Genomic DNA, 72089 nt, shown 5'->3' with positions numbered 1-72089 from the left:
ACATGATGGTCTTCCCTTTCCATAGTGCCAAGTGGCCGATCGGAGCAGGGCCTTCTTACCACCGTACATTCTCGTGACTATTGCTGCCAGGAGTAGTGTATACTGGCTACATTCCTGTCTTGTCTTTCTGCAATACCGCGGACCATGGAGCTTCTCGTAGCTCTGTTAATGAGTAGTTCAAACTCAGTGAAGTGTTGTGATTACGAAGGTTTTCCCGGAGTAATAATTGCTATCAAGCGATATCGCTATCAATTACATTACCAGTTGCCAAGTTTGTCTTATTTGCTGATGATACAAACATTGCAATAAATAGTAAATCAAATATAAATTTAGGAAGGGAAGCTAATCAAATTTTTACTTAAATTAATAAGTGGTTCATAGCCAATTCACTGTCATTAAACTTCGAAAAGACGAAATGGAAATAGAGGAAGTTGAGAGTGTAAAATTCTTGGGATTACAACTTGATAATAAATTCAGTTGGAAGCAATATACTAACGAACTGCTAAAGCGCCTAAACCAGTCTGTATTTGCAATGCGAATGATGTGAAACATAGGAGATATAAATATAAAAAACCTAGCATATTTTGCTTATTTTCAATCCATTATGTCATACGGTATCATATTTTGGGATAACTCCACAAATAGAGAAAAAATTTTCAGAGTACAGAAGGGTATAAGAAGAGTAATGAGTAGTGTCAATCCAAGAAAATCATGTCGAAACCTATTCAAAGAATTGGGCATATTAACCACAGCTTCTCAGTATATTTATTCCTTAATCAAGTTTATTGTAAATGATACATCTCTATTTCCAGCTAACTGCTTAGTAGACAGTATCAATACTAGGAATAAGAACAATATACATAAATATTTAAAATCACTTACTCTTGCCCAGAAAGGAGTCCAGTATTCAGCAACACACATTTCAATACGTTACCAGCAACCATTAAGAGTTTAGTTTCAGACAAGGCAAAAATTAAACATAATTTAAAAGAATTTTTGGTGGCCAACTCCTTCTGTTCCATCCATGAGTTTCTCAACAAGTGCAGTAGACCATTTTCATGAAAATTTATTATACTTTAATTTTTGACAATACTTGGTTGTAACAGCCAAGTAATTACCTACTGTGTGACTGATGGATGTATGGAAAGCAGATGTAAGCCTTAAATCAGTAAATAGTGGAAGTTTAATTTTAAATCTTGTACATAACCTGACTGTTCTTAACTGAGGATCACTGAAATGAATAATTTACTTTAATTTTTGACAGTACTTGGTTGTAATAGCCAAGAAACTAGCAGATGTCTGATTGATGGATTTAATGAAAACAGATGTAAGTATTAAACCTGTAAATATTAGAATTTAAAATTTAATTCGTGTACATAATTGTACTGTTTATTGACGGAGGATCACTAAAATTAATGAAACTCAAGTTTTTCTAATTACGTTTTTGTAATGTGTTTATCTGACATGTTCCACACCCAGGAGGATTCCCTCTTTTATCGGTCTATGGAATGAATAATTAATCTAATCTAATCCACTCTAAAGCAATATCTCGACTTAGCCTGTTTCCACCACTGGCGGCGCGGTATGTTTACTTACGCTAGAGGGCAGTTAGGCACCTTCCCGCGCACGCGTTGTGGGCCTTTAGGGCCTGTATAGACGCCGCCGCTTGTGCTGAGAAGTCAGTTCCGGTGAGATCATGCACCAGCACTGTCACCTGAAGATGGGGCCAGTTGGACCGCGGAAATATTGTGTCAAGATGACGTTATGATCCGGCTGCACACCCGAGAAGAATATTGTCAGTGAAGTGTTGATAATGGCCGCCTTGGAGGTATTCTTGACAGACCTGAAGCAACCTATTTATAATCCCTGCTAGCACCACTCTTATGCTACTAGTGGGAAATTTGTATAGACATCATCTTTCTGATGTAGCAACATGCCTACTAACTCTCGTTTGTCTCCTAGTTGGTGTTGCGATCTTTCTTCCCGCCAGTGTACATTGGTGAAAGCTCTTAGTTAGCGTCCCTGCATACTGCTTCAAATGCCAAGGATAAGCGCAGCCCTGCTAGACAACAGCTTCAGCACTTCCATAGCGTAACAATGTGATTTAACAGTAAAATATACCCTCCAATATTGGGACATAGTCCATCAGTTGTGCCGCCCGTGTGACAATGAATGCACATCAATTGAGCGGCCGATGGGTGAGGGTCTATGCGAGGAGGACAAGGCTGACCAAACAGGAGGCTCGCAAACAAGCGCCGACCACAATGGCGAGCGGGGCAGCGACCGCAGTGCGGGACGGCCCCACGCCCGGGGCGGCGGCCTTTGACATGCAGATAGTGCCAGCACTGCAACACGCCGCCAATTACGGAGCCGAAATTTGTTCTCGGCCGCCGGGCGATGTGTTAACAACTCGTACTCCCCATATACATAATTCATACTTTTTTCCACTCCCGCCGGTAATTATGATCAATTAGGTGTGAAGAAATCAATGTGTGTGGGTGAAATTAACGGGTTGCATCACAATGGCGTAATAGGAACGCTTCATTTTTTTTTGTCACTTGCTAACAGGTCTCGGAGACTGACGGGGAGGGCGCGACTGGGGAACAATTTACACTGGGGTGCAATCAGGACTGCGTTTGTGGCCGTGTGCGTCTTTGTCACTGTTTGGCGATGTATCAAGGGCGGAGACTATGCTTTAGGGCTGAGCATTATTTATATGTAAAGCGGATTGCTTCACGCACGAAAAAAACGTCGAGTACTCATTAAATACCATTGGAGTTGTATGCAAATCGTATGAAGGCGTTCGTTACACGGAACAGCGACCAGGCGTTTATGAACCAGCTCCGAGAGTCCTTTGCTCCGCGGTCAGTCACTATAGAGTAACGCAGCACGCAGGGACGTAATGTAGTTGCGCTGCCACCACGAATCACCATCGCTGTTGGAAAATGTTATATCAGAAATCTTAAATTAAGTAATGACGAGAAAGAGGAACAGCAACGAATCACAATTTAATGTATAAGCAGTGCATGCACGCTGAAAAGTGGTGTCTCCGATGTTTTTTATTCTGTTTCCAGTAGTGGTGCGTATGTTACATGTTATGCATAATACTCGGTTGACTTTTCCGCTTAGCTGACGCAAGTTCCAGCACTCTGACGCCAGAGACCACGAATTGCAGTGTGTAATATGGTGGTGAGCAAAGTAACTAGGTCGTTGGGTGCTGTGCTCGAGTTTCACCACAGAAAACGTGCCTCCAGTTGAAAACCATAGTGGAATGGGAGGTGTGTACAGTGATGGTTGTATCGACATCAGTAATCTACGCTGCTGGGTTGTTCGTAACGTAATGAAGGAGGCGGTGGTGCTATCCTCAACGTGTGTGGCAGAGCTCGGTGTGGGCGACGGCGTACGGGAACCGACGAGACTCATCGGAATTGGGCTGATGAGCTCAGCAGAGACAATACTGGCAACCACTATGCACATATTTTTCTCTGCCGCAGTTCTGCTATGATGGCCTGTACATGCTCTCGTGATATGCCACACATGCCTGAGAGCAGTATCTGCGTTATCCTACAATCTTCTGTTTCCACTTCAGTGAAACTGGAATATTATCCTAGTAAAAGGCATGCAATGGAATGCCTCAACCGTAATTGAGAACAGAATAACAATTGCGGGGGAATTTCTTTCCAGCACGCCCTCGTAATAAGCGATACTGCCGTGAGTGTGGGAAGTGGAGCGTGCTGGTGGTGTCACTGGACGTAAATTCCATCATTTCCAGACAAACATTCAATCATCGTGTTTCACATCATGCTAAGAGCAGTGGTTTTCTGGTTTTGAAATGGATTCAGAATGAGGCCATGTTTCTAAATTGTTATTTACAGTTTTCTAATTTTTTTGGGTGGGACGTGCGTGGCTCACTGGACTCGCGGAGGAATAAATGGTTCCGCAGAGACACGAATGTCCTACTTAAAATATTGTTCTGACTAGGGGTTAAGTGAGTACCATTGCTATGTCAAACAAATTCCATGTTAAATAGCCACCCGAAAGGTATAACATTCATCACAAGAAAAAACTAGAATGGTACAGCGTCAGCTTTTTACACCCTGCGTCCATAGCGGAGTACAGAGTTGTAACGGATAGCCAGCCGGGGTGACCGAGCGGTTCTAGGCTCTACAGTCTGGATCCGCGCGACCGCTACGGTCGCAGGTTCGAATCCTGCCTCGGGCATCGATGTGTGTGATGTCCTTAGGTTAGTTAGGTTTAAGTAGTTCTAAGTTCTAGGGGACTGATAACCTCAGAAGTTAAGTCCCATAGTGCTCAGAGACATTTGAACCATTTTTTTGTAACGGGTGCTGCAGAACGATACGACGTTTGGAATGGTAGATATGCTATTGGCAGTAGGTCACTCAGAAGGTGGCATCGTCTTTCTCAATTTCATTTGGACGTTGCAATAGTAAACAGTTTCAACACGCAAAACAGTACTAAAGGAAACTTCCTGGCAGATTAAAACTGTGTGCCGGGCTGAGACTCGAACTCGGGATCTTTGCCTTTCGCGGGCAAGTGCTCTACCAACTGAGCAACCCAAGCACGACTCACGCCCCGTCCTCAAAGCTTTTAATTCCGCCAATCTGTACTACAGGAGGTAAACGTGACCAAATTTCTTTTCACTTTGCTTTTGTAAGGAGGCTATCAAGTGAGAGAAATACAAAAAAAACATATAATTAATTTGTGGAGTTTGCCGCTTCATATCTAATCGAGGGAAATAAAATGAGATTACAGCACCGGATATAGTATAAATGCAAAAAATTTGACACAAATATAAACGAAAGATACACATATTGCTTTGAATAAATGTGGCAATACTGTTCGTCTTACTGCGTATTTCTCTCGGTTACCTTATGCATTATACCGTAGTACTTCTTTCTATGTGTGATCCACGTTTCCAGAATGATTTTTTTTTCACTCTGCAGTGGAGTGTGCGCTGATATGAAATTTTCTGGCAGACTAAAACTGTGTGCCGGACTGAGACTCGAACTCAGTATCTTTGCCTTTCGCGGGCTCTACCGACTGAGATATCTAGATAGCCTGGAAGCGACACTTTGTGAATAAGTTACTTCTATCCTTAAGTTTTTCACGCTAGTGCATAGACTCCAACTAGGACAATGGCGACGCACACTGCTCAGGAGAAACGTTGCACAGTCAGCGCTGTTAGTAGTTCATGACCATTGACTTTTACGCTTAAGTTAGGCTCTAGCACATGTAAAATTCATTTGGGCTTATGGCATAAAGTAGTGGTATACGTTTTCGTAGCCCTAATTCAGAAGGAGATTAAAAGTGCCTTGGCCATACAGTTGTAAAGAGTGGCTGATGGTTTCTGTGTAAGCGTTACCTGTCATTAAACAAACGCTCCCTCACCACAGACAGGGCTATGTAACGATCGCTGATAGAATCTGAAGTTCTGATAGCACCCTCAATGAAGAAGACCATTGGAGGACGGAATAGTGGGTGAATATTCAGCATTTTTGTTTCATATTGCATCACTCTAAATTGAGAACTACTAACAGTTTTATCCTGGAGCGCATTTCGACTAGAAAGCCTGCAAAATTAGGAAACGAACTGAAAACCATAGTCTCCGTGGCAGTCGAACAATGTTTTGCTCTAGGCCCTCAGCGCCATCAAATAGTATCTTACTACTGTAAGTATCTAGCTAATTTGGATAATCTAACTAATAGAGACAAAAATCATGGACTGTGGTTGCCCTTCAGGTCTTCACAACCAAACAAAACAACTTTTTCCTCCAGTATTCCTTCTTCCGCTAATTCTGCGTACAGGCAGGGTCATGTAGTGATATAATAGCAAATGATGAATGCAGTTCCCTTTGCTTGTTTTTCGTTGTGTCGTGTGTAGTGAGGTTTCAGGAAGAATGGCTGCGATGTCATCACGTTCTACGGCACGTCAAATGAGAGTTGTCATGATGTGAGTACTAACTGGCGAGCTATTCGTCCTACTTTGATGATACATAGTGGGAAACAATGAATGATAGTCACTATCACCATCATGTGCAAGCATTACTTAAGAAGCGCCTAATCTTCCCTGCTTTCGATTTTTCCTGCCACACGCTGTTTTGTGTAACATCGGTAAGTTTGCTTTTGGGTGACAGATTATTTCAGGAACTTTGTGTTCATAATGAGAGCACGATTGGATTCTTATTGACCGATGATATCAGTAATAGATGGGTAATGAATATTAAACGGCCAGTTGATCGATGTAAATATGCACACTGTGTTCAGTGCGAGCTGCGCGTGCATTTCATTAACAACGGCGGGCCGCTTATTATGCGTTATTTTCCCATCAGCAGCCACGAATCGCCGATACACTGCCGTTTCTCGATATTTGGTTGATGATGCCGTGATTGTCGCCCTCATTGGAACCAGTTCGGATTTATTATCGTCCGACACTGCAACTGAGTACTTCGTCCAATAGTCGAGCGTCCCAAGACATGGCAATTAATACCTGGCTAGTAGCTTACCGAAAATCATACTTACCACACGCCATTCGCGAGTATAACAGGAAACGGGGGATCAGTTAGTGGTACTAGAAGTTCACGCCGCCACACACCACGTCAGGTAGCTACGGAGTATTGATGTAGATATAAACCAGTTATTATGTGTAATATTCGCTTCTTTTATGTCACTCTTTCATTAGTTTGCAAAGGGTTCGATAATGTGTTGAAATTTTCAGTCCAGAATTTCTGTGAAATATAATCGTCAGAAACATATTCTAATTTCCTTCAGCCCCAAAGATTTTTTTTTTTTAACTGCAGGTTCCTGTGCCAAGTTAAACCCCGCCAGGGTAGCCGAGAGCGCTAATGCGCTACTTCCTGGACTCAGGCAGGCGTGCCTTCCCCAGATCGAATCCGCCTGGTGGATTAACGACGAGGGCCGGTATGCCCGCCAGCCTGGATGCGGTTTTTAAGCAGTTTTCCACATCCTGCTAGGTGAATACCGGGATGGCCCCCACGTTCCACCTCAGTTACACATTTCGCAGACATTTAACCACGTTCGCACTATTCCATGGCTTACACTAGATGCAGACAGCTGGGGTACACTATTTCCGTCTCTGGGTGTTCGGAGTGGCGGCAGGAAGGGCATCCGGCTTCCCTCTGTAACTAACACTGCCAAATCAATAGTAACACGGCCGACCCAGCGTGACGCTGGAAAAAGGCCCAAAGAATGAAAGAATTCCTGTGCCAAGTTATATACTTCTGAGTGTTTTAGCATGTATCCCACTAGCCTGTTTTTTCCTTACAGAAATATATTTGACAGACGTCGTCCATGTACTATCCTTTTGAAGTCTTAACAAGATGTCTCGAAAGCTTTAGCATTAACTTTTTCTTATGACTCCAAAACTGTTTCATCAGTTTCTAGGTCGATTAGCTCTACGAATATTCTTCAATCTTTCTTAAATCTATCTTCCATTACAAAGTGTACCTACAGACATTCCTTTCAGGTGACTACTTTTGCTAAGGCAAAAGCGATCATCATCAATCAGACACTCAGGTTACTTTTCTGTTGTTTCTCATTTTATTCCGATGATATGGAAATTTGTTTGGACCATAGTTCTCGCATTTATGAGTCCTTACTATTTTCGGAATGTGTCAATGATACTCTTCCGAAAGGCGAGTGTACTCTGAACTGACAAAGGTCAAGGGGTAGCGATATGCACATTTACAGTGGCGGTAGCATCGGGTACACAAGATACAAAAGGTTCGTCCACTGGTGGAGCTGTCATTTCTACTCACGTGATTCATGTGAAAAGTTATGGGCGCACGACGAGACTCAACAGAGTTTTGTACGCGAAATCGTAGATGGAGCTAGACGGATTCGACTTTTCATTTCGGAAATCATATGCAAATTAAATATTCCGAAATCCACAGTATCATGAGTGTGCCGAGAATACCAAATTTCATGCATTACCCCCAACACGGACAACGTAGTGGCTGATCGCCTTAACTTAACGATCAAAAGCAGGGGTTTTTGCGTAGAGTTATCAGTTCTAGCAGGCAATCAGCACTGTGTGAAACAACAGCAGAACTCAATGTGGGGCGTACGACGAACGTATCCGTTGCGACATTGCGGCGAAATTTGGCATTATGGGCTATGGCAGCAGACGATCGACGCTAGTGTCTTTGGTAGGCAGCGTCTGCAGCGCCTCTCCTGGGCTCGTGACCATATAAGTTGGGGCCTAGACAACTTGAAAACTGTGTCCTGATCAGATGAGTCCCGATTTCAGTTGGTTAGAGCTGACCGAAGTGTTTGAGTGTAGCGCAGGTCGCACGGCGTCATTGAACTAGGCTGTCAACATAGAACTGTGCAAACTGGTGGTGGCTCCATAATGGCGTGGGCTGTTCACGTGGAGTGTACTAAATCCTCTGGTCCAACCGAACCGATCACTGACTGGAGATAGCTGTGTTCGGCTACTTGGCGACTATTTGCAGCCTTTAATGGTTTTCATGTCCCCAAACAACGATGTAAATTTTTGTGGATGACAATGCGCCATGTCACAGGCCCACAATTGATCGCGAATTGTCTGAAGAACATTGTCGACAGTCTGAGCAAATGACTGGGCCACATGAATCGCCCAGCATGAATCCTATCGGACACTGATGGGACATAATCGTCATTTCGCGCACAAAATCTTGCACCGGCAAAATTTCGTAATTATGGGCGGCTTAAGAGGCAGCAAGGCTCAACATTTCTACAGTGGACTTCCAACGACTTGTTCAGTCCATGCCACGTCGAGCTGCCGCACAACGCCATGCAGAGGGAGGTCCAGCACGATATTAGGTGATATCACATGATTTTTTTCATCTCAGCTTACGTCTGATGGATTCTACTCACTAGAATGAAAAAATCCGTTGGATTTCTCCCTAAGATATTAGAAATTTTGAAGAAATCTTATGAATACCATGTGATTTGTGTGATCGTGAGTCTACTCCCATCCCTTCCCCTTAGTGTGCTCTTTCATATGTCTACTCTCTTATCTGGGTTCAGCAGTGAAATTCTTTTTTGCACTCTTAATGCTGATGGACATTCTATTAAATTCTCCTAAGGGTTTTTCTACTTCGCTATAAGTTGATGATCCTATCTTTTCAATTTGTTCTTATTTTCATATGTTCGCCTAAGGTTCTTCATATTTAATTCCTAAGTGACGTATATGATTCAATTCCTCCCTTTAAATGAACATTTTTGCGTTCACGTAATTCACCAGTCACAGTTGCTCTTTGCTCATTTGTAATTAATGCTCTGCATCAACTAGAAGTTAACGAATTTCGTCTGTTAATCTTTTTATCATGGACCTTGCCGTTGGTGCGGAGGCTTGCGTGCCTCAGAGATACAGATAGCCATACCGCACTCGAGTCAAATGCGTGCTTCCTGAAGAGGGGCAGCAGATATTCCAGTAGCGTAGGGTCAACAGTCTGGATGAGTGACTGATCTGGCCTTGTAACATTAACAAAAACGGCCTTGCTGTGCTGCGACTGTGAAAGGCTGAAAGCAAGGGGAAACCACAGCTGTAATTTTTCCCGACGGCATGCAGCTTTACTGTATAGTTAGCTGATGACGGCGTCGTCTCGGGTAAAATATTCCGGAAGTAAAATAGTCCCCCATTCGGATCTCCGGGCGGTCACTACTCAGGAAGATGTCGTTATTAGGAGAAACAAAACAGGCGTTCTACGGATCGGAGCGTGGAATGTCAGATCCCTTAATCGGGTAGGTAGGCTATAAAATTTAAAAAGGTGAATGGATAGATTAAAGTTAGATATAATGGGAACTAGTAAAGTTTGGTGACAGGAGGAACAAGACATTTGGTCAAGTGAATACAGGGTTATGAATACAAAATAAAACAGGGGTAATGCAGGAGTAGGTATAATAATGAATAAAAAAACAGGAGTGCGCGTAAGCTACAAAGAACCGCATAGTAAACGCATTATTGTAACCAAGAGAGATATGAATTCCACGCCTACCACAGCAGTACAAGTTTATTTGCCAAATACACTCCTGGAAATTGAAATAAGAACACCGTGAATTCATTGTCCCAGGAAGGGGAAACTTTATTGATACATTCCTGGGGTCAGATACATCACATGATCACACTGACAGAACCACAGGCACATAGACACAGGCAACAGAGCATGCACAATGTCGGCACTAGTACAGTGTATATCCACCTTTCGCAGCAATGCAGGCTGCTATTCTCCCATGGAGACGATCGTAGAGATGCTGGATGTAGTCCTGTGGAACGGCTTGCCATGCCATTTCCACCTGGCGCCTCAGTTGGACCAGCGTTCGTGCTGGACGTGCAGACCGCGTGAGACGACGCTTCATCCAGTCCCAAACATGCTCAATGGGGGACACATCCGGAGATCTTGCTGGCCAGGGTAGTTGACTTACACCTTCTAGAGCACGTTGCGTGGCACGGGATACATGCGGACGTGCATTGTCCTGTTGGAACAGCAGGTTCCCTTGCCGGTCTAGGAATGGTAGAACGATGGGTTCGATGACGGTTTGGATGTACCGTGCACTATTCAGTGTCCCCTCGACGATCACCAGTGGTGTACGGCCAGTGTAGGAGATCGCTCCCCACACCATGATGCCGGGTGTTGGCCCTGTGTGCCTCGGTCGTATGCAGTCCTGATTGTGGCGCTCACCTGCACGGCGCCAAACACGCATACGACCATCACTGGCACCAAGACAGAAGCGACTCTCATCGCTGAAGACGACACGTATCCATTCGTCCCTCCATTCACGTCTGTCGCGACACCACTGGAGGCGGGCTGCACGATGTTGGGGCGTGAGCGGATGACGGTCTAACGGTGTGCGGGACCGTAGCCCAGCTTCATGGAGACGGTTGCGAATGGTCCTCGCCGATACCCCAGGAGCAACAGTGTTCCTAATTTGCTGGGAAGTGGCGGTGCGGTCCCCTACGGCACTGCGTAGGATCCTACGGTCTTGGCGTGCATCCGTGCGTCGCTGCGGTCCGGTCCCAGGTCGACGGGCACGTGCACCTTCCGCCGACCACTGGCGACAACATCGATGTACTGTGGAGACCTCACGCCCCACGTGTTGAGCAATTCGGCGGTACGCCCACCAGGCCTCCCGCATGCCCACTATACGCCCTCGCTCAAAGTCCGTCAACTGCACATACGGTTCACGTCCACGCTGTCGTGGCATGCTACCAGTGTTAAAGACTGCGATGGAGCTCCGTATGCCACGGCAAACTGGCTGACACTGACGGCGGCGGTGCACAAATGCTGCGCAGCTAGCGCCATTCGCCGGCCAACACCGCGGTTCCTGGTGTGTCCGCTGTGCCGTGCGTGTCATCATTGCTTGTACAGCCCTCTCGCAGTGTCCGGAGCAAGTATGGTGGGTCTGACACACCGGTGTCAATGTGTTCATTTTTCCATTTCCAGGAGTGTATCTCCCCAGATGACGAAGAGATTGAAGAAATGGGGACGAAAATTTAATAGTCATGGGGGACTGGAATTCAACAGTAGGAAAAGGAAGAGAAGGAAAAGTAGTAGGTGAATATAGAGTGGGAGTACGGAATGAAAGAAGAAGGCGCCTAGTAGAATTTTGCACAGAGAATAACTTAATCATAGCTAACACTTGGTTTAAGAATCCTGAAAGGAAGTTGTTTACATGGAAGAGACCTGGAGACACTGGTAGGTTTCAGATAGATTATGTAATGGTAAGACAGTGATTTAGGAACCAGATTTTCAATTGTAAGACATTTCCAGGGGCATATGTGGACTCTGACCACTATCTGTTGGTTATGAACTGTAGATTAAAACTGAAGGAACTGCAAAAAGGTGGGAATTTAAGGACATGGGACAAGGATAAACTGAAAGAACTAGAGGTTGTAGAGAGTTTCACAGAGAGCATTAGGGAACGATAGACATGAATCGGGGAAAGAAATACAGTAGAAGAAGAATGGACAGCTTTTAGAGATGAAGTAGCGAAAGCAGCAGACAATCAAGTAGGTAAAAACACGAGGGCTAGTAGCTATCCTATATATTGAATTTAATTGATGAAAGGAGAAAATGTAAAAATGCAGTAAATGAATTAGGCAAAAAGGAACACAAATTCTCAAAACTGAGATCGACAGGAAGTGCAAAATGGCTAAGCAGGGATGGCTAGGGGACAAATGTAAGAATGTTGAGGCCTAAGGGGTAAAATAGTTACTGCCTACAGGAAAATTAAAGAGACCTTGGAGGAAAGAGAACCACCTGTAAGAATATCAAGAGCTCAGATGGAAAACCACTTCTAAGAAAGGAAGGCAAAGCAGAAAGTTGTAAGGAGTATACAGAGAGTCTATGGAAGGGTAATGTACGTGAGGGCAGTATTATGGCAATGAAAGAGGATGAAGATGAAGATAAAATGGGAAATATGATACTGCATGAAGAAAAGACGGGAATTTAAGGAGATGGGACCTGGATAAACTGAAAGAACCAGAGGTTGTACAGAGTTTCAGGGAGAGCATAAGGGAATAATTGACAGGAATGGGGAAAGAAATACAGTAGAGGAAGAATGGGTAGCTTTGAGGAATGAAGTAGTGAAGGCAGCAGAGGATCAAGTAGGTAAAAAGACGAGGGCTAGTAGAAATCCTTGGGTAACAGAAGAAATATTGAATTTAATTGATGAAAGGAGAAAATATAAAAATGCAGTAAATGAAGCAGGCGAAAAGGAATACAAACGTCTCAAAAATGAGATCGACAGGATGTGCAAAATGGCTAAGCAGGGATGGCTAAATGACAAATATAAGGATGTAGAGGCTTATCTCACGAGGGGTAAGATAGATACTGCCTACAGGAAAATTATAGAGACGTTTGGAGAAAAGAGAACCACTTGCATGAATATCAAGAGCTCAGATGGAAACCCAGTTCTAAGCAAAGAAGGGAAAGCAGAAAGGTGGAAGGGCTATATAGAGAGTCTGTACAGGAGCGATGTTTTTGAGGACAATATTATGGAAATGGAAGAGGAGGTGACCAAGATCTATGAGACAGGCGAAATTCCCTCAGACTTCAAGAAGAATGTAATAATTCCTATCCCAAAGAAAGCGGGTGTTGATAGATGTGAAACTTACCGAACTATAAGTTTAAAAATTCACAGCTGCAAAATACTAACGCGAATTCTTTACAGACGAATGGAAAAAGGATGAAGATCAGTTTGGATTCGGTAGAAATGTTGGAACACTAAGGCAATACTGACCCTACGACTTATCTTAGAAGAAAAATTAAGGAAAGGTAAACATACGTTTCAAGCATTTGTAGACTTAGAGAAAGCTTTTGACAGTGTTGACTGGAATACTCTCTTTTAAATTCTGAAGGTGCCACGGGTAAAATACAGGGAGCGAAAGGCTATATACAATTTGTACAGAAATTAGATGGCAGTTATAAGAGTCGAGGGACATGAAAGGGAAGCACTGGTTGGGAAGGGAGTGAGACAGGGTTGTAGCCTCTCCCCGATGCTATTCAATCTGTATATTCAGCAAGGAGTAAAGGAAACAAAAGAAAAGTTCGGAGAAGGTATTAAAATCCATGGAGAAGAAATAAAAACTATGAGGTTCGCCGATGACATTGTAATTCTGTCAGAGACAGCAAAGGGCTTGGAAGATCAGTTGAACGGAATGGACAGCGTCTTGAAAGGAGGGTATAAGATGAACATCAACAAAAGCAAAACGAGGATAATGGAATGTAGTCGAATTAAGACGGGTGATGCTGTGGGAATTAGATAGGAAATGAGACACTTAAAGTAGTAAAGGAGTTTTGCAATTTGGGGAGCAAAATAACTGATGATGGTCGAAGTGGAGAGGATATAAAATGTTGACTGGCAATCGCAAGGAAAGCGTTTCTGAAGAAGAGAAATTTGTTAACACTGAGTATTGACTTAACTGTCAGGAAGTCGTTTCTGAATGTATTTGTATGAAGTGTAGTCATGTATGGAAGTGAAACATGGACGATAAATAGTTTAGACAAGAAGAGAATAGGAGCTTTCGAAATGTGATGCTACAGAAGAATGCTGAAGATTAGATGGGTAGATCACATAACTAATGAGGAGGTATTGGATAGGATTGGGGAGAAGAGGAGTTTGTGGCACAACTTGACTAGAAGAAGGGATCGGTTGGTAGGACATGTTCTGAGGCATCAAGGGATCACCATTTTAGTACTGGAGGGCAGCGTGGAGGATAAAAATCGTAGAGGGAGACCAAGAGATGAATACACTAAACAGATTCAGAAGGATGTAGGCTGCAGTAGGTACTGCGAGATGAACAAGCTTGCACAGGATAGAGTAGTATGGAGAGCTGCATCAAACCAGTGTCAGGACTGAAGACCACAACAACAACAACATGAAGAATTTGAAAGGTCACTGAAAGACATTCGAAACAGGGCCCCGGGAGTAGACACCATTCCATTAGAACTACTGATACCCTTGACAGAGCCAACCCTGACAAAACTCTTCCATCTGGTGAGCAAGATGTATGAGACCGGTGAAGTACCCTCAGACTTCAAGAAGAACATTATAATTCCAATCCCAAAGAAATCAGATGTTGATAAGTGTGAAATTACCAGACTATCAGTTTAAAAAGCCATGGATGCAAATACTAACACGAATTCTTCATAGAAGAATGGAAAAACTGGTAGATGCCGACTTCGGGAAGATCACTTTGGATTCCGTAGAAATGTTGGAACACATGAGGTAATATTGACCATACGTTTCTAGCATTTGCAGACCTAGAGAAAGCTTTTGAGAATGCTGATTGTAATACTCTCTTTCAAATTCTGGAGGTGGCAGGGGTCAAATACAAGGAGCGAAAGGCTATTTACAATTTGTACAGAAACCAGATGGCAGTTATAAGAGTCGATGGGAAACAGTGGTTGGGAAGGGAGTGTACAGGGTTGTAGCCTATCCCCAATGTTATTAAATCTGTATATTGAGCAAGCAGTAAAGGATAAAAAGAAAAATTTGGTGTAGGAATTAAAATCCATGGAGAAGAATTAAAAAGTTTGAGATTTACCGATGACATTGTAATTCTGTTGGAGACAGCAAAGGACCTGGAAGAGCAGCCGAACGGAATAGATAGCGTCCCTGAAAGGAGGATATAAGATGAACATCAACAAAAGCAAATCGAAGATAATGGAATATAGTCGAATTAAATCAGGTGATGCTGATGCTGATGGAATTGGATTTGGAAATGAGACACTTAAAGTTTTGCTATTTGGGAATCAAAATAATTGATGATGGCCGAAGTAGTGAGGAGATAAACTGTAGACTGGCAATGGAAAGGAAATCGTTTCTGAAGAAGAGAAATTTGTTAACATCGAGTATAGATTTAGGCGTCAGGAAGTCTTTTCTGAAAGTATTTGTGTGGAGTGTAGGCATGTGTGGAAGTGAAACATGGACGACAAATAGTTTAGACAAGAAGATAATAGAAGCTTTCGAAATGTGCTGCTACATAAGAATGCTGAAAATTAGATGGGGTTGATCACGTAACTAATGAGGAGATACTGAACAGAATTGGGGAGAAGAGAAATTTGTGGCACAACTTGACTAGAAGAAGGGATCGGTTGGTAGGACATGGCATCAAGGGACCACCGGTTTAATATTGTAGGGCAGAGTGTAGTGTAAAAATCGTAGAGAAGACCAAGAGATGAATACACTAAGCAGATTCAGAATGATGTAGGGTGCAGTAGGTACTGGGAGATGAAACTTACACACGGTGGAGCAGCATGGAGTGCTGCGTCAAACCAGATTCTGGACTGAAGATCACAACAACAATCTTCTTACGCTTGTCTAAATCTAATATTTTCTGAAAGAAGTTCACAGCAAGAAAGTTTTATTCAGATATGAGATTGTTTTTGTCCTGCCTCTCGTCATTCTTCATTGTCCTAATTTTACTTTGTTGTTAATTTTATTCTCCGCAGGCATCATAATGTTATCGAGAGTTACTCTTTGTATCTGACGGGGTTGCACCTGTAGCACGTTTTGAAAACTTTCGCCATAGTCTGTTGTCCTGCACGGCGTCAAAGCTGATGTTAGTTAAATTTAAGAAGAGTGCCATACAGGAAGTATAAGTTAGTTTATCGTTTTGTGTTACATATGCCTGTCGTCGTATTTGATAGAATCTTACCAGCGAAAGAGCGTAATGTACGCATCTAGTCTGGCTATCGTGTCAGAACGATGTTAAAACGGTTGCTATTCATGGGAACCTGGAAACGATGACGTAACTGGAATAGTGATGAACGTCAGTATGAGCCACTAAAATCAATAGTAGAGGCACGGAATTTATAGAACATCCTTACTGTAAGAAGTGTTATTCAGTTGAGTTTTTCGTTATTTTTTATCTAATATTAGTTTTGCGTTTGCTGAATAATAAGCCAAGTTGCAGGTTCCACCTTAAGAAATAAGAATGTAGTCGATCTATGTCGAAATACGGTATGATAAAGAACTTAAATCGTCGTTTTGCATCAATTTGAACCAGTTAGTCTCACATTAACAACAGTTCTGACAATTTTCTTTAAGACATAAGTTTGTGCACAAAGGTCATAAAGATATCTCCCGATATAAAGATATCTCCTGATATTGCAGAATTGTTTAAATATTGCCTCACAACCGCGTATTACAAATGGAACAATGAGTTGTGTAAGACCGATGGCGTGGCTTTGGGGAGGCCGTTAAGCCCATTTACAGCGAATTGCTTTACGGAGAAATGCGAGAAGCAGCCATTCAAACAGGCACAAAAAACCGAATATTCGGTTCCGCTACGCATATGATACGTTTGTTTTATGGAGGGATGACAGAGAAGAACTAGGTTATTTTTGCAAGCAGCTGAACGGGATTAATCCGAAGATTCAATTTACCGTGGAGGTGGAGCCACGCGGAAGACTAAATTTTCTTAACGAGCTGGTTTTCAAGAATAGAGATCGTAGGTTAAGCAACATATTTTACCAGGAACCCTCGCACACAGACCGCTAGTTACATCTGGATTCGAAGTATCACTCACGACAAGAACGAGGTAGCATAAAAACGTTGGCGGATGGAGCAATGACATCTGGGAACCAGAGCTGCTTGAAGTGGAATTAAGACACTTCACCAATGCATTGTTTACGGATGATTACTCGTCCGCTAATGTAAAAAGCATGTTAAAGATCGCCGCGGAAAAATCATAGCGATGTACAAGCGCTTATCAAATAGAAAGTTTTCCTGCCTTTCATTAAGGACGTTACTGACTACCCAGGAAAAATTTTGAAGAAACCGAACACTTTATTATTCTACAAACCCTCCCAGAAGATACAGGATCACCTAAAATTTGCCAAGGATGCTCGCAAGCCTCAGGTAAAAGCAGATATTTACAGGATGCCCTGCAATTGTGGGTAGGTGTACGTGGGTACTACAAAGAAAAGAGAAAAAAACGATTAGAGGGGCACAAGAGCAACTGTAAAACTGAAGATTGATAGATCAGCTATTGCGGAACATTCCTTGCAACCACGAGGTCACCACATTAATTTTGATAGAACTGAAGAACCAGCTGCCACAAGCGCATACTATGAAATGCTGCACACAGCGGTTGTTAAACAGGACAGGAATTTTAATAGGAAGGAGGAGGACATGAAATTGAATGACGTCTAGATCCTGGTGCCGTAGAAGATTTGTACAAGACTTCCACCTTGGGGTGAAAGCAACAGCGTATGGCGGCGACCGGCGACGGTCAATTGCGCTCGTGCGGTTGCAAGCATAAACGGTATTTTTCTTTAGTTAGCATAGAGCCAGGGTGTCACCCCGGGCACTCAAAGAAGCTATGATTTCCGTAGAAAATGTCCTCCGTAGATGGGAATGAAATGATGGGTTTTAATATGAAATCCATTCAACCTTGGAATAATAGCCTGGAATATTTTATTAACACTGGAAAAGTCTTCTTAATCATTACTGTTTTTCTTCGCAGATCATTACCCGGCAGCAAATTCCAAATTTCTGTCACAGAGTTACTTAACATTTTTCATCATCCAGATAAAAGCCTATGAGGAGCGAGTCCTGCGTGATACTTATTTACATGAATGAGTGTCACTTAAATGAGCATGCCTACAAGATTTTTTTTAGAATGGACAACATTTTCCACCTAGACCGTTATTAAATGTATTTCTTCACCAATATCGCGATGTCTGCTCACTGCGCATTTTCGAGTGATAGTTCGCTATGAAAAGTATCAATGCACGTCGTTTCTTTTAAAGTGAACTATCACATGAGAATCACACACAGTGCAAAATTGCGATCGTGGTGAATAAATATATTTACTGACACTCCAGGCGGAAAATGTAGTACCTTATGAAATACTGCGGGGCTGTGGACGCATGTGAACAGAAAATAATCCGCAAGCTCCACTGAATATTCTTTACTGAACGGTTTCGCTCTGTTTAACCAGATCATCTCCATGAACTGTGGCATTTTCAGTTCGATGAGGGATTTGTGGGTGTCCTGAAAAATTCCAACAGTCGCTTGTTCCCTTGCAGGCAATGACTCCTCTCGCCAGACAATAATTTTGCGGAAATTCCATAAACGTTGCACTGATGGAAGTGGGGTATTGTGGTAAGTTCCAAAGAAAGAGTCCTTTGCCGAAACCTGTTAGGTTTCTAATGGCCGGTTCTAGGCTCTTCAGTCTGAAAGTGCGCTACCGCTACGGTCGCTGGTTCGAGTCCTGCCTCGGGCATGGATGTGTGTGATGTCCTTAGGTTAGTTAGGTTTAAGTGGTTCTAAGTTCTAGGGGACTGATGACCTCAGCAGTTAAGTCCCATAGTGCTCAGAGCCATTTGAACCAATTTTGGTTTTTAATGGCTAGCCTCTCGATTTGATAGACTGTCGCGGGATGTAGCACTGGGAGTTTTTCCACGGCACAGAACTGGTCTTCATATCGTGGTCTAGTGGCTAGCGTTGCTGCCTCTGGATCACGGGGTCCGAGGTTCGATTCCCGGCTGGATCGGGGATTTTCTCCTCTCGGTGACTGGGACATTGTGTTGTCAACATCATTTCATCATCATTCGTGAAAGCAGCGAGCCTGGACTGGGCAAAGATTGGGAATTTATACGGACGCTGATAACCGTGCAGTTGAGCGCCCACACACCAAATACCATCATCATCAGCAGAGAACTGGATCTGAGGAGGTCGTATGTCGTGTTTACTATTTCACCAACATCGTTGTCATATAATACAGTTTGTAATTTTCGTGTAGAATAAAGGTTGTTAGCAATTTTAGGCGTGCTAGTTAAGCAAGAAAAATAATATTCTGCTTCAAAAAGTCGTCTGCTTAGAGGTTACAGAGTAATAGCAAGAAGAGTAATGCAGGGATTCACCTTAATTGATTCAAGAAAGAACAGAAAATCTGCATCTGGATGGTTGCATACACTTGAAAGCCACTCCCTGGCCAAGATGCATGGTCATTATCTTAAGCACTGTACGTTATCTCTTGGTAATAAACCTTATGATATGTTACATAATGAAAGCAAGGTTTTTTTATTGGATTAGTCGACCTAGAAAAAGAGTTCGACAACGTAAAATTTTGCGAAATTTTCGGTATTCTAAGGAATATAGAGGTACTGTGCAATATATACGTGAACTAAGATGAAAAATAAGAATAAAAGACTAAGAACGAAGAGCTGGCCCCTACAGATCAATCTACAGATCGCAGATGCGATGGCGAAAATAAAAGAAAGATTCGGAAGTGAGGTTAAGGTTCAGAGTGAAATGATGTTAATGATAAAATTCGCTGCTGGCTTTGCTGTCCTCATTGAATCTGGTGAAGAATTACGGACCTTACTTAATGGAATGTCTAATGAGGACCGAATATGGGTCGAGGATAAAGAGAAGAATAGCGAAAGTAATGAGGAATAGCAGAAAAGAGAACAGTGAAAAAGTTAAAGCACAGGTAAATTTGGCCAAAAGAGTGCCAAACATCGCCCTTAATTTAAGAAATTTGTGGGGATATACATTAGCGTTCTGTGGAAGTGAATCATGAGATGTGCGAAAACCGATAAAGAATCGAAGCATCTGATATTTGGTGGTATAGGAGGATACTGAAAATTAGGTGGGGTGATAGGGTGAGAAATAAGGAGGTTCTCAGTAAAATCGATGAAGAGAAGAACATTTGGACAACACTGACAAAAATGAGGAACAGGATAATAACACATATGTTACGACGTGAAGGAATAACCCAGGGTGTAGGTCACATCAACCCATTCAGAAGACTAACCCAGACGCGGGGCCGCATCAAACCAATCAGAAAACCAACGGTAAAAAGTTGAACAGTGGGGCCGGCGCTTGTGATTAGGTGATTAGTTTTACACAGGATAATGTGAGACAACGGACAAAAATGAGGAAGAAATCATTGTCCTTGTGGGAATTGAGACTAAAGAAACTGTGGAGTGAAACAGACATCGATCGCGGTAATACAAAATGAGAGTTGTGAGAGTAGGGTTGATTCAGTTATTAATCAGAAACATTAAGTATAGCATCTGTAACTGTCTCCTTAAAAGAGACATTTAAATGGTTCAAATGGCTCTGAGCACTATGGGACTTAACATCTATAGTCATCAGTCCCCTAGAACTTAGAACTACTTAAACCTAACTAACCTAAGGACATCACGCAACACCCAGTCATCATGAGGCAGAGAAAATCCCTGACCCCGCCGGGAATCGAACCCGGGAACCCGGGCGTGGGAAGCGAGAACACTACCGCACGACAACGAGACAAAAGAGACGTTCATCCCACGCTGACCAGATGTATTACCACGGCACTATCAGTATTTTTTGCTGGTATGTTGAATAGTTTCAATGAAACTTGAAGGTGGAATCATGTCCATACAGCCATCTCTCACTATTCCAGAAATTTTGTTCAACCTATCTGCAGTATAATGGTCCATTTATTCTTACATGTCTTTATTATTTTTAAAATTAACCTATTATTTTAATGACGGGGGAATAGTTAATGATATATGATGTTAAACGGCTGGCCTGGCTACAGCATACGTAGAAAGAAAACGTGAAATTGACGTATCTCAATACCATATCGTTAGTGTACGACATTCACCGGAAGGGTATTTCCTATCAGTATTCAATGAAGATGCAAGGAGAATAATTAATGATTACATATCAAGCGGATTATGGAGCTCATATTTTCTTATTCGCTTTAACGGTGTGCATCCAGGGATTCAAGGGAGTTTTTTGTTATAAGTTCGGCGTATGGGTTCTTAATGATAATTTTTTTGTGCCACGGTCCAGATAAACTTGGGAGGTGGTAGCTTGTTGTTTACCATATGGCTCTAATTGTAAGCGTTAAAATGTCTATTGATGATGTATTACTCTTCCGTATCTGCTAGTGATAATAATGAAGAACCCTGAGGCATGGGTAAGCTTATGATTCCGTAACTGTTGGAGGCACGGGATGATGTAAGACACTGCTTACTCCGTTAAAGCCCATACACGGACAGAGGCCAGGGCTTGGAATCTTTACAGCACTCATTTAATTAGGCAATCATTATTTAATCAATTTTTAAGTTGCAGTCTGTTATTTTGTGAACGATAGATGTTGTACTGCGTGCAGTAGCGCTTAGTAAAGTACGACGTTCATGCTGGACAACAGTTGAGCGTATGGGCGTCTCTCAAACGCTTGGGTGCTCCCATTGGCTTCCAGGTAAAGGCCCGAAAATACAAATAGTTAACTGACTGGAAATGTCTCCATCCGTTCCATTCGAAAATTGTATTCATACCATCGAAAAACAGGCAATGAACCTAGAAAAATTCAGTTAGTAAATTTCACGGATGATCTTATTTATTGTTAATGGACTCTGTGTTATACACTGAAGCGTCAAGGTAACTGGTGTAGATGTGCATATTCAAATACGGAGGTATATAAACAGGCAGAATACGGTGCTGCATTCGGAAACGTCTATGTTAGACAAGAAGTGTCTGACGCAGTTGTTGAGGCCGGACGGTGTGGCCGAGCGGTTCTAGACGCTTCAGTCTGGAACCGCGCGACCGCTCTGGTCGCAGGTTCGAATCCTGCCTCGGGCATAGATGTGTGTGATGTCCTTAGGTTAGATAGGTTTAAGACGTTCTAAGTTCTAGGAGACTGACGACCTCAGGTGTCCCATGGTGCTCAGAGGCATTTGAGCAGTTGTTGGTCTGTTACTGCTGCTAAAATGTCAGGTTATCAAGATTTAAGTGATTTTTAACGTGATGTTATAGTTGGCGCACGAACGATGAGACGCAGCATCTCCTAGATAGCAATGAAATGGGGATTTTCCCGTATGATCATATCAGGAATTTACTGTGAATATCAGGAATCCGATAAAACATCAAATCTCCGACATCGCTGCGGTCGAAAAGAGATCCTGCAAGAACGAGACCAACGACGATTGGAAGAGAAGGCCTTGACGACTGCACGACACAAAGCTTTACGCCTCGCCTGGGCCCTTCAAACCGACATTGGACTGTTGATGACTAGAAAAATGTTGCCTGGTCGTGCGAGGGGATGGACTGTATGGGTATCGAGACAGCCTCATGAATCCATGGACCCTGCATGTCAGCAAGACTGTTCAAGCTGGTCAAGGCACTGACGGTGTGGGGCGTGTTCAGTAGGAGTGATGTGGGACTTTGATATGTCTGGATACGAATCTAACGGGTGACATGTACGTAAGAAGCCTGTCTGACTACATGCATCACCTGCATCCATTGTGTCCATTGTGCATTCCGACGGACTTGGGCAGTTCCATCAGGACAATACGACACCCCACACGTCCAGTATTGCTTCAGAGTGGTTTCAGGAACACTCTTCTGAGTTTAAACACTTACACTGGCCAGCGAACTCCCCAGATATGAACATTATTGAGCATATCTGGGTTGCAACGTGCTGTTCAGATCTCCATCCCTCGCACCTTACGGATTTATGGACAGCCTTGCAAGATTCGCGGTGTAAGTTCCATCCAGCACTACTCCAGACATTCGTAGAGTCCATGCCACGTCGTGTTGCGGCAGTCGCGGGGGCCCTACACGACATTAGGCAGTTGTACCAGTTTCTTTGGCTTTTCAGTGTGTAACAATCATCAATCCACTGCACTCTACACTTAAAAACTAGTTGCAAGCACGCGGTCAGCAACTGTTCGACTGATTTAAACCGCAAGATCTTTGAGTTCTAACCTAAATGTACAGGCCGGTTAACTTTTTACAGATTTGACTAGCATGACCAAAGAACCAGCATTCGGTGAATGTGTTACCTCCTGCATTTTCATACATTTCAGCGTTACGTTTTAGCCATTGGCTTGTGATAGAATTCATGACAACGTTGACTGCATAGAACCACTTAGCATTTATTTGCCGTAAGAGAACAAGTAAGGGATATTTAAAGTGTACAACGAAAGGTAGCACTGGTAGTCACAGTATTCTTCGCTCTTGTGAGAGCATCACGGTGAGAAATGGTGAGACATCTGAACGGGCAGACGCTGGAATATAGACATGAAGTACTCCGCGAAAGCAAAATTACAGAAGTTTCAAAACTAACATGAAGTGAGAAATCTAGGAATATTTTACTATTTTCTTCATATTGATGTCTCACGGACTATGAACAATAGATCACATCAGTTACGATGCGCAAAGATGCATTTAAGTCGTTACCCTTCTCGCTCTGCATACATTACTGGAACAGAAAGAAAACCTTACCTATGTTAAGGAGTGACTATCCCGGAACACAGAACTCAGTACCAGCTGCACGTCACGTGACTAACAGCTTCCAGATGCAACAAAAATTTGATTTCCAAGCTTACGCATAACTACTGACTGTATCTAAGAAATTAAAATACAGTCGTAGTCTACTCACTGAGAGACATAGCCTTACGTTAAAAGTTTAAGACAATAAGATAGATATTACAGTGAGAAACTATGTGTTGGTCCTGAGTCAGCGCAAATGACGGCACACAAATACCCTGCTTTACTCATCCAGTATGAGAGCACTTAGAGGCTTCCAACAAACTTTGAGCAGAATTTCAAGCCTTTCTGACACGTTTCCTCACTGACACGCCTTACAAAATGATGAAAGTAAACAAAAGTTTATACCTTATTCCAGTTTCGCTGTTCATGCAGTAAAATTTCAGAAGCAGTCACGACGTTTTAATTTATCACTTCTTTACTACCAACTCCACTCGCAACTCAGTTTTCATAAAAAAAAAAAAAATGTTCAAATGGCTCTGAGCACTATGGGATCTAACATCTAAGGTCATCAGTCCCCTAGAACGTAGAACTACTTAAACCTAACTAACCTAAGGACATCACACACATCCATGGCCGAGGCAGGATTCGAACCTGCGAACGTAGCTGTCGCGCGGTTCCAGACTGTAGCGCCTACAAACGCTCGGCCACCCCGGCCGGCTTAAATGTTTTAAGTGGCCTATAATATAATTACAAATTTACAGAAAAAGAAATTTTTTATATAAAAGTGTAAGTACTGACTAACAACACAAGACAGAGACAGTACTTACATGTCATGTATAAAACAAATAACAGGCCAAAAGGACTGCAGTAAAAAATTTTTTTAAGAAGAATGAATGAAGGCGAGACACTTTGTGCTGCTCATACCTGTACAGCCATACGTAGCACTTTTATATAAAAAATTTCTTTTACCATAAATTTGCAATTATTTTATAGGCCACTTTAAACATTTAAATTCTCATGCAGGCACCCTTAGAAGCGTTGAAACCTGGTTAATAAGACTAAAAATTGTGACCGAGGGCTCATTTGTTTCAATTTTAACGTAGTTAGTAACTGTAATACCTGTCTTACTGTGTTAAACCTTTAACGTAAGGCTATGTCTCTCAATGAGTAGACTACGACAGCATTTTAATTTTCATGCGTGAAAATCTTGCTTTTGCTTAAAATGAAGTTGAAATTACCCAGACTATGCACTTCCAGTGCTTCACAGTAACACTTAGCGAAATAGAACTAACTTTGGGCATAATTTCAAATCTTTTCTAAACATCTTTTTTCTCGCTTACATCTTAATGTCGAATATTTAACACATTAACTCATTCTTGAAGTAATCAGACATTTGAATGTGTTTTACGTATGGAAGTTTGAATGTTAAAAATCTAAGAACAATGGGAGGCACCCTTTGCCACGTATTTCACATTTTTTCACAGTGCAGATGTACAAGCAGGTGCTGCGTAGCGTTTGAACTTGGAACTCATTCACTACGTGTCTTTTACCTGAGTGAAGAGGGCTGAACTACCTTGTACTCCATGTGGGAGATGTGGCGCAGTCATCGACCGTCTTCTGACAAAATGTATAAAGAAGTATAAGTCGCGGCAAGAATGAACAGCTGTCTCATGTCATTCACGTAAGTTTTGGCATGACAATGTTTATTCGCAAGTGTAGTAAGTCGCACCACAGGAAAACGCTCATTTCGTCCCAAACTGAAATACGTTCTACAAAGATTTGTTACAAATAACATCAAAACACTCGAGGAGCTCCGCCTCTGCAAAACGAGACCGTGAGTTATTACACAAAACATGTCTCAAGTACCACAGTGGTTTGTGGACTTCACCAAGAACTGATACGCCTCGTCTCACCTTTCACATCGGGAAAGAAATGATTTTTGAAAGAAAAAAAATATGTTGTCTCAAAATATAATTTTGTATTATATCTGGAGTATTATTCAAAATTAATGTGCAGTATGAATCGAAAATCGTCTGTCATTTGAGAAATATATCTTATTCAGTAGTTGTCTGTCACACAACACGTTTTGTTTACTTCATTCTCCCTGCTAATTTTAACAGTCCGCTGCAGATGCACTGGATTGTAAATGAATTGGGACATCCTCATTCTCCCATTACTAGGTTGCTTGGTCGTTGCCCGAAAAGGAACGGGACTTAAGGGTGGGCTGGGTGTAGAAGAGCCTTGGAGCAGAGAATGAAAAGTACAAATAAAAGTCACTATCACTAACGGATCTCTACAGGTTAGCAATAAATTCAGCGTTTCCGCTAAAATGCACACAACTCATTTTTATTTCGCTACTCATTTAACCTTTAAATCAGTAAGAATCTGCTCGTGTTAAATCGAAACACACGTATAAATTTTTACCCTCATTGGAAACAATTACCTTCTCACAATCATGACAAACTGTATAGATAATCGCCGACAATCACAATGGTACCCTACAGAGAGTTTCATACATATAACTGTATTTATCAATTTCATTCGACTGGAATGTCAACGGTACAATGCGAGAGAGTGAGTTACGTGTACAGAACGTATTCAAAGGGAAAACTGCCTATAACAAAACATGGAACAAACGAAAGTGACAATGAAAACTATAGTAAGAATCTGCTCAGTAGCAGAACTGGGAGGTATTGTCAGGATTACTGACTGGATATCAAGGTGACGCTAGTGAGAAGGCTGTCAAGGTACTTTTAAGCACAAGCCATACTACCGCTCCTTGCTTTTAATTTCCTATTGGATGTGCGGTAAGTCTCATCACAAGTCCGCATAACCACAGAATAATGTCTAAGAAACTCAGTTCAAAAGAGAGCGGCCTTCTCGAGCATCTTCCAAGCGTCCTCACATGACCTATAGGGCCTATGTGATCGAGGCTGGTGTGAAATCAATAAATAATTGCGGAATAGTCTTGATCGAAAAATATTAGTGACCTTATTAGTGATTGTTATGGACAAGACATTTCAGTAAAAGCATTTGTAAATATAAGGTCGCATGGAACTTAAACAGTGTCTAGTTTCATGAAATACTTGTAGCTTGGTTGGCAAACGACGACGACTAGGCAATAGCAGTTGTCAGTATTCTTACATCCAGCCAAATGTGCTCTGGTCAGATAGTAATTTATTATGTCAAGATCGTCACTACTTAATACAAACTTAAATATTACTGGTTTCGGCATATTAACTGGCATCTGGAAATGTGCCAAAAAGATGGCAGCTAATATTGTGAAACCGATCATGTAATTGTGTATAATAAGTATATAGATTATTGTTTGATTATGAATAGGTCCCTACATCCATGTAACAATATGTCAATTAAAACATATTTCCGACAACAATTAATAACAAAAATTGTAATATTAGCTACAGTGGACAACCATTGGTAGCTAATATTACAATAACTAATATTTATTATTATTACAATTACTATCATTCACTGCAAAAATTTTAGTAACTGACAAGAAAAGAGATGAGACTTGGGATGATCTGTTGTTGAAAACTTATAGAATTCAGCTGGTAATTTGAGGTAGTGCTGAAAACCCGCGATCAGGAGGAATGAATCAGGAAAAAATCCTGGATTCTCTTTGCATGAACAGGTTCTCGTACTTTTCTATGTTTCCTTCTCGAAATACAATTACAACGGCACAAATGCCCTGCTGTAATATGGATACTGCAATCTTCACTTTTATATTAGCTGTGTCGTTGATTCTGCAACAGGGCATATCCTTCCATGAAATAACTCATATGCAGAACGTGAAAGGAATACAGTACGCAAAAAGTGTACGAAGAATACAGTAATCCATGGTGTTAAAGACGTAGGGATCAAACTGGAACACCGCAGATACAAACTCTAAACATCTCTAGACATCTAAACTTCAAAAGTAAAAGCTCTCCCCTAGAGATCCATGTAGTAGTGTGATGAGACAACAACTAACATTCACATTCGGTAATGTACGAGGTTCAAATCCATAATCAGCTATCCACATTTAGATTTTCCTTGTTCTCCCCAAATCGACTAAGGCTAGGTTAATATTACGATAAACCTTTTGATAAAGATCGTGGCCATCCACTATCTCACTTATCTGAATTAATAAGTTCGTCGTCGACGAGAAACGAAAAATTCTCCTTCATTTACTTGTTCGATCATTCACGTCTCTAGGGAAATGGGAGTGAAGATTGATGGTAGCTTGATAGGTGACACTTTGGAGTATTGTAAAAATAATTCATTGTTTCCGCCATCTGAGTAATGTAGCAGGCTTAATAAGAGGAACGATCGGAAGAGGACTGCGGTTGAATCAAGTCCAAGGGGTGGCCGAGAGAGAGGACCCCTCGCGTTCTGAGTGGTCGATAAGGAGCAGGAGGCAGCTGGGAGAGGGGTGGGGGGCCGGGGGAAGCTGGTGGCAGGGAGGGCACGTTTGTTCTGCGGGGTGGCCGCTGCGGCTCATAAACCAAGTTATGTCGGAGGAAGCGATGGCAACGTCTTATGAAATCATAAAGAGACAGCCCTCTGCGGCCGTCCTCTCGTCTGCTTCAAAGGCCGACGTCCCATGAATGCGTTCCCGAGCGCGTGCTACAACTGGAAACAGCGGCAGTAACGTTTTAAATGTATCCGGCCGGGCTTCCGACTGCAAACACAAACAGCAGGAGGTGATTTTCTTTTCTCCGTTGCAAAACGCAACCTTAATATATCTACTGATAACTTTTTGTTTCTTTTATTTGAAAGACGAAGACCAACAACGAAGTGCTTGGATTAAAAAGGAGACGGGGATACACCCTTTCGCCCCTACTGTTCAATCTTAAACCGAGAAAGCAATGACGGAAATAAGATAAAGACCCGAAAGTGAGATTAAAATTCATTTCATATTTGCAGAATATGGACTGAGAGTAAACCAGAAAACGACAAACTAATGAGAAGTCGCAGAAATGAAAACAGCGAGAATAAATTGATGGTCACGAAGAGGACACATTTAAGGAATTCTGCTGCTCATGACGGTGACGGAAGGATGTATGTCCACACATCTGCTACCAACTATATCGTTTTATACAACCCGCAATGCTTAGTCACAAATTCCACACTACACAGCTGGGAAAATGCTTATGTTACGAATAATTAGAGTACAACTCTGTCATTTCGGTGTTTAATACATTATTTACTTCAGTTTTACCTCGTTTTAAGCATTATTTTCGCTCCTTTATACACCTAGTCATTAGGCACGACAAGTTAACATAGTTACATTGTAGACGGGGGTTAGAAAAATTATTTAAAGTATTGATGTTTTGCGAATGGACTATACCACTTGTCAATTGTGTTCAGAATCGTTTTAACATGAGGTTACTGGACGTCACCACCTTGCAGTAAGACGACTTCATACTTTTGTTGGGCTGCATCAGACAATTTCGCTAGGAGTAACTGAATCCTTTTGCATATTCACTAGCAACCATTCAAGTTGATTCAGTTGCCCCTTAAGCCGGCCGGAGTGGCCGTGCTGTTCTAGGCGCTACAGTCTGGAGCCGCGTGACCGCTACGGTCGCAGGTTCAAATCCTGCCTCGGGCATGGATGTGTGTGATGTCCTTAGGTTAATTAGGTTTAAGTAGTTCTAAGTTCCAGGGGACTGATGACCACGGCAGTTAAGTCCCATAGTGCTCAGAGCCATTTGAACCAATCAGTTGCCCCTTCCGATGTAGTTTCACGCAACACCACATGACATAACAGTGTTGTTGGCCAGTTTGTTCTGCGATGTGAAACACATTTTAAAAATATTTCAGAATAACTGGTTAAGGAAACAAAGACAAAATTTTTCAAATGGCTCTGAGCACTATGGGACTCAACTGCTGAGGTCATTAGTCCCCTAGAACTTAGAACTAGGTAAACCTAACTAACCTAAGGACATCACAAACATCCATGCTCGAGGCAGGATTCGAACCTGCGACCGTAGCGGTCTTGCGGTTCCAGACTGCAACGCCTTTAACCGCACGGCCACTTCGGCCGGCCAAACGAAGACATCTTATACTTACTCTACAAATATTGTTTATGAAACTACTTTAGCACGCAGCGAGTAATACATTTATCTTTTTACTGGGTTGTATACCGGAAAGTTGTTAGTTCCATGCTTCCTATTTTGGTATCTCCAGTTAAGTTCGTTGTTTCCGACGGTGATGAGGCAACATTTCTGAATAATTTTTGAATGATTACGAGCTGTAAACGGAACAAACTTACAGAGACATCCAAAACCCTTAGTACTACACCGCTAATTACTCAAAGAAGGATTGGACACGCTTTGATAAAGTAGCGGAGTTCGTGTGTCGTGCACATGGGGCTCTTTTAGGTTAGAGAATTCCTCCCTTGAGAGCAAAGACGATTTGCCTGTTAAATCAAACACAGCGACCTCAGAGAATCTTGGTTCTCGCAAATCAGAGATAGAAAAGAGTAATATTATTTTAGTAAACTGCTGGAGCATCCAAGGAAAGTCCCAGGATTAGTATCGCTCACTGAAGTTCACAATGCACATTCGATAAAATCTAGCGAGGTTATCACGGATTCCGAATGTGAATTAATCTGGGTGAAATTGAATAGCAAAGACGGTGATCTTCTGCCGTGAAATATCCAGAGCGACCTTAAGTGGAACGACCATATAAAAGAGACAGTGGGGAAAAAGCAGACAGCACACTCAGATTTGTCGAAAGAATGTTACAGAAATGTAACTCATCAACGAAAGACGTGGCTTATGAGGCGCTTGTTCGTCCGATTCTTGAGTATTGTTCGTCTATCTGGGATCTCTATCAGGTAGGACTGATAGAGCAGATAGAGAAGATCCAACGAAGAGCGGCGCGTTTCGTCACGGGAGAGCGTTACGGAGATGTTAAACAAACTCCACTGGCAGACGTTACAAGAGAGGCTTTGTGCACCACGGAGAGATTTACTACCAAAATTTCGGAACAGCACTATTCAGGAGGAGACGGACAACCTATTACTTCCCCCCACATACATCTCGCGTATTGATCACGAGGAGAAAATTCGAGAAGCCAATACAGAGGCTTACCACCAATCAATGTCCTCACGCACTATTCCGGAGTGGAACAGGGTTGGAGGGATCAGATAGTGGTATAGAAAGTACCCTCCGCCACAAACCATTAGGTGGCTTGAGTAATGTGATGTTTTGATGTAAATGTAGATGAAATCAGCCAGAAGAGTACTAAGCTAAAAAAAATGTGACAGAGCATTTTAGACCCATCAAAACAACATTTTCTAACATGATACACAGTGAACTGCGGATGAAGAGCAACAGGCAGATTCCATATCTCTAGATTCCCGGAAAGCATTTGATACATGCGCCACTGCAGACTGTTAACGAAGGTACGTGCATACGGAATAGGATCCCAGATATGTGGCTGACTTGAAGACTTCTTGAGTAATGGAAGTAGGTATGTTGTCCTCGACTGCGAGTGGTCATCGAAGAACATCAGGAGTTCTCCAGAGAAGTGTGATAGAATCGTTGCTATTTTCTATATATGTAAATGGTCTGGCAGTCGGTGGGCAGCAATCTGCGGTTGTTCGCTGCTGATGCTGAGGTGTCACGGAAGGTGTCAGAGATAAGTGACTGTAGGCTGATACAAGATGACTTAGAGAACATTTCTAGTTGGTGTGATTAACGGCAGCTGTATCTCAATATAGAAAACATGTAAATATCTGGGCGTAACGTTGCGAAGATATATGAAATGGGACGAGCACGTGAGGACTGTGGTAGGGAAGGTGAAAGGTTGGCATCGGTTTATTGAGAAAATTTTAGAAAAGCGTAGTTCACCTGCAAAGGACACTGCATATAAGACGCCAGCGTGGTCTATTCTTGAGGAGTGCTAGGGTGTTTGGGATCAGCACCAGGTCGGATTGAAAGAAGACATGGAAGCAATTCAGAGGCGAGCTGCCAGAATTGTTACCGGTGGGTTCGAATAGCATACAAATATTGCAGATGTGCTTCGGGCAGTCATGTGGGAATCCCTGGACGGAAGACGACATTCATTTTGAGGAAAAATAAACCGGTAAAATTTAGAGAACCGACACTTTAAGCTTAGAGCGGAGAGATCCTACTGCCGCAGACTTACATTTTGCATAGGGGCGACAAAGATAAAATACGAGAAATTTGGGTTCACACAGAGGCATATAGACAGTCGTTTCTCTCTCGCTCTATCTGCGAGTGGAACAGATTCAGGGTGTCCTCCGCTACGCATCGTACGCTGACTTCCGGGGTATGTATGTAGACGCAGATGTAGATGTTGATGTAGAATCCGATCCTCTAAATCTGGTGTATGCACTGTCCACCACCTCCATGCACGTGCTTCTGTCCGAAAAGATCCGCGATCACACAAATACCCAAAAGGGGCTTGTAATGCTGTGTGGTGTGGTTAACGTCTGTGAGGGTACTTGTTTTGGTGCAGCCGTGCTGCCTCACGAACGTTTCCATGTTCTTGGTCGTACACGAACACAATCTTGGCTTGAATACGGAACCATTCCGCTGCTTACAGCACGCTGCGTCAACCGCACAGCTTGCAACATACAAGGCACACAGCGCAAGTGGTCAGAGGAACTGTCATTCGTCAGCGCCATACACCTTGGCAACGATGCATATCCGGACACATGCTTATCGGCTCTTTATTCTTCTATTCTGGAATCCCTCCCTGTAGTGTGTCGGTTTTATTAGTGTTAACACAGTGTACAAGGTAGCGTTTGTGTTAATGTACACTGTATGTTACCTCTAATCCAAATCTCATCAGAATCTGTCAAACACACACACACACACACACACACATATACACACACACACACACACACACACATTGCCGCGCGGGGTAGCCACGTGGTTAGAGGCGTTTTGTCACGGTTAGCGCGGTCCCCCCCGTCGGTGGTTCGAGTCCTCCCTCGGGTATGTGTGTGTGTGTTGTCGTTAGCGTAAATTAGTTTAAGTTAGATTAAGCAGTGTGTAAGTCTACGAACCGATGACCTAGCAGTTTGGCCCCATAGAACCTTACCACACATTTCCAAATTTCCAAACCAACACAAACAAACAAACACACACACACACACACACACACACACACACACACACACACACATTCACAAGCATTCGTATTTACAGTATACACTGAAGGGCTGAAGAAGCTGATATAGGCATGTGTATTCAAATACGGAGATATGTAAACAGGCAGGATACAGTGCAACGCCTGGCGCAGTTATGAGATCGCTTACTACTGCTAAAATTGCACGTTATTAAGATTTTAGTGAGTATGAACATGGTGTTATAGTCGGCGCACGAGTGAAAGGACACAGCTTCTCCGAGGTAGCGATGAACTGTGGATTTTCCAGTAAGACCATTTCACTTGTGTACCGTTAATACCAGGAATCCGGTAAAACATCAGATCTCCGACATCGCTGCGGCCGGAAAAATATCCAGCTAGAACTGGACCAACGATGACTGAAGACAGTCTTTCAGCGTGACAAAAGTGCAACCCTTCCACAAACTGCTGCAGATTTCAATGCTAGGCCATGAATAAGTGCCATCATGCGAACCATTCAATGAAACATCATCAATTCCTGTACCCTTGATGACTGCACGACACAAAGCTTTACATCTCACCTGGGCCCCTTCGTCACCGACAATGGACTGTTGATGACTGTAAACTTTCTGCCTGGTCGGACGAGCGTTGTATCAAATTGTATCGAGCAGATGGACATGTACGGGTATGGAGACAACCTCATCAATCCACGGATCTGTATGTCAGCAGGGGACTATTCAAGCTGATGGAGGTTTTGTAATGGTGTGGGGCGCGTGCAGTTGGAGTGATATGAGAGCCCTGATACGTCTAGGTACGACTATGACCGGTGACACGTACGTAAGCATCCTGTCTGATCACCTGCGTCCATTCATGTACATTGTGCATTCCGACAGATTCGGGCATTACCAGCAGCACAATGCGACACCCCTCACGTCCAGAATTGCTACAGAGTCGCTCCAGGAATACTCTTCTGAGTTTAAACATTTCCGCTGGCCGGCAAACTCCCCAGACATGAATGTTATTGAGCATATCTGGGATGCCTTGCAACGTGCTGTTCAGAAGAGATCACCAACCAGTCGTACTCTTACCAATTAATGGATAGCCCTGTGGGATTCCCTCCAGCATAACTTCAGACATTAGTTGGGTCCATGACACGTCTTGTTGCGGCACTTTGCGAGCTCGTAGGGGCTCTAAACGATGTTAGGCAGATGTACCATTTTCTTTGGCTCTTTATATGTAAAATACAAGACTAGCAGGTAGCAGGACTGATGGAGACATGAATCTAGGGAAATGGGAAAGACCCGGACATATATTTATCCGTGTTCGGAGGAATAAAAGATGATACTGTTGGAAGTGTGGGACCCTCTCAATGACAACAGCTGTTTTGAGCAGGAGACAGTTTTCTCAGGATTCATCACATGACCTCTTCACCAAGCGCTCACTTCAACTACATCTCGCTGAGATTTCACACCAGAGCGGCTAATGGGTGATCCACAACCAACGGAGCTTCTGAGAAGACGGAGGTAGCGCCCGTCGAAATGAGGCCTGCGATCAGCATCGTGCCCGTCCATTGTGTGATTTATGCTTTGGCGCCTGGCGTCTGGAGCCAGGCAGCCAGCGGGCGTCAGTCAGAGGCGCGACGTTATGCGCGGCGAGGCCGCGGAGCAGCGGGAGATGAATTGCCAGGCGGCGCGGCGCGGTTTTGCGGGCGCGGCTGATCGCGGCTGACACGGCGCTTTCATTAGGCGGGATGAAGTTGTGCGCCGCGGGAAAGCGGCCAGCCGTCCCGTGTTAATGCGTCTGCGGCGCGGGTCGCGGGGTCAACCCGCCTCTCGCTCCTATCCCACCACCCCACACTCGCTGACCCCACTCTGACAGTCCCGCTTGGTATAACGCCCCCTGACAATGCGCCCACTCCAAATGCTCTCAGCGCTCTTGTCTCGTATTATTCCGTGACTTAACGTTCTTTCAGACAGCTTACTACCGACATTTTTCTCTCTGCCAATAAATGCACATGTTACCAAATAAGGGACAACAATGAGGAGACAAGTGTCATGGATTGTTGCTGTTGTGGTTTTCAGTCAGAAAACTGGTTTGATGCAGCTTTCCATGTTACTGTATCCTCCGAATAACTACTGGAACCTGCAGCCTTCTGAATCTGCGTTCTGCCTCCCTCTACGATGTTAACACCTCCCGTTCCCCGCCACCCTTCCCAGCAACACAAAACTGATGATCCCTTGATGTGTCCTATCAGCCGATCCCTTCTTTTGATCAAGCTGTGATACAATTTTCTTGCCTCCCCAATTGTGTTCATTTCCTCCTCATTAGTCACGTGATCTACCCATGTAATCTTCAACATTCTTTTGCAGCACTACATTTCAAAAGCCTCTGTTCTCTTTTTGTATAAACAGTTTATCGTTCACGATTCGTTTCCATGAATGACTACACTCCTGACAAATGCCTTCAGAAAGACTTCCTGTATTTCACGTTTGAAATTTATCTTCTTCAGAAATGGTTTCCTCCCCATTACCAGTCTGCATTTCATATCCTCTCTATTTCGGCATTTGTCAGTAATTTTGCTGCCCAGGTAGTAAAAATCATCTACTACTTTAAGGGTCTCGTTTCTTAATATAATTCACTTAATATCAGCAGATTAAATGCAATGTTCATCTTGTATCCTGCATTCAAGACATTGTCCACTCCTTTCACTGCTCTTCGAAGTGATTCACTGTCTCTGGGACAATAACTGGACTTTAATTCCTTCTTCAACGATTTTTCTTTGGTTTCTTTTACTAGTCTCTACATGTACAAATTTAATATCATCTGGAATAGGCTACAGCCTTGTCTCAACGTTTCCCCTCCATGCACCTCGACTCTTACAACTGCCGTGTAGTTTCTATATAAGTTGTAAATAGCCTTTTCCTCCCTGTATTTTACCCCTACTACATTCAGAATTTCAAAGAGAGTATTCCAGTCAACATTGTCAAAAGCTTCCTCTAAGTCTACAAATTCTATAAACATAGATCTGCCTTTCCTTCACCTATGTTTTAAGATATGTTGTAGGATCAGTATTCCCTCACGTGTTCCTATATTTCTCCGCAATCCAAACTGATCTTCCCTAGGGTCGGCTTCTTCCAGTTTTTCCACTGTTCTGTAAAGGATTCGTGCTAGTATTTTGCAACCATGACTTATTAAAGTGATAGTTACGTATTTTTCATACCTCACAACAACTGATTTCTTTCGAATTGGAATTGTTACATTCTTCTTGAAGTCTGAGCGTATTTCGCCTGCCTCATATATCTTCCTCACCAGATGGAAGAGTTTTGTCCTGGCTGGCTCTCCCAACGCTAAAAGCAGTTCTGGCAGTATATAATCAATTCTAGGGCCTTTGTTTCGATTTACGTCTTTCAGAGCTCTTTCAAATTCTTCTCGGACTATGATATCCCCCATCTCATCTTCATTTACGTACACTTTCCTTTTTGAAATATTTCTTTCAAGTTCAGCTCCCTTGTATAAACCCCTCTACAGTCCTTACACCTTCCAGCTTCCCCTTCATTTCTTAGGACTGATTTCCCATTTCAGCTCAAAAAAGGTTCAAATGGCTCTGAGCACTATGGGACTTAACATCTGAGGTCATCAGTCCCCTAGAACTTAGAACTTCTTAAACCTAATTAACCTAGGGACATCACACACATCCATGCCTGGAGCAGGATTCGAACCTGCGACCGTAGCAGTCGCGCGAATCCGGATTGAAGCGCCTCGAACCACTCGGCCATCAAGGCCGGCCCCATTTCAGCTCTTGATATTCATACAGCCGCTTGTATTTTCCCCAAAGGTCTCTTTAATTCTCCTGTAGGCGGTATCTGTCTTTGCGCTTCTGAGTTTTTACATTCGTCCTATAGCCATTCCTGCTTAGCTATTTTACACTTCCTGTCAATCTGATTTTTTAAACATTTGTATCCTCTGTCGCCTGCTCCATTTGCTGCATTTGTTTTCTTCCTTAATCAACTAAATTCAATATCTCTTGTTATCCTAGGATTTTTACTAGGTCTTGTCTTTTTACCAATTTGATCCTCTGCTGTCTTCGCTATTTCATCTCTTAAAGCTACCTAGTCGTCTTCCACTGTGTTCCTCCCCCTGTTCTAGTCAACCATTGCTTAATGGGCCCTCTGAAATTCTCAGCAGACGTCGGTTCTTTCAATTTATACGGGTCCCATGCCCTTACTTACCCACTTTTTTCCAGTTTCTCCAGTTTTATTGTGGTGAGAGTCCATATCTGTCCCTGGAAAAGTCTGACCATTTAAAACCTGACTATAAATCTCTGTCTTACCATTGTATAGTCAATCTGAAACCTTACAGCGTCTCCAGATCTTTTCCACGAACGCATCTTGCTTTTATGATTCTTAAACCAACTGCTTTGTACAATATTCTAATAGATGGCTTTCTATATCATTCCTTTCAGCGAGTCCATATTCACCTACAATTTTTCCTTCACTCCCTTTTCCTAGTATCGAATTCCAGTCTTGGGATACCTTCTAATATTGTCTCAGACCTCCTTTTGTCCAGCGTAGTGCAGCAACTCGACGTGGCAGGGACTCAAAAACTCTTTCCTTCACGTGAAGCATGTACTTGACATGGTTCTTCTGGTAAAATGTCCCCGGTTGGCCTTTAATTAGGCATCACCGTTCTGTTTAATATAGTTCTTGGGATTTTAAACAATGACAGAATGTATCTTCTACTTCTTTGGGAGAAGTGACGGAATATTTTGAATAGGGGGATCGAGAGGGGGACCCATTTACTGATGCATGGCACCAACACACGCGGCTTCTCCCGCTAGGGAGGCGTCCGAACCCATATCACTGCCTCTGCGATGGGTGAGATGACTTAATGGATGTTCGGCCATATAGGGGAATGACAGGGGTGGAGCCCCCAGAAGGCCCGCTGGGCTGGCTAGACTTGGAGGTGGATCCAGGTGGTGGTTGGCTGCATCAGTGGTTGGTTCCGACATGACATAAAAGGAGAGGCCATGTGGCCATGGGAGCAGAGAAAATGGAAGACTGGTCCAGTAAGTGGGGCTGTGGACAAAGCTCTCGTGTACTGGTGACATTGATAGAGGCTACTGGCAGCCTCTCGGCACAGTGCCCTCAATTCTTAGCCCACTGGTTGGTATCGGTATTGGTGCTTCCAGAATCATGCCTTTGGATGTCTTCATGTGCTGCATTGCCGTGTGGAGGGGCAGCGATGATTCGCCTAACAGCGCACTCTTGTCCTTGGCCCTAATTATGATTAGCTTCGGCCTACCTGTTGCGGCCACAGTCCTACAAATCCCAGTTAGTACTGGACACTTTCGGAAAGGAATAGCGCCCTTGAAAGCACAGGATAAATCAACATCGACACAGACAGTACGTCTGGCAACGATGGGTAGAACTACTGGCCGTTATGAACGACACACACATATTCGTAAATAGAAACAGTCAGGTCCCCAACCTGAGCGAACTGCAAGGAGAGGAACGTAGCTGTTGTTTAAATAAGCGATGCTCCATCCACTACACACCGTATTACGTCAACTATAACTACTGAGGCATACAGGACGTAAGACAATTGCTATAGTAGGTTATATACAGATGAAGAAATGAGTACAACAATTTATATAAACAACATTTCGTCAACGTTTAGTAAAAATATAAATAGAAAATATAACCAATAGCAATCGGTTGTGAGAAAATCGATAGACGTCCGTAAGGATTTGCCGAAAACTCGTAGATCGTATACCTGCAAAGACTTTGGTTAAGCGACGCCAGTGGTATCCATGGAGGTGATTTCAGAGCTGTGACAGCGACTGAATGCAGGCAGGTGAATAGAAATGCATGTCAGGTGTTGCAGACTGCTCCTAGATCGTAGTGCCAGTGAAGGTACAGCTTGCATGACGCTGTTATTTGCCATGGAAGTGGAATGGAGATGTCGATGTGGACATCTCATCGGAAGACGTTTACAAAGTTCCAACGGCGACTAGCTGTTACAGAATACTGGCATGTACCTGAGATAACTGCCGAAGTGGATGTCCGATCCTCCAGATGACAGTGATCAAGTAACCAACAATGCAAAATAGGTGTACATAATAACCAGTACATGGAAAAAAGGTTACATCAAAGGAAGACGACACAAAGTATCATGGGCCAATCAAAGTAGTAAAAAAGTAAAAAACGTAAGCAATTAAAATTTAAGAGAGACTGCGAAAATAGTTGTTTACTGTCATGAATATTCCATAAAATTAAAATTCATTCATGACTACGTTAGTAGGTCGATGTTGTATTGTGACAATTAATGTTTTATTGAAAGAAGTTGTTTTCCTTCGTTTTTACTCATCTTTTTATTTCTGCAAATAATAATGTCAGTTTAATGCTTATTGCTATTTCATATACATTTATGACTTAGCAACTTCCACTCGGAATTTCAAACAGTTACTTCAACGGCGCTGTGTCATACACCTTGTCGAGACCAATGAACAGCAAATGGCTTTTAGGAATCCTTTCCAGTCTCTTTTCCAGTAGATGTCTTAAAGTGAAAAGGTTGTCACTATCGCGTCTCATCTTCCGTAATCCACTATGCATTCAGCGTCAATCAACATCACCCGTCTTCCACCTTTTAGTACCTGACCATACAACCTACTAATAACGTTTGTAATATTGACTCCACAGTAATTTTCATATATCTTGTTAGTTCCTTTCTGATAAACTGGACATAGGTATATCAAATTCCGTTCCTTGGGCGCTTCTTCTCCCTCTAACTACATGAAACTACTTATACAAACATTCCCGTAACACATTCTGTCCATACCTAACTACTTCTGTTAGTATGTTTGCTGGTCCTTGAGATTTTCCATTTCCCATTGTTCGACAAATCAGTCGACGGTGTCTGTTTAGCAGGTGACACGCACGATGATCTACAAGTTCGGTGACTAAGTTTTGGTTGCTGTGTTTGTGATCGTGCGCAATATGATGCATGGAGGGATTCTCCCGCCACACTGCATCAGATATGCGGGCACGCACTACAGCTCCCTGTACTTTCAGGCGAGTAATAGCTAGTATTTTCGCCTTAATCATGTTGCGTTCAGTATATACTTCCGACGAAGGTAGATGGTCATCAAGGTCACGGAAGGCGCTGAAGTAGAAATGTGTAGTGTGCCTGTGCCAAGCGGCCACCTCCATGCTGTAAGTGATGGAAGTACGGCGAAGCATCGGTTTGCCGCATTTCAGCCACCAATCCGTGTCGGATGCGTTAGATCGGAGACGCTGTTCGCATCTTGCCCGCGTCTCATGATTCGCTGACGACAATCAGGATCCTGTAGACGCTGAGTGTTAAGTTTCCTCCAAACATCCTGGCGGGAAAGGAGCAATGTACATATGTGCGCGCAGTGGTCAGAGAACACCAATTGCCAGCCCTCCATGTTGAGCACCGCATGAAGCAACCTACGGGAGACTTAAATACGGTGTAACCGACTAGCCGAATGGCTCGTGTGAAACGTAAATCCCGAGTCGTCGGCGGGCCATACCTCCCAGGTATCCCGTAGGGCTAGAACACGAACAATGAGTCGCAGCTCCTGACACGGTGTAAAATTCGGGTATTAGTCTTTCCGTCCGAGTACGCAGTTAAAGCCCCCTCCAAAGAGAAGATGTTCACGTTGACCTAAGAACAGCGTGGCCACCTCCAGCGCATAAAATTGTCCTCTTTCACGCTGACGTCCAGTACCATAAGGCGGATAGTCTTTAATGACACTCGTGGAGTGAATCGTGAAAGCCACATCTCTGGCAGACGGGAGATACATGAGGTCTTCAATCAGGATGCCTTCGCGTACTTAGACCACCACTCCACTGCCAAGGTGATCGCCATGAGAGGCATAGGAGTCGTAGCGTGCTATACAGGGTAGCGCAGCTGATTGCACCTCCTGTAACAATGGGATGTCTAATTCCGAAGCCCAATCATTTGTTTGAGAAGACGTAACTTGAGCGGCGCGCGGTCGCCGTTGACATACAGTATCGCTACACGGTATGCTGGAGCTGCACCCTACCGGGGTGGGGGGCTACAGGTCGCTGCCGTGAAGATGCAGGGGCAGCAAGAGCTGCCGGGGCCCCTCGCGCGGCGCAGAAGTGAACATCAGCAGGTGGCCTCCCCTAACGGTGGAGATTCCTGCACGGGACCTGCTGTTTCTTTAGAAACCTTGCACCAACCCGTGGTGACTCCGTCGCCGTGGTATTCATATGCTCAACGGCTGCTGACTCTACCAGATTGGCTGGTGTCGTTCCTTTTTTGGCAGGGGATGAAGAAGCAGAAACATTCCGTTCCGTCGATGCGAGAGCCACCGTTCCACAGGCGCAATGACGACGCCGTCATTCACGGTGTCAGGCGGCGAAACGTTGATTTCCTCAAAAGGTAGTGTATCATTTGGGCAGGGCGAAGACTCCCGTTCCGACGTCGTACACCGCATTCTTTTGCGCTGTTTAGGGCAGCGTTGTTTACGCAATCGTCCTTCCCTGTCCGAAGACGGAGTCGCGCCAGTCCGGCAGAAATGCCGCAGTCGGGACGACCACAGAGTCGACCAAGTAGTCACGTTGGACATCAGCGTCGGCCACGGTCGCAGCCGGAAACTGAGGACATTGTCAGTCACCTCGTCCGCAACCGGTTGGGGAAGGAGCTAACAATATACATCAGCAGTTCAGTTGAGTCCGAGAGCCGCCGAGCGGCCGACGGCGACTTAAGCGCCGTCGTATATGTGGTCGGAAGTACCGTAGACGCCTACAGTTGGCAGCTCCGAAGCCGGCCGGAGTGGCCGAGAGGTTATAGGCGCTACAGTCTGGAACTGTGCGACCACTACGGCCGCAGGTTCGAATTCCGCCTCGGGTATGGATGTGTGTGATATCCTTAGGTTATTTGGATTTAAGTAGTTCTAAGTTCTAGGGGACTGATGACTTCAGAAGTTAAGTCCCATAGTGCTCAGAGCCATTTGAACCATTTTTGGTAGCTGCGATATCCGTCGCTGCAGACATTCAGATCTGATGTGTCCCTCTTTTCGACATCCAGAACAAGAACGTCGCTGTCTTCTGTCCATGACCATCGCCCGACATTCGCTGATGATCAGACAAGACGAAACATGACTGCGCAGATCAACTGAGACCTGTCACAACTCGTTAAGAACACCTGTACGTGCGGAAGTGGACTTCAGCCTTCTGCCTTAAGAACACGAACAGTGCAATATGACCGGAAAGCTGTTATGACTTTCTCTGCAGATACTTCGAATGGCAGTTCGCACACGCGAATAGTTCTAACGCCTAATCCCGAATTTTCGAATTTAACGACGTCACCGCACCGTGACGGAAACGGAGTCCCTGTTTCGTCGCACTCAAAACGCGCTCGCACGCACCGCCATTGATCATTTTAACATAAACGGTGTTGCTGAGAATCGAGAAGTTAATACCTATAAGTTCCGATGGTGGGGTCCTTGCCACCTCACGGAGAAAATGTTCCACATCTAAGGCTTTGGGTCGTGTATATTCCGTGAAAAAATTGAAACGTAATACGGAATTCCTAAACTTATTTGACATGATCTCAGAGCGTGAAGCTTGCGCGCAGACTAAATCGCAATTTAAAGAAACACGAGCTCACACGCTCCGCAGGCGGAAGTACGGCACGTCGACTCCGGGCGGCCTCTAAAGATAGACTGTAGGCAGGTGCGGTAACCACTGCGCCATCCGGGACACAGAGCTATCGCAGCAACAGGGACTATCTCGGCACGCCTCGTTGTCGTTCCACCCTCCCTATGAGCGCCACATATCAACATTCCTGTCCATTGAACTCCCGTTCCCCACTCAGAAATTCCTATAGGTGAAGAAGATGGATCCACTGCCCAGCTAGCGTGGTGTCTATTCTTTCAACGTATTTATGTCATTACTTGAGTAAAAGTAGGTAACAGTTGATAGAACATATCCTGAGGCATCAAGGATCGCCAGTTTGGCACTGGATGAAAATTTAGAGGTTAAAATTTTTAGAGGGAGACCCATGAATGAACACAGTAAGCAGGCTGGAATTGATGTACGTTGCAACAGTTATACAGAGACGAAGAGGTTGGCTCACGATAGAGTAGCTTGCTACATCAGACCAGTCTTCGAATTACATGTTACAATAACAAGAACAACAACATATCATCGGTAGAAAATTGAATACTCCCTACTATTTTTCTACAGCTCTTTAATTTTCTTTTGCGTACTCAGTAACTATTCTTCTACGGTATGCTAAGTAATTAAATAAACTTTCATTTTGGCAAATATAGACATATTTCTTCCCTTTTTCGCCTATTCATATACAGCCCGTATTCTTACGTTCATTATATTTTCGTCGAAGCCGTAATTGCTGTTCATGGGAAACACTTTACAGCTGGACGAACGGTCGCCTTAACAACAAAATCCACACTTTCCCCTTCAATAGTGTATTCGTTCGCTAATGTGCATTTCTAAGCCACAGCATCCTTATCAGGCCTTCAGTTGTTACGAAAGACCTTCCCTGTGATGTCAACAAGCGAAAGATGAGTTTCGGATGATGATGCAGTGACTTCTAAACGTACGCTGACAAATTAAAGACACTGTCGAAAAGACAGTAAATAGATTTTACGAGGATTCTTCTATCAGTTTTTTGTCATCGCATGTTTATTCTTAACAGAATTTGGCGAAATTATCAGCCAACATTCCTCTTGCATGTACTATTTTTCTAGGAAATTCTACGTAAGCCTCAAGAAGTTCTATGGTTTTACACCAGTATTGTGCAAGGGTATGTTTTCACTGTTTGTAAAGGCTTCTGTCCTGTGCACAAAGTCAAGTTTGAGCTGCATGTATTACCCCCTCAGCATCTTCAGTTTGTATTCCACGTAGAGAATCCTGACCCAAACAGATTCTACTCCAAGTGCACCAAGTCTGTACTACAGGGTGGATGAGATAACAATATCCAGATCAAACTGGTGTTGTGTTCCTAGGTTCTGATTCTTACGTGTGGGCATATATTGTCGTGTTGTAGTAAGATTTCTTTTTGATAGGCAGCAGCATTTTATATTAAAGTAAGAATGAAAATTTCCTCGAAAAGGCTACTAATAATGCAGTAACTTTACAGGTATACGTTATGTACAAAATTTCAAATACATTTGCGACAGAGTAATACTGCACGTAAATTCAGCTCGCAGGTGCTAGAATTCTATTTACAAAGGAGCACTGTTAGAGATTCATGGAACGAGCTAAAACAATGTCACTAAAAAGAGATACTAAGGAAGCTTAAGTGATAAGGAAAAATTGGAATGTAGTGAACGCTAGATACATAGGCGTAAGCACTACGTCTTGACGATGTTAAGTAAAGTAATCTTACATTAAAACAAATTGACAAACTCTTATAGAAGGCCAGTGATAAATGTAATAATATTAGAGATGAATATTATATATAAAATTATCTGTAAAACATTTATGTAGCAGAGTGATACTGCACGAAAATTTAGCGCACGCGAGATAACAATTCTATTATAAAAATTACTTCTGTTACAAAAAGGTGGAAGAAAGAATAAAATGGATAAAGTTACACCACAATAAAAGAATGAGAACCTTCTGTTTAACTGCACAGAGGCTCAAAAGTCTTGGAATACTAACAGTAGGAACGTGTGCTGGAAAAACCACAAAAAATGAAGCCCAGGTATATGAAATGTAAGTAGGTTAACAGCAGAGAGGATATATTTTGAGGAAAACGGCACATCCGCCGATGTTAGAAGAGATAGGTAAAATGAAAACGCTCAAATGCGCTCCTCACACTACGTTGTTGTTCTTTGATATTACATGTCTGTACAGGAACATTGGGTAGGAAAGGGGGAAGGGTTCATAATTCTTCCTATGCTGGACATTTACTTATTGCAGGCCATTCTCTGAGAGAACTAGAAGAAACCGTAATTTCGCATAAGGAAATAAAAGGTTGGAAATTACGCTACTGGCCATTAAAATTGCTACACCAAGAAGAAATCATAAAAAGAAGAAAGAATCATAAAATAAGGTTTACACATGGAATAATCCTGGAAATACTAGAAGGTATCAGATAGATTATATAATGGTAAAACAGAGATTTAGGAACCAGGTATTAAATTGTAAGACATTTCCAGGGGCAGATGTGGACTCTGACCACAATCTATTGGTCATGAACTGCAGATTAAAACTGAAGAAACTTCAGAAAGGTGGGAATTTAAGGAGATGGGACCTGGACAAACTGATTAAACCACAGGTTGTACAGAGTCTCAGGAAGAGCATAAGGGAACAATTGTCGCAAATGGGGGAAAGAAATACGATAGAAGAAGAATGCGTAGCTCTGAGGGATGAAGTAGTGAACGCAGCAGAGGATCAAGTAGGTAAAAAGGCGAGGGGTAGTAGGAATCCTTGGGTAACAGAAGAAATATTGAATTTAATTGATGAAAGGAGAAAATATAAAAACGCAGAAATGAAGCAGGCAAAAAGGAATACAAACATCTCAAAAATGAGATCGACAGGAAGTGCAAAATGGCTAAGCAGGGATGGCTAGAGGACAAATGTAAGGCTTATCTCACTAGGGGTAAGATAGATACTGCCTACAGGAAAATTAAAGAGACCTTTGGAGAAAAGAGAACCACTTGTATGAATATCAAGAGCTCAGATGGAAACCCAGTTCTAAGCAAAGAAGGGAAAGCAGAAAGGTGGAAGGAGTATATAGAGAGTCTATACAAGCGCGACGTACTTGAGGACAATATTCTGGAAATGGAAGAGAATGTAGATGAAGACGAAATGGGAGACACAATACTGCGTGAAGAGTTTGACAGAGCACTGAAAGACCTGAGTCGAAACAAGGCCCCGGGAGTAGACAACATTCCATTAGAACTACTGACGGCCTTGGGAGAGCCATCTGGTGAGCAAGATGTATGAGACAGGCGAAGTACCCTCGGACTTCAGGAGGAATGTAATAATTCCAATCCCAAAGAAGGCAGGTGTTGCAGATTACCGAACAATCAGTTTAATAAGCCACAGCTGCAAAATACTAACGCGAATTCTGTAGAGACGAATGGAAAAACTAGTAGAAGCTGACCTTGGGGAAATCAGTTTCGATTCCGTAGAAATATTGGAACACGTGAGGCAATACTGGCCTTACGACTCATCTCTGAAGGAAGATTAAGGGAAGGCAAACCTATGTTTCTAGCATTTGTAGACTTAGAGAAAGCATTTGACAATGTTGACTGGAATACCCTCTTTCAAATTCTAAAGGTGGCAGGGGTAACATACACGGAGCGAAAGACTATTTACAATTTGTACAGAAACCAGATGGCAGTTATAAGAGTCGAGGGACATGAAAGGGAAGCAGTGGTTGGGAAGGGAGTGAGACAGGGTTGTAGCCTCTCCCCGATGTTATTCAATCTGTATATTGAGCAAGCAGTGAAGAAAACAAAAGAAAAATTCGGAGTAGGTATTAAAATCCATGGAGAAGAAATAAAAACTTTGAGGTTCGCCGATGACATTGTAATTCTGTCAGAGACAACAAAGGACTTGGAAGAGCTGCTGAACGAATGGACCGTGTCTTGAAAGGAGGATATAAGATGAACATCAACAAAATCAAAACGAGGATAATGGAATGTAGTCGAATTAAGTCGGGTGATGCTGAGGGAATTAGATTAGGAAATGAGACACTTAAAGTAGTAAAGGAGTTTTGCTATTTCGGGAGCAAAATAACTGATGATGGTCGAAGTAGAGAGGATATAAAATGTAGACTTTCAATGGCAAGGAAAGCGTTTCTAAAGAAGAGAAATTTGTTAACATCGTGTATAGATTAAAGTGTCAGGAAGTCGTTTCTGAAAGTATTTGTATGGTGTGTAGCCATGTATGGAAGTGAAACATAGAGGATAAATAGTTTGGACAAGAAGAGAATAGAAGGTTTCGAAATGTGATGCTACAGAAGAATGCTGAAGATTAGATGAGAAGATCACATAACTATTGAGGAGGTATTGAATAGAATTGGGGAGGGGTTTATGGCACAACTTGACAAGAAGAAGGGACCGGTTGGTTGGACATGTTCTGAGGCATCAAGGGATCACAAAAGTAGCATTGGAATGCAGCGTGGAGGGTAAAAATCGTAGAGGGAGACCAAGAGATGAATACACTAAGCAGATTCATAAGGATGTAGGTTGCAGTAAGTACTGTGAGATGAAGAAGCTTGCACAGGATGGAGTAGCATGGAGAGCTGCATCAAACCAGTCTCAGGATTGAAGACCACAAAAACAACAACAACAACAAGAAATAACGTTTTCATGCAATTTGGATGCATAGATCCTGAGAAATCAGTACCCAGAACAACCACCTCTGGCCGTAATAACGGCCTTGATGCGCCTGATCTTGACCAACGCGAGCAGCGATGTCGCGATACGATAAACCGGAATCGCGATAAGCTACAATCCGACCTTTATGAAAGTCGGAAACATGATGGTAGTACGCATTTCTCCTCCTTACACGAGGCATCACAACAACGTTTCACCAGGCAACGCCGGTCAACTGCTGTTTGTGTATGAGAAATCGGTTGGAAACTTTCCTAATGTCAGCACGTTGAAGATGTCGCTACCGGCGCCAACCTTGTGTGATGCTCTGTAAAGCTAATCATTTTCATATCATAGCATCTTCTTCCTGTCGGTTAACTTTCGCGTCTGTAGCCCGTTAACCTATGGTGTAGCAATTTCAATGGCCAGTAGTGTAGATTTATTGGAAGAATTTAAAATTTATAAACATCTTGCTAAGAGAGACGGTAACATTTTGAGCGATCAGTTACAACTCGCGAGTAATCACTTGTCTGATGGCTTTGAAACGCCGCTCACGGTCACTAATACATGTATACCGACCTCCGCTAACATCGGCGAATGTTCCGTTTTCCTCATAATATTCCTCTCTAATGTTGACCTACCTACATTTCATATAACTCGGTTTCATTTTACGTGGAGTTTTCAGCACACGTTCCTACAGGTTTTATTCCAAAGAATTGTATTTGGTAATTTTTCCATGTAAGCCTCCGTGCAGTTAAGCACAGGGTTCTCATTTTTTTATGTTGTGATGTAACTTTATCCATTTTACTCTTTCCTCCACCTTCTTGTTATCTTCTGCATGCTAAATTTGCGTGCAGTATCAGTCTGTTACAAATATGTTTTACAAGCAGTTTTTTATATAATGACACCTCTAAAATTATTGAATTTATTACTGACCTTCTATAAGAGATTATCATTTTGCTTTAATGTAAAATTACGTTACTTAACACCGGCAAGACGTAGCATCTATATAGCGTCCACTGCATTCCAATTTTTCCTCAGTGTTCAAGTTTCAGTTGCGTTTAGCGGAAGTTTCTTTTTTTAGTGACGTTGTTTTATGTCATACTTGCTCTTCTTTCCCCACGAATTTGTAACAGTGGTGCTTTGTAAATAGAATGGTAGAACGTGCACGCTGAATTTTCGTACAGTATTAATCTGTCAGCAAATGTATTAGAAATTTTATACGTAATGTATAGCTGTGAGGTTACTTCATTATTAGTAGTTTTGTAGAAGACTTTTTATTCTTGCTTTAATGTGAAATGCTGTTACTAAACGCAATCAACACGTAGTTCTTAAGCTCATGGATTTAGCGCCCTCTTCATTCCAAGTTTTCCTTACGCCTTTGAACAGTTCGCCTTTATCTCTGCCATGTTGAATATTTATGTGACTCAAATATTTTAGTCTTTGGACTCCTGACATAATTTTACGTAGAGAAGACCCTTTACCGGTGGGCGAACACATTTGTGCGTTGATTCTGACGTGCGGTGGTGTCAACTGGCTGCTGTCTCAAGCCATGGCATGTGATGTTTCTAGTTTCCATATCAATTTTATGAATGACAGAAGCCGCTCGGCTTCAGCTAATGTAATTTACACCATGTGATGTAACAATTTAGTATGCTTACCACAGAAATATTTTTGTACTGTTAATATTTCGTTGTGTATGAAAAAATAGTTTGTAAATGTTTATACACATTTTAGGGCCCATGCCTTCTGAAGAATACGTTTTTTATAAGTATCGGAACATGTCAAGGGCTAAATAAACCTTTGGTTTGCAACTGGTGGGTTGATTTAAAAATCTCTATCGATTTGAAACCTGTCGACTAGGAAAGAGGAATGAAATGGGAAGCCATCGGATAGAACTTCAAACCGACCACAACTGAATCATTATTAATACATCGTTTATAAGTGATGAAAATGTCTGGAACAGGCCTAGAGACAACAGTGACGACTTTCGTAAAGACGACGTGGGCTCTATAACTCATAAAATATCTCGTTTCTAGCAAATCCTTAGCTTTTTGCCAAATATTACCTCATTTTCGACTGCTGTTAATCCGCAAATCATAATTAGCTTTTACAAGCTGTTATTTCTTCTGCGAACTGAGCATCTTTAGTCGTTTGGATTGGTTAACTTTCAGTCATCTGTTGTGCAGAGTTGTATAATAAATGACCTTGATGGGCCACAGGACAGGCACATCTCCATATATTTAGTTTTTTTTTTAATTTTTTTATTTGGTTTAAACTTTCAGAGCTTGGGTGCTTCTCTTGTTACCGGTGAATCAAGGGAGTGGTATGTAACGTGCTATACTTTGCTCAGTGAATACGCAATTGTGCGACCTATGTGTAAAGGGCGGGTACGTAAAGAATGCATCTTATACTATCTATGCTCTTATACCATCTATGCTCTTACACTTTCTAATTTGAATGTCGTTCTTATTTCTTTCTTTTAATGTCTTTTTGTGTACCTGATTATGGAACTAATTACTTACAAGTCACCATTAAATGACCAACGCTTTAATGGTGCCAGTTTTCAGTGCACAAGCAACGCAGTCAATGAGTGTTTTGTGAATAACGAACTACCTTCCAGTTACATCCAGGACGTACCCGAAAGAGCTAACATTCGCTAAATTAGCGACCACCACCAACACTAGTAACAGCACCATCCTAACACGTGAACGTCTTTAATATGATTCTGATTCTCTGACGGTGACAATTCTTGTACTGTAAACTAATCGAGAAAAGAAGGTGGTCTCCAGTAATGCCGATGTAGTTTATGGGTTACAACATCAGTCCTGGAATAATCACAGGTCCACGTCAGTGTCGTTGGGCACTCTTCGACATGGCACGGGAGGAGGATTTATGCAGATGTGTACGACCAGGGCGTGGTTACTATTGCTCTGCTGTGATACTTCTATAGTTGCGTTTTAACGTTAATAGTGCGTTTTGAGAGACGTACACAACTGCAGACAAATATGAACTGTAGAAGTAACTGAATGAGTGTTCAACTCTAATTTTAGGGGAAATGTAATTCTTGAGAAGAATTTCACTATAAGTAGTTTTTGTATGGTTAAATCTGGATTTAATAGCATAGCTTAAATATAAAATCTCTGTACCGCGCAACTAAATGAATTATTCGTGTCCCCAGTGAACGGACGTTCCACAATGTCAGCCTGTACCCATATTTCATTATTGATAGACTGTGGGTGTGTGTTTCATTTAGCTTAAAATGTTTGTTCATACAGAATTGTTTGATACGCGTGTAATAAACCGCTTAAACCAAACAGTGTAACGTATTGCTTTCCATGCTTGAAGCTACACATGCTGGACACTCGTGCATTAGAAGAGGGAACGAAATGCAGTCAATGTGTAATCGCAAGCGCTCGCAGCGGAAATAAACGTCACTACAAACATCCTGGTAACAGAGAGCACTCGAAAATAATCAGTAAGTTGCTGAGTAATGTAGCTTGACTTCAGTGATGCTTATAACAGCATTTTATTTTCTATTCAGCACTCTTAAACACTGAGCTATTCATTTGTTCGCAAAAATAAACAATACGAAGGCTCAGAAATGGTTTGCAGCAATGGAAACATGTGTCTGAAACTTCATGCGTTGGGAAAGTAAATGAATACTTCGAGATGTTTCTCTTACCTCCAGCGAACTCAGTTAATATCTCTGGGCGCGGACTGCAAACTCAGGGAGGGACACAAGTTTAGTTAACAAGATGGAGCCGGTCTCTGTGACACATCTAACGTACTGCTCTCAGTGGGGTTGTTATTCAACAGCGACGAGCGAGATGGAGTCTCGACGGCAGTTTGCAATGCTAAACAATTTCTCTGTGGAGCTAGGCGGATGGCAATCCGTTCTCGGCACAGCGTTGTCCGCAGACATACGACCGAAACCTCAGCTCATCGTTCTGGTCAGAGCTGATTTGCGTCTGGAGGCTTAACTTTTCTTATGTTTGCAAATCGTGTTCGAGAATGCTGATGTATTCCTACAGTCAAACCCATTTTTCACCAAGAGTCATAACGATTTGCGAGCAATAATACATTGTTCGTGGGAAAAAAATCGATTATTTAGTTACTATGTTATGTCTGTCAGTAGGTAAGTTACAATATTCTCACCAATAAATAATAAATTAAAGAGACACATTACTCATACATGAGCAGCAAGACTACGCAGTCCTACTGACTGCATTACTTTCTCGTTTCGCTGTCTTGATTTTTTTGATAACACACTCCCGTTTTCCTGTTGTACTGTAATTTTAGGAAAAAACCGATTGGTTAAATAATACATGACCAACTGTAACCCGTTCCTCTTTCTCTTAATGCTGTTGATGTCCTTCATAGCTATATCAGATGCAATCTTCCATTGAACACTTGTTCCAATTACATCGGTTTTATCCCTTGTGTTACTGCATAACTGAATGAAATAAAGTGAACTATTATTCTCCTTTATGACGGTAAATACAAAAGAGATGCTAAAGCTATGTGAAAATTTTTAGTATTGTATTTATTAAGAAGGTACCAGTCTAGAATGGATCATCTTTTCTTTTTAATGTAAAGGCGATGGCAAATACATTACAGACAAAATAAATCTACATCTGCGTGACAATTCTGTACTTAACACTTTAGTGTTTGGCAGAGATTTCATGGAACCGTTTTCAAATTAATAAGACTGGTTTCCATCACTTTTTTCACGATGGTCATTTCTCCTTATGCAGGTGGGGTCGACAAAATATTTTCACATTCGGAGGAGAAAGTTATATTTCGTGAAGAGATCTCACCACAGTGATAAAGCCTTAATTATTTCTACCTCAACTAGTTTACCATATCCATAACACTCTCTCACCTGTTTCACGATAGTACAAAAAGGCTGCTCTTCTTTGAACTTTTTGTGTGGCCTCCTCTAATCGTAAGTCGTAAGGATCCTACAACACTGAGAAATACTCAAAAGGATGACGGAAATTAGTAGTGTAGAGAGTTAATTTAGCAGATCTGGTACATCTTCTATTTCCTGCCAATAAAAAGCAGTCTTTGGTTCGCCTTCCCTTCAAAAACTCTTGTGTGATGGTTCAAATTTAAGTAATTCGTAAATGTCATCTTTAGGTATTTAGTTGTATGACAACCTTTAACTTTATATGATTTATAGTGTATCCGAAAATTAAAGGAGTTTCTTAGTATTGATGTGGAGGATCTCACACTTTGTACTGTTTTTCACTCTTGCCACTTTTCGCACTCTGCAGATATCTTAATTATTATTGACGTTTTGACGAGTGTACTAGACAGTAAACGACAACATCACCTGAAAACAATCTAAGATGTCAGCTCACATCGTCTCCTAATTCGGTTACATAAATTAGGAGCTGTAGAGTGCCAATATCAATCTTTGTAAACCACAGGTACTATTTCTGTTTCATTCGATGACTCCCAGTCAGTGACATTTCTGACAGGAAATCACGATTTCAGTCGTACAACTGAGACGGTACTCCATTAGATTAGAAGCCGCTTGTGCGGAACGATGTGAAAAGCCTTTCGTAAATCTAGATCCCCTGTCGATCGCAATCATTACTTCACATGATTAATGAGCCATTTGTGTTTCACAGAATCGATTTTTCTGAATCCATGCTGGCTGTTTGTCACACGTCGTTTCCTTCTACATCTTTCATAACGTTGAAGCACAGTATATCTTCCAAAATCCTAAACCAGTTGTTCCTGCAGAGGTTGAGTTGTATTAACAGAGGATTTTCATCTACAAATCGTTGAAGGGAGTTTGATATTTACGTGTAACGTTTGCTTCTAAGAAAACTACGCAAAATCAGCAAGGCAATATTTTTCACACATGATAGAACACAACTGAGTCACCATTCTCCATGACTATTGACGGATTCCATCGTCATTAGATACGCTGAAGGTAGTATGAAATGGGATTAGATTTTTTCTTTTTCTCTTCTTGTATTTGTAACTGAAACTCTTAGAATATTATCCATTTTGAGAATTATCTGAGGCAGATACTTAACGTTATTAGTAAATTTCTAGCGGAATTTTGTCTGTAAGTATGAGACAACATAATAAAAGTGATAAAATGATTCAAAGGTTAGTAAATTTTAAGTATGCTCATAACAATCGTTAAAATGAGTATTTTTTCACGTAGAAATTAGTATTGTACAAAGGCAGCTGTACCCAATGACTTATATGAGTTTGTAATACGTGATATTATTTTTAGTTAAGGAAAGGAATAAGTCTTACGAAGGCACAGGTTCCGTAACGTCTTACATTATATAGTGTCGACGCTCCCTACCTTTCTGGATTCCAGCAGAAGTTGAGTGATAGCTGTTGTGTTAGTAGATCCTGAAAAATAGAAGCAAAGATTATAAGAGTAAACGAAGGAGGCTGGCAGACATTTATAGAAGTTTTAATCTGCCGGAAGTTTCAGATCAGCGCACACTCTGCTGAAAATTTCATTCTAGAAACAATCCCAAGACTGTGGCTAAGCCATGTCTCCGCAATATCCTTTCTCCCAGAAGTGCTAGTTCTGCAAGGTTCGCAGGAGAGATTCAGTGAAGTTTGGAAGGTAGGAGACGAGGTACTGGCAGAAGTGAAGCTGTGAGGACGGGGCGTGTGTCGTGCTTGGGTAGCTCAGTCGGTAGAGCACTTGCCCGCGAACGGAAAAGATCTCGAGTTCGAGTCTCGGTCCGGCACACAGTTTTAATCTGCCAGGATGTTTCAACTACAGCATTACCTTAACAAAGACAAATTATAGCAAAAATAAACAATTCACTGTCATACCACACTGGACAAAAATTTCAGATAAAATCAGACTAGCACTCCAAGGAAACAACCTAAAAATAAGCTTCAGAACACAGAACACATTACAGTCTCAAATTTCTCACAACGTAGATCAATCCTGTAAACTAGCACATTCAGGTGCTTTTAAGTTAAGATGTGGCAACTGTGAGAAACTTTACAAAGAAAAAAATTGGTGAAATCTCGAAACAGGTTTTAGAGAACATCTGAACCTAACTGGCGCAAACCTATCTTCAATTATAAAAAATTAAAAAAAAAGACTACCTATTCAGTAATGTGACAAAGATGAGATACATATTGTTGGAAAAGATAGTTTACTAAATATTTCGGTGGAAATAGAAATATTCACATATATAATGACTCACCCTGACATTTTTTAAATGAACAGGCTGACCTAAAAAACAAAAAAAAAATCATCGAAAATGTCACTAGTATACTTAAATTAGACACATTTTTTGTTCTGCTAATAGAGACAATCAGCATTAAATGTATATATGATGTATACCAGAAGTTTATTTGCGTGTACAGTAACTGATAATGAGAATCGCATACATTTTAGAAAAAATTTCCATCTGCTGATTAGATATATATGTTAGTACTTATAATATAATCGTATTACTACATACACATAGAGAAAAAGTGGCAGTGACGTATGCTAGAGAACATCACACATGAGCTAAGTCAAATTACACATTCCTGAAAATCAGTGATACGTAAAATTAAACAATACACATTATAAGTAACTTACTGTAATAAATACAAGTCTTTTGTGTAATACAGATACCACTGATGGTGGGAAATGTCCAAAATTGGTCTGGAGAATTAAAATGCTACCACAAAATGTCTTTTGTTGAACAATTAGTTAATAAGAAGACCTTTTACCGTTGTTTTGGTTTGTTGGCACTGTAGTTCTCAAATAAATTACTCTCCATAGCTAGTTTCAAATGCTCTATTTCTGCAAAACACAATTTCTTGGAAGTTACGTTGAAACTATGAAGCGAGTGCTGATGTTGCTAATTTGGTTCTATGTTTAAACTAACCCCTTTCTTATTTTTCTTGAAGTTAAACTCTAATTCACACATTTATTTATTAAACATTTTATATAGCTGCAGTCTTTTCTGGCGCTTTAATGGTGAATATTAGCTGAAGCTATATTTTGGAGGGATGGGGGAAAAGAGGGAGAAAGAGAGAGTGAGTAAGTGAGAGTGCGAGAGAGAGAGAGAGAGAGAGAGAGAGAGAGAGAGAGAGAGAGAGGGGGGGGAGGCGAAGAAGAGAGTGTAACAGACTCTACCATCCTCCGGAACCAAATCCTGGATTCGTACCTGCTGAGTAGTAACTGCAACTTACATATTGTTCTCTGGGTTTGTGAATACACAATTCTACGTAAGAAATGCTACATTAAAGCGTCAAATAATAGTAGCTATCAATATCATTTCAGTCAAACAAGAAAAATCGTGAGATTGATTTTAATAGGCACGAACGTGGCTGTAAAGTAGGGCCGAAATTTGTAACTGTTACAAACTTCACTAAAACTTATATTCATCGTGTTTCGTGTAATACGAAGCATTTCGATTCCTTACTCGAAAAATAAAAGGATTGTAGAGCCACTTGGGAAATTAAAGTTCCTTGAGAAGTAAATAATGTATTTGTCTGACTCACTGAGCCTTGGGTATCGATCTGCCTAGGTTCGGTGGTTTTACTGTATTTGCTTTCCATTTCGAGACTACATTTGGAACGGGAGATGAGAGTGACGAGTATTACAATGGTAAACACGAATACACTCCAGTATGGTAATGAGAACAAATAGAAGGGTGGGGCATAGCTGCCCTACAGAGGCAAAGAGCCAGCAGTTTGGCTGCTGCTTGTAATCGAGATATGTCATGGATTATGAAATTTCTTCCTTTTTCTTACAGCGTCGGCTAGTCATACATAGCAAGGAAACGTGTAGTGACCGTGCATATGATAAGTACCCTACCAATAAGAAACAAGCACTTGATAAAACAATGTATGCTGATGTAAATTTCTGTTTTATGGTTCTGTGATATTGCGTCTCTCCATAGGTTTCGTTGCAGTGCCACCATTAAAAGTATGCACTGATATATGCCCCACGGCAAGACGCAGCAAATTGTGAACGATAATTTTAGTAAATTTTGGTCTTCATAATTACTACTGCTTTCCCTGGCGAGTGTGCAGACCAACTGAATGCCTCTTTTACTGCGTCTTTTTGGACGAAAGTTCATTACAATCGTAATTTTTATTTTCTTTAACCTCATAGTGGGCAGAGACGCCCACTAAGCACATTTAAAAGAGCGAATTTGTTCGTAATATTTTTATGGAAGTAGTCATCCTAGTCCATACCAAGAGCTGAATACTGAGACTACCTACCCATCGAATAAGCAGCGAAGAAAGAATACAGTTATATATACAAGTACCTGTTTACTTACTTTTGTCAGGGCGTTCATGTAGTAAACAATTTGTAGCGCACAGCATTATCTATGAGTCACTCTGAATTCAGCGGACACTTTAGGTCTACATGGGATACATAGTTCCAGTATGTTTGCCTTTAACCTGAGCTGATATCCATGGGCACTATTCTTTTGGACACAACTCGTACGAAATTTGTTGGTAATCTTCAAACGAAAGAAATCCACGATATCCGCTGCTTTTTGAATGACTATTTCTCCGAAGATTGGAAAAGAAGAGAAGACCGTGCAGTTACCTTAGTTGTTAAAATAATCACAGGAATATTCCAAACACAAAATTTCTTTCAGTTATCAGATTGTTTTCCATATCCTTGTACGTTTGTCCCGACCATATGCATTGAACGTCGGCTCTTCGCAAAGCTGTGCTGTCGTGAACCCTCACTGTGAACAGTTTCCTTCCCATCCAACCGCCGTCTGTAGTAATGGAAACACGCATTCTGCGTAGAGATTTTACGTTCTCTCTAAATAACGGGACATGAGACAGTCTGATGAGAAACTACCGTGGTCGTATTTGAACAGCAAATTAATTAATATATTTCGAGGCACGTCACCTCCAGATATTGTGCGGTGAAGATATGGATGTTATGAAATGTCATCACCATCATCAACCACACGACAGCCTTTTGTGAGTCTTGGCCGTTGGTAGAAGATTATTCCACTTTTTCTTATTTGGTGCCCAGCTGCTCCAAAACAGAATTCCGGATTTTCTTAATTCCTCTCTGACACCTCCATTTCACCTTATATTTGGTCTTCTAACATTCCTAGTTCCTCCAGGAACTGTGTTGAATATTTTATTACTCATGCTGTCATTGACTCTTAGTACATGTTCTCCACAATACACTTTTTTAATTTAAATACAACAGAAAATATGTGATTTATTAGATTTTTACATTATCTATTTAATGGTTCGTATTTGAATCTCCACCACCAGAAAACATGTTTTCCACTGACCAAAGAACTACAGCCTAGACCTTTCCTTAAAGTAACCGATGCTAATTTTCATCGTTATTGTCGTTTCAACATCGACTGACAATATCGGCCTGACTAAAACTTGATAAGGCATAACTTTAGTTTTTTTTAAACAGCAGCTTAGACTCAAAATTTTTTGAGACCATGGTAGCACCTGCTGTCGAACAATTCTCGTTTCCATATTTCCGATCTGAATTTCTTCTTACAGTTCGCTTATGATATAAGGCAAAGGAAACCAAGTAAACTGAGCATAACCCCAAACTTACATGAAGCGATTTCTACGAATGGGGGTTCGCTAGGATAATCTTTATTCGTTACAGACATATACTTTGTTTCCCTCTCATTTATCTGCACATACATCTGGGTAATAACTTTCTCAAAATTTGCAAGGGCTACTTTCATTGCAAAATGTGAACAAATATTAAATCCAGAAAGCATGAAAAAGCATTTTCTTGCAGGAAATAAAATAATAACTGCAGTTAAAAATGTAACAAGTATAGACTGAGAAAGACATCACAGGAAAACCAGTGAAATGTCTCTATTATGCAGTTAAAAACGGTACCAGTGACAAGTCTAAATATAGTAAAAAATAATAAAACTTGTAAAACTTTTATTCAGGGCTATCAATGAGCAGCTGTCTAGCACATTTTATGAATACAAATAATCTTCAGCTGTAGAGCTTTTATTAGATTAATTTCTAGACTAATTTCGGCAAATTACATCGGGCAGCAATCCTCAAGCCAACTGGATGGTATAGTACTACAAAAAGGGTATAAAGGGTATAGGATAAGAATTTAGGGGCTACAAAGACTGAATCACCATTAACAGCGGATTAGTAACAATAAGAATACAGTAATAACCAGATTACAGACGTACCTTCGTAATTTTTTTGCATAGAATTGTCAAGCCCTTAAAAGTAAGATAACAGTAACGTATGGCATCCAAAGAAAGCCTCGCTTCATACATAAAATATATAGAATACGATGAGACAGATGATAATTAGCATCAACAGACTGATAGTTTAACTACAAAATATTTCACTTATACGTGTAAGAAGCAACTAGCGTTAGTGTGCCTAAAAGCTTACGAATACTAAGCATAATGAGGGCGCTCGTACCTATAACATTCGTCGAACGAAACTGAACATCAAGCTTAAAAAATGAAACACCATTGAGACTTTATATCACGAGCTAATCTAGCGTATAACTTAAAATGGGTGCAATGACCATGTTTATTTAATAAGCAGCTGATGGTGACGCCTTGGGCCAGTGACGCAGTGGCGCTACATTGAACTTCGCAGTATCTTGACGTAGAGGCCGGTAGAGGCCGGCCTCTGGGTACGAGTTTTCAGCGACGCATGTAAGCGGGCCCATCCCGGCCGAGACATCCGACTCGATGCCGAGCGTGAGGTCCCAGAGCGTAAGTTGCCTTTCAGTTTGGGACCTCTACCATCTTGGCTAGACAACAAAATAGAGGAAAAATGAGCATTAAAAATCATTAACCAAATAGGGGGCTATAAGTCATTTAAATCGACAGGAACAAAAGGTCGTTTCTACTGTGTGATATAAGCCATCGGTTAAGAAACAGGCTGGTTATAAATCATCTGAAAGGAGAGGAAATACGATCAAATAAAACTCTAAGCGGGAGCTCATCATTCAGCAGATGTTTGGAGCCCAGATGGCAATGCTTATAAATTTCTATTTCTATAAATGATTCATTTTGCGCCCTTCATTCACTAAGTGCAAGATTTCCACATTAAGTTACGAATGCGGTGTAAGTGCTTTTCAGCTTTAAGATATTTTGCGAACGTTGGCTTATAAGCTGGCCGTCTTTGTCCAATAAATGTTCGTGACCTATAAGTGTACTCTATGGCCAGAAAGACGGTCTTAATACTAAAGCTTATTTCTTGATTACTTATAGATTACTGCACGCTACTCATGTTGATCAGTGCATGATTTGATCATTCAGCAACACCATAAAAATCCTTTAGCGTTTGAGAGTGCCCAGAAGCTACTAGATCACGAACAAGATCGGAAAACTTTCCCAAAATTTTGTGAGAGGTTTACTAATAAAACCAATGTATCTTTTGACGAAGCTGCGGTCGATATTCCAAATAAAGGTGTCAAGCGTGATATAGAAAACCCCTTAGGCCAGGTTGAAACTAGCTATGGACGCTGTTAAACTAGGCAGGTGTGAACAAGGCAAGACAGTGTGTAATGTTACCAATCTCGTCACAAAGCAGGTGAAGAATAGCAACCAGGTTAAGAATAATTCCCTTGGAAGAGTTGAGTGTACTAATAAAAAGCTTAGCGATGACAATGCATTTATCATTAAGGCAGATATAGGGAAGTCATGTGTCATCTTGTATAGAGTCGGTAATGCTAACTAAACGTTAGCTTCCTTCTCTCAGAATAATATTCATTACATCAGCAGGAAACCCATGACTAATTTCCAGAAAGAACTCAAAGACGCCTTTGACTTTGTGATTCTCTCTTTCCCCTGGTGAACGTACGATATTGTTATGTAGAAACCCAACGGCTCGAACCCTGTGGCCACAAGTTAAGATACATAAACAACAATGGCCGATTCGTCCGATTGTCAATAGAACTGGTAGCCCTGGCTACTTCCTACCCAAAAAACTGTTACTTCTTCTTAAAAAAAGTTAACATTTAAAATTTCTTTGACTGTTAAAATAGAAAAGGAATAATTAATTCTTTAAAAGGTGTTACGTTTCCCTCTGGACATTTGCTTGCATCCCTTGACATTACCAATCTTTATACTAACATTCCAATAGAGGAGATAGTCACAATTATCGCAAACAGTCTTAACGAATGTAAGAAACTATAGACTGTAGAAACCGAAGAAGCGACTACACTTTTGAAATTTGTTCTTCAATTACTTCACTTTCGATGGACAAATGTTCGAACCAAACAAAGACCTCGTTCCTAGCTCTGGAGAACTGCCTAGTCGGGTTTTTAGCTGACGGTTTAATTAACCAATCTGAGATCAAATTTTTTCAATCTTACCCCATCCTGCCTCGTAAAATTTCTTTCTAGAGATGGTCTGTAGATGATACCATCATATTGTTCAAAGGAGAGTTCGATGATTTTATAGCTCTTAGCGACACACTGAATCGCATCCACCCCAAAATTAAGTTCACTTACGAAATCGAGAATCAGTGTCACGAACTTAGCTTCCTTGGCCTGAAATTTCCCCCTACATATGGGAAAACTGGCTTCTACACGTCCAGAAATCCCACTAAGAGTAATAACATTGTCCCTGCGTCTTCCTGTCATCTCTATAAGCGCAAAAAATTGTATGCTTTCGAGCTATAATCAACCGGATGTTTGAGGTCTCTTCAACGCCGTCCGCTGTTGTCACGGAATTTAATGACCTCAGACAAATTGCTGTTAGTAAAGGCCATCAAGCCAGTCTAGTGGAAAACGTTTGCACGGCAAGAACTAATGAAAGCTATAGTATATCTTTACTGATTAAAGATGGCCCTGCTACAAACAAATATTTTTCCATTCCGTTCCTAGGTGACATTTCCTATCGGATTTCGAAGTTATTTAAAAAATACGACCTCTCTGCGGCGTCCACCACTAATACTCTCACTAAGCTTCTTTTCATAAATAACGAGAGACCTCTAAAATCTAGGATCTACAAAATTCAGTGCAGCGTATGCCCAGGACATTGGTTTCGTGAACATTTATTGAACAAACACAGCGCGAATGCTTATAAGTCAACATTCGCAGAACATCTTAAAGCTGAAAAACAAGCTCACCCAACGCTTTCGTTACTTAATATAAAGATCTTGCACTTAGTGAATCATCATCGTCAGTTATCTGCTATATTAGCAGGTCCTTTGCCTCTCCATTTTCTGCGATCCATTGCTTCCTTCTTAAGGCTGCTGTATGTTATACCGTCCATCATGTCATCCAGTATCGAATCTCTTCCTTCCTCGCTTCCTTTTCCCTTCTACATAAGCTTCTAAAACTGTTTTTATCAGTCCGTCATTCTTCCTTAATATATGCCCAATCCAATTTCTTTTTCTTCTCTTTATTACATCTAGTAACTGTCTTTTCTCTCCCACTCTTCTCAGTACCTCTTCATTATTTACTCTGTCCATGCAAGTTATTCCTTCCATCTTCCGCCATGTCCAGATCTTAAAAGCCTCCAGCCTTTCTCTGTCTTTTTTCCTCATAGTCCATGTTTCAGCGCCATATAGAAGAACACTCCATACAAGACATTTTATGAGTCTCTTTCTGAGTTCTCTGTCCATACCGCTGCAGAAGATTCTCCTTTTCTTATAAAACGCCTCTTTTGCCATTGCTATCCTTGTTTTAATTTCTGTGGTGCACTTTCAGTCGGTGTCTATCCTGCTTCCAAGATACTTAAAATTTTGCACCTGTTCTAGAGTTTCTCCATTCAGCACAATTTTTATTTCCTTATTTCCTCCTATTGCCAATACTTTTGTTTTATTTGTGTTAATTTTCATTCCATAATTTCTTCCGTTAGTTGCAATGGTGTCCACCAAATCCTGTAATTATTTTTCCCCTGTGGCTAGAAGGACTATGTCATCAGCAAATCTCAAGCACCCTACTCTTCTTCCTCCAATTTCTACTCCTTTGTCATCTAATGAGCATTGGTCAATCATATTTTCCAAGTACAGGTTGAAAAGAGTAGGTGATAAACAGCATCCTTGTCTTACTCCTTTCCCTAGTCTGATCCAGTTTGTACTTTCTCCTCTCACTTTAACTGAAACTTTTTGATCAAGGTACAATCAGTTTATAAGTCTTCTGGATTTCCAGTCCACTCTCTTTTCCCTCATAATAGTCGCCAGCTTGTTCCAAACCACATTGTCAAATACCTTTTCTAAATCGATGAAGCACATATATAGGTCTCTTCCTTTTTCAATAAACCTTTCTCCCAAGATTCGTAGGAGCCCTATTGCATCTCTCGTGCCTGTATTCCGTCTAAAGCCAAACTGCTCCTCGCCGAGATTCTCCTCTATTACTTTTTTAAGTCTTTTATTAATTATTCTTAACACCACTTTGGCTGCATGTGAAATGAGGCTGATTGTCCTGTGCTCCCTGCATTTCTTGGTTCCTTGTTTTTTCGGTAATGGAATCATTACTGTTGTCAAAAAGTCCTCAGGCTATTCACCACTGTCATATATTTTATTACCTAACCTCAATATCTTTCATATTCCATTGTGGTTCAAGCATTTTAGTATTTCTCCCGGTATTGTATCTGTACCTACTGCTTTGCCATTTTTCATTGCAGCAATGGCAGACTTTACTTCTTCCATTATGATGGTCGGTCCTTTCTCTTCATCACTTACACTGTTGTGTGATTCAAGTTCCAGAGTTTCTGGTTTGCTATTTGTGTCATATAGCTCTTTTATATATTCTTCCCATCTCTGGAGGACATCGTCACGATCTTTGTACACTACCTCTTCGTCTTTACTCAAAATTTCCATAGTAGCACTTCCTGCTCTGTTTGTTCCCATGTCATAGTCTTTACTCTGTTGTATAGTAAGTCGTATCTTCCCTTCCTGTCCAGTTCTTCAGTTTCATCACGTTCCTCTTTTAGCCATTTTTCCTAGCCTGCTCTGTTTCTCTTCGCAGTTCGTTATTTAACCTTCGGTATATCTTTCTTGCATCTTCAGTGTTCTTGTTTTTCAATTTTCTTCTCTCCTCCATCTTGGAAATCATTTCTTGTGTGCCCCACGGTTTTTTTTACCTTTTTCCTTTTGCATATCCTATATTTTGCTGTCCTGCTTTAATGATTCCTTCTTTCAGCATACTCCAGTACTCGTTGGCATTATCAGGTGTTTCTTTGTCTCGTAATGTGTTTAGAAAGTCTCGAGACAGCATTTCTGTAATTTGTTCTTTGTTGGACCTTATCTTCTCTAGATCCTACTTCTTCACCATTGTCGCCTTTTTCAGTTTTTTCATTCTTATTTCCATTTCTGCCATAAGTAAGTTGTGGTCACTATTAATATCTGCACCTGGTAATGTGTGCACCTTCTTGATTCCATTCCTGTACCTTTCTTCTACCAGTATAAAATCGACTTGGTTTCTATATTTATCCCCTGGTGATTTCCAAGTGTAGAGCCTCCTATTATGGTTCTTGAACCATGTCTTTGCCACTATCAGCTGCCTTTCCCTGCAGAAGTCAATTAACCATTCACCTCTGTCATTTCTCTTTTCAAGACCATGACTGCCTACTATGTTTCCCTCTTTCCCTTCTCCCACAATGGCGTTCCAGTCTCCCATTACTATTTTGCAACATTTTTTATTTTCGTCCATTATTCTCTCTATTATATTGTACGTTTCCTCCACAATTTGGTCATCATGTTCTGAAGTTGGCATATACACCTGGACAATCAGTAAATCTTTTTGTGCTCCTTTCAGCCTTACACCAATAACCCGGTCATCTGCATAGTCTACATATTCCACACATTTAGCCAATTCCTTTGTCATAATCATTCCTACTCCATTAATTCCTTTTACTTCTCCCCCTGAGTAGTAGAATACATATTCATCTGACTGCAACTCTCCATGTCCATTCCATCTTACCTCAGCAACTCCTACGAGGTCCATATGATTCTTTTCCATCTCTATTTTAAGGTTTTCTAGTTTTCCTGCTTGTAGCAGAGTTCTGACATTCCAGGTACCAATTCTTGATTTGATTTTTTGCCTCCTTTCAAGTTGTGTCCCCCCCCCCCCCCCCCCCCGGAGATCCGAATGGGGGACTATTTTACATCCAGAATCCAGACACTGATTTAACATGAGAGGAAGCCATTTTTTGTGCATCTGCGGTGGTATTCCGTTGCCTTCCGCAGTTCTGGAGGCCGCCCCTAACATGGGATACAGACCCTTTTGGAGCTGCCCGCTCCGAGTCAGACGCTGCATGAGAAGTATAGGTTGGAAAATGAAAGACCCCTAGCCCTCGAAACCTAATAGCGTCAGGGTCGGAAAAGAACAAGAGCTGGCCGAGGGGGGCCAGATAGGAAAGATAAAAGTGAGGAGCCTGGCATAAGTAAGTGGAAGCAGTGCCAGGACTCAGCTCGGGGCCCCGTGGTCGCCAGCCACGTATCACTAGGTGTGACTCCCTGAGGACACTTAGTGGATAATGGATGATGGGTGTAAAATGAAATTTTAAGCATTCCTGTCGGGGTGCCAAACATCTACCCAATGATCAGCTCTCGCTCAGAAATAGGTTGTTATTTGATTGCATTTTCTCTCTTTTCAAATGATTTTCTATTTCCTTAACCAACGGTTTACATCACACTGTAAAAACGAACATTTTTACCTGTCCCTCCAAATGACTAGTAACCTCCCTATTTGGTTAATGCTGTTATTGATTCTTAAGAACGTTCTGTTGTTTGCTCATTTTTTCTTCAGATTCGTTGTATAGCCTTAAGGTCTTCATGCCTTTCAATCTAATTGATTTTTTATATGTTTTTTTAACCTTTAACTGGGGATGTGGGTTGTTCACAGCACCCCGAGTGTAAAAGTTTATTGGTATTTAGTGAAGCATATTGGTCACACTGTTGAGCGCCTTTTTACCTTTGTTCAAAGGAATGCACATTGTTGGGAAACCATTGTTAGTGTTTTTAAAAGTACGCAACACTGTACACATCAAGTTTTAAACGCTGGGCTGCTGATAACACCACACCTACCTAGTAGTGCTGCTTTCTGTGCTGAGCCGTGTGCATCATGATGTCATATGAGGAGGAGCGAAAACGTCTTAGAAAGCAGTTGGAGGAAGTTGTTAATGAAGATCAAGACTGTGAGATTCCAGAGTTTGAAAATTCAGATCACAATGAACAAGAACAGTGCGAAGAAAGCGATTATGCATTGCATGTGATCAATCTGATGACGATGCTAGCGAAGAGTTGGCCTTTGTAGCCGAGTGGTTCTAGGCGCTTGAGACAGAAACCGCACTGCTGCTACGGTCGCACGTTCAAATACTGGATGTGTGTGATGTCCTTAGGTTGGTTAGGTTTAGGTAGTTCCAATTATAGGGGACTGATGACCACAGATGTTAAGTCTGATAGTGCTTAGAGCCATTTGAACCATTTGCTAGAGATGATACGGCTTCCTCCTTTCCAACAACACCAGGGAGGTTTATGCTTGGTAAGGATAGAGTAACTAAATGGATGAGTACACCTATGCCTAATAATATCAGAACATGGAAGCAAAATATAGTAACTCAGCTTCCTGGACCTAACTAATTGCTAAAGTATGCAAGACTTCTGTAGAATGTTTTGATGTGTTCCTAAATGAGCAAATAATTCGCTCAATAGTAGAGTGCACCAACCTTTATATTGATCGCACCGAGGCCCACTACAAGAACAAAAATAGGTGCCGGAAAGCAGATGTAGTAGAAATACGATCTTTCATTGGACTACTTATAATTGCTGGTTCTTGTAGAGCATCTAAAATGAATTTAAAATATCTGTTTCCTTCACAGGGACTACGAGTAGAAATATTTCGCACTACTATGTCACTGGACAGATTTTTGTTCCTTATGAGCTGTTTGACATTTGATAATGTTCATGACAGGAAGCAACGTAAGGAACTGGATAAAATGGCTGCAATACGGGAAGTACTCACCTTGTTCAACGAAAATGTAGAAATGCATACAGCCTTGGAAGTTATACCACGATTGATGAACAACTGGTTCCCTTCAGAAGTAAACGTACCTTTTAGGTGTATATACCTATCAAACTTGCTAAATAGAGAATAAAAATCTCAAATGGAAGTGTATAGGGGAAAACAGCCTGAAGGGCCTTTCCAAGTTTCTAATTCAGGTAAGGACGTCGTTTTGAGACTTACTGAGGGGATTCAAGGAACTGGACGAAATATAACAACAGATAACTGGTACACTGGTATCTTGCTTGCTGAAGAATTACCGAAAAGTGGCTAACACTTGTTGGCACAATGAGAAAAAACAAGCCTCAGCTTCCAGCTGAATTGACTGTCATAAAAGGGAGAGAAACTACAAGTATAATTTTGGCTTACACAGGGGACATCACTTGTCTTTCACATGTACCTAAGAAAGGTAAAAATGATATACTGCTGTCAACAATGCGTCCAAATTCCAAGAGTATTGACACTACAACAGGTAACAGAAAGAAACTTGAGATCATTACCTTCTACAACCTTACAAAAGGTGGAGTCGACACAGTTGACAAGTTGTGTGCAACATACACCGTAGCAAGAAGAACAAAACGATGGCCATTAGTGCTGTTCTTTCGGATGGTAGATATTGTTTGCATTAATGCTGAAGTTATAATGAAGAGCAACATCCCTAGTTTTGCTGGGAAGAAAGAATTATTGTCTTAAGTTATATAAATATGTCTGTTGCTTTGTCTGTTAACATCTCTCTGTGATTTTAAAATGGATAACGCTTTTCTAATTTAATTTGAAAAAGTAAGTATGTATACGAACATTTGAAACCATTTCACACATTATTGATTTATCAGTTACGGATAATTATTGAGTACCTTAGTGATTAAAACTGGACTTCAGTAAGTTAATAAAACACTAAATGGAATGTTTATTGTATAATAAACAATTTAAGAAAAAAAGTCAAAACCTCAGTATCGTATTTATGTATGGTGCTGTGAAATCCCCATGTCCCTAGTTATGTTATGAATGCTCACCTTCCCAGTTAAAGGGTAAGTGTTAACTGTGATGGCTCTGCAGCACCGCGGCCACCTATCTGTATAGTGTTCAGTGTGCCTAATACACTTTCCTACGTTACGCCATTATCTGGCTAAGTTTATAATTTACTGACGTAGATATGCTGTACTGCAGCTAGTATTTATAAGAGATATTAGCACAAGACCTAAATGGGAAAACAACTTGTAAATACGGTATGGAACCTCCCGCTCGCCATCGAGTCGGACGTCTTAGCGGGGGTCGGCTCACTTAAATGCGTCGCTGAAAACTCGTATCCAGACGCCGACCTCTACGTCAAGATACTGCGAAGTCCGATTTAGCTCCACTTCTCCATCGGCCCACGCTGCCATCATTAGCTACTTATTAAATAAACCCGATAATTGTACCTATTGTTCTGCCCTTTTTACAGACTGTTATTTTTGCGTTAAAATTTATATGCTAGATTAGCACGTGACGTAAGGTCCCAATGGTGTTCAATTTCTTCAAGACTGATGTTCAGCTTCGTTTCACTTATGTTATAGACATGAGCGCCCTCATTGCGCTTAGTCTTCGAAAGCTATTAGGCACACTAGCGATTGTTGCTTCTAATACATGTAAGTGAAAAGTTTTGTAGCTTAACTATCACTGTTGGTGCTTATCATCATATGTCCCACGTGTTTTTAATATTCTACTTATGAAGCGATGTTTTCATTGGCCGCCATACGTTGCTGTTAACTGCTTGACAATTCTACGTAAAAAAGGAAAAAAAAATTACGAAGGTACGTCTATAATCTGTTTGTTACTATACAGTTATTGTTACTAATCCGCTGTCCAGTCCTGGTAATCGCTAAATTCTTATTCTATACCCTTTCCCGTATGACTCTATCGTCCTGTGTTTGCTTGATGATTGCTTCCCGATGTAAGCATAATTGTATGATCTTCTGAGGACAAGCAATTAATTGGCCAAAACTAGCCAAGCAATTACTGATTACATTTATTGCTAAAAAAATTAGTCTTTGTTATTTAATTCAAGAATGGCTTGCAGTGCAGTTGGATTTTAAAATTTTACATGAGAGAGAGAGATCAAACCAATTTATGGTTAATTTCTTAAAACTTTAATTCTGATCAAATGACTCTTTTTTCGGTATTCTCTATCATGACATTCCATTATAATATAGGCGATGTACAGGCAAACGGTTACGTATGATATTACCCGTAAAAAGATTTTACATAAAAGTTTGGAACCAAGAAATTACATTACGCACAAAGGGGTACGAGAGTACAAGGTGATATTGGAGTCACGCTACTTCATTGCCACTGCAATCTCCTTCTTAAAGTTGTTTTTCAGTGGGACTTGAATGACTTATTACTTTCGTATATTTAATGTAATTGCTGATTCCAATAAAAAGTTCAGAAAATTTATTCTCTGTAACTTTGAATCATATGTATCTTGGACGGTCTCAGATGATAACAATACGCTATCAACACGGATGTTCGTAAAGTTTCTTCATTTCTTCGTTCTTACACATCTCATAACCTCATGTAAGAAAAGTTATTCAAGAGGAAGTTCGCCCTTATTTTGATGAGTCAGTAAGAAAGCCCGAATGTGACAAGTTCTGAGAGTGATAGTTACAATATAAAAGTAAGTAATTTCGGTATATTGTTAATTTTTACTTGTTGCTGTCTAACTACATCTGAATGAAACATAATTTTCGTACCATACGCGTTTCGCCTTTATTCGTAGCAAGCCATCGTCAGTGGCCTGAAATATGTGCATATTTTTGCTATTTGGTTTACATTTTGAGACAACGTATATATAGGTGAAAAACAATTCTGGTGGCTGATTGTTCTATGGCATAGCAATATTTTAAATTTTACTTAGAGGTTCCATGCATGATTATCTACATGTGCTTTAGTTCCGTTTGTGGCGCTGTTCTTGTTCTTATAACTGCCATTTGGGTTTTTCTTTTCCACACTTCACAGCACTAACAACTGAACACTTGTTTTGATACTATGTTTTGTTTTGTGTTGCCGACTGTCGGCTTTACCGTCACAGATCGAATGTTATTGCCAACGTTCGAGTGTAATTCTTTCTTTTTTCCTATCTGTGATCTGATTGTGTGTGTGTGTGTGTGTGTGTGTGTGTGTGTGTGTGTGTGTGTGAAATGGTATTTATTTCAGTACGCTTCTTTTCGCACAGAACATGAAAAACCCCACGGTTCTCATGGCAATAATAGAAAAAACTAAACACAAAATATACACAGCACAAAACAAACATAAACAGAAAATAATGAATTAATTAAAAAAAGACACAGAGATACGTTTACATTTGGAATGTGAAACAGCAAGAACGCCAACACACATTCCACTCACGTTTGGTTAACCTTGCAGAGACAGAACTACACGAAAAAGAAAAAAATCTGTTGGAAAAGGGTTGCAACACTGCACCAGCAGCAAGTTAAACAATCAATACATAGAAAAGCTCATAGTAAAAACAGAATACATCCTCACACGTGAAGACAACAAAATAATTTTGAAATAACATAGCACTGACAAGATAACTATTAAAGAAAGAAATGAAAGGCATAATAAAGCAAATACAGACGACAAATAATAAGTGGTGGGTAGTTTGGGTGAAGTGACCAAACTGCGAGGTTATTGGTCTTATCGACTTAGGGTAGGACGGGGAAGTAAGGCGGCCGTGCCCTGTCAAAGGAACTATCCCGGCATTGGCCTGGAGCGATTTAGGGAACTCACGGAAAATCTAAATCAGGATGGCCGGAAGCGGGGCTGAACCGTTGTCCTCCCGAATACGAGTCCAGGGTGCTAACCACTGCGCCACCTCGCTCGGTACACATAATATGAACAACCAAACAGACGCGTCCTCTATGAAAACGATAAAACAAAAGTTAATAAACAATAACGTTGTAATAAAAAGAGCAGACAAGGGAACTGTAACAGTAGTTATGAACAAAAGGAAATACATCACAAAAACCAAGGAATACACAACTGCCAGCACCATACAAAGACTGAAGTCAAATCCTGCTACACGATTCCAGGCAAATCTGAAATGAACACCAAAAAACATTGAAAATGCACTCAAAGAGAAACAAAAATACTAGATGACACAGAAAAACCCACAAGCACCAAAACTCTGCAGCCAGCAAAAGATATATAAGGATGGTACACCAATGAGAGTCATTATGAGCTGCACGAATGGCCCAACGTACCAAATAGCCAAATATCTCCAAAAGTTAATCCCGAAACACTATAAAATAGAAAACAATAGGTCAGTAGTAAACACAGGAAATCTAATAGAACGCATCTGGAACATACAGGTACCACACACAGCATCACTGATTTCATTTGACAAAACACGTATACCTCCATCCCTATCACAGAAAAAATAGAAACAACAGAGCAAAAGCTCACACCCCACAGCAACCTCAGTATTGAAGCAATAACAGAAATAACAAATTTGCTCAAACTGACAACTAAACAAAACTACTTCCAGTCTGAGAATGAATATTTTCTGCAAAATGATGGACTGCCCAGGGGATCCCCAAAATCAGGAACATTAGCATACATTTCACCAGTCATCTAGAAATCAGGTATTTGAAAATATAACCACTAATAAAATATTTGAAATCATATATTGATAGAGATATGTGGATGACATCATTTGTCTAGTAAATGAGCCAAATGAAAAACTAGATGAACTCCACTGTGAAATCAACAAAGCACATCAGAACATAAAATTCACACTTGAAAAAGAAAATCAAATAAATTTTCCTGACATAACAATAATAAAAGAAAATGGCAAACATACATTTAACATCTTCAGAAAACCAACAGCCACAGGCACAATAATACATTCCGCATCTAGTCACCCCTGCAACTAGATGCTCACTGCCGTAAGACATATGTTATATAGACTAAACAGGATCCCAGTAAACAAGAGAAGCTATGAAAAGAAATGAGTACAATCATACAAATAGCTACAAACAATGGGTATGACATACATGTAGTATGACTCAGTCAAATAATAAAAACATAAAAAAACACAACAATTCCAGAGTACAAGGTAACTCACAAGCTGGAAATCCACAGTCACACTCATCACACACACACACACACACACACACACACACACACACACACACACACACAGTAACAACATCACACCGAAAAGAAGTAGATGGAAATGCCGTGTGGCTAGGGCAGACCGTTCACTTGGTGCAAGTCTTTCAAGTGGACGCCACTTCGGTGACTTGCATGTCGATGAGGATGAAATTATGATGATAAGCACACCACAACATCCAGTCCCTCAGTGGAGAAGATCTCCTACCCAGCCGGGAATAGAACACGGGCCGTTACATATGAGATTCCATCGCGCTGACCACTCAGCTACCAGGGGCGCACAAGAAGGAGATGCTATGACTTGCACACATAAATTAACACACAGAGTGGCAAACATACTAAAGAAATAAGGTTTCCGCATATCATATAAAACTGTGCAAACCCTCCAATGAAACTTAAGCCAACCAAGAGGAAGTAATTCCAGGGATAAGGAATATACAGACTTGAATGTTAAAGTTCTGACGCATTATACATAAGCATGACATGCAGGAAATTCAAAACACGGAATAAAGGAGACATCAGGTGTAGTAAGTCTTCGAAACAAACCATTCCACAATTGCAGAACACTTAGAACACCATAATCACCATCCTAGAAACATGGAACAAGGTATGAAAATACTGAGCATAAACAACCATATCAAATACCTTACACAAATGTAAGAAAACTTCCACATCCCAATAGCCATTGCTGTAAACAAACACTTGATAACATTAGCTTACAATCCCGAGACGGGAAATGAAAATGTAAAGAAAACGTACTGAACAGTTCTGTGTAAATATTTTCCAT

The sequence above is a fragment of the Schistocerca serialis genome, chromosome 5, assembly GCF_023864345.2.
Source record: "Schistocerca serialis cubense isolate TAMUIC-IGC-003099 chromosome 5, iqSchSeri2.2, whole genome shotgun sequence".
Classification (NCBI taxonomy): domain Eukaryota; kingdom Metazoa; phylum Arthropoda; class Insecta; order Orthoptera; family Acrididae; genus Schistocerca; species Schistocerca serialis.
The sequence above is the reverse complement of the archived record's forward strand: the minus strand, read 5'-3'. Positions refer to the sequence as shown.